The sequence below is a fragment of the Phalacrocorax aristotelis genome, chromosome 8 (assembly GCF_949628215.1).
Source record: "Phalacrocorax aristotelis chromosome 8, bGulAri2.1, whole genome shotgun sequence".
Classification (NCBI taxonomy): domain Eukaryota; kingdom Metazoa; phylum Chordata; class Aves; order Suliformes; family Phalacrocoracidae; genus Phalacrocorax; species Phalacrocorax aristotelis.
Genome location: NC_134283.1, coordinates 42326886 through 42398073, shown reverse-complemented (window position 1 = coordinate 42398073; position 71188 = coordinate 42326886). Strand labels below are relative to the sequence as shown.

General features: G+C 45.7%; 2 protein-coding genes across 10 annotated transcripts in view; both read left to right on the top strand.

Moving 5' to 3' along the window:
* Positions 1-21086: 21086 nt before the first annotated feature.
* SLC25A48 (solute carrier family 25 member 48) lies at positions 21087-36392 on the top strand. Of its 8 annotated transcripts, none has more exons than XM_075102885.1 (8): positions 21094-21454; positions 23484-23527; positions 27030-27101; positions 27670-27922; positions 29307-29318; positions 30567-30700; positions 33750-33879; positions 34449-36392. In XM_075102885.1, exons 1-7 carry the CDS (start codon positions 21409-21411, stop codon positions 33870-33872), a joined length of 684 nt encoding a protein of 227 aa, XP_074958986.1. In that variant the 5' UTR covers positions 21094-21408; the 3' UTR covers positions 33873-33879; positions 34449-36392. The 8 variants fall into 8 exon arrangements, with proteins under 8 accessions (XP_074958987.1, XP_074958982.1, XP_074958983.1 ...); XM_075102880.1 differs by having other exon boundaries at positions 21095-21454; positions 29070-29318; XM_075102881.1 differs by lacking the exons at positions 33750-33879; positions 34449-36392 and adding an exon at positions 31582-31882 and having other exon boundaries at positions 21092-21454; positions 29070-29318.
* A 26204-nt stretch (positions 36393-62596) lies between these two features.
* The window catches only part of LOC142061580 (F-box/LRR-repeat protein 21-like), a 13312-nt gene continuing 4720 nt past the window's right edge, over positions 62597-71188 (top strand). Inside the window, exons 1-4 of one of the 2 annotated variants that reach the window (XM_075102877.1) lie at positions 62597-62721; positions 66316-66411; positions 67844-67984; positions 69944-70393. In XM_075102877.1, the coding sequence (XP_074958978.1) occupies positions 70019-70393 (375 nt within the window). In that variant the 5' untranslated portion in view covers positions 62597-62721; positions 66316-66411; positions 67844-67984; positions 69944-70018. Of the gene's footprint in view, positions 62722-62814; positions 63057-66315; positions 66412-67843; positions 67985-69943; positions 70394-71188 lie in introns of those variants that run through there. The other variant, XM_075102878.1, reaches the window with a different exon arrangement.

Sequence of the window (71188 nt, the reverse complement as noted above, 5' to 3'; positions counted from 1 at the left end):
GAGAACAAAGCAGGGGGTTGTCTTTGTCAGCAAAGGCTGCGTCAACACAGGCGTGAATGAGAAGCTCTTGAAAATTACATGAAAATCTGCATGAATATGGAGTAAAAATACTCCTTCCCTCAAACAAAACAAGTGATAACCCGGACCGTGTAATGACAGCAGAATGCAGCAGAGAGGGGAATGCCTGATTTGGGGGGAATCCACATAAACTTGCTCTAGAAAACAATCCAAAGGGGGAGGGTGAGGAAGAGAACTGTGTTCTTCTGTAGCTAATTCTAAGGGTAGATGCTCACATGAGGGATGTGCAGCTATGGGAAAAAAAGAAAAAAAAAAGACATTATTTAAATCTAAGCTGCTTGGAGGAATTAAGCAGAGACATAATTTCCAGTAGGGATTGGGAAATACATTTCCTCTCCCCTCCACTACAATCCTTCCATTGTATTAATGGCATCTGTTAGACCTGGTCACTGTGCACAACAGTCGTACACAGGAGAAAAAACAGTTTTATTTAAACTCTTTGTCAATAAAATTTTTTAACACATTTCCATTATGTCTGTCTTCATTTCACTTGCACAGTCAGTAATGAAAATACTCCTGATTACTTTAATATGTGCAACTGTGAGCTTCTATAAAACATCAGTTTTGACTCTGGAAAACTGGGCAATATCATCCAGGAACAATTTGGCTTTGGTGAATCTTGACCGATTTACACCAGACGAGGATCCGACCAAAAAGAGGTCAGCTCGGTGTTTTCTTTGCAGTTGTGAAATCTTGCAACGTACTCTCCTCTCTGCCAACTACGTCACTTCTTTGAGACACCACACAAGTTGATGAAACGCGGCTCCTTCCCATTGCCGCTATGTGCATAGACACTTTCTGTTCAAAACAGATGTGTTTACTCCAATCATTTAGTTAATCTTTGAGTGCTTCTCTAATGATTACACACTGGTATCAATAGCCTCCGGTAGCTGTCTTCCGCGAGCAGCCTGCAGCTAAATGTACCGATTGTGTTACCTATTTTCTCTTAGGGATCAAAGAAGCAAAACACATCATATTTATCTATTTCCCATCCCCATAGTTAGACCAATTTTCCCTGGGGGTAAGTGTGACACTGAGGCCAGGAAGGCTACAGCCTTGTAAGGTACATGATGATTTGGATAATAATTTTTGCCCAAGCTGCACTTAAGTGTTTTTGACAGGCAGGGAAGGGTTTTTGGCTGGATGCTGGGACCCAGCAGAGGACAGGAGCTTCGACCCTGGTCTTTCTGCTAGGGACTGCTCAGGACGAGGCGATCGATGTATCACCCCGAAGCAGTAGCTGCCTGCGTCCCACAGCAGACAAGAGCTTGGTGCCGTTTCAGGAAACCTGGGGTGAGCCAAACCGGTGAAAATTCATCCCAATACCCATGCACAGCTGCCCTGGCTGGAAACGGGAACGAGACTGGAGCAGCCGGCGGTATCTTCCCATCCCGTGGGCACCTCAATATCATTCTGCCACCTCCCCGCTGATAAACAAGACAAATCAGACTCTAGATGAACTGAGTCAGGCTGTATGAAATAGCTTCTGATTTTAAGCATGAGAAGGTCTACGTCTTGGGTATGCTGAAAGCAAGCCATGCAAAATATAGCGGGATTATCTGAACTCAAGGGATCAGGCAGAGGAGGGAGGGAATTCTGCCTGAAAATCAGATGTGTTTTGTTCTGAGAATATTACATTCAGCATTTCCATAAATTCAGCATATTAAAATAGTTTAAACTACATAGTATCAAATCCACAAATCTGCCTGACTTCCACTAGATAAAAATTAGCTGCTTTCTATTGGCTGTACTTGATAATTTATGGGAACAACGAACAACAGAAATCAAGGATTTGGGAGATAAGAATATTACAAGCTTTACCTTTATGGATCAGAAAAGCCTAATTTTAATCAAAAGCCGGCAAATATCACATCATATGTTGCCATCTGGAAACTGGAGCTGAACAAAACTCATGATTTTAATATATTTGCCATACAGCCTTGCTCAGAGGTAAAAAGGAAAGGATGGAGGGCAGAGTTGGAAGCTTCTGTGTTTCTCTCGAAGGCTTACGCTGCTTTATTACTTTTCCACAGCTAACATCCTGTACACAGACAGCACATGATTTTTCTCAAACTGCTCTGAGGATCAGATTGCTACCTTAGAGAGGACGTCATGTACCTTTACCCCAAGAAAGGTCCTGGTCAGCTGGAAATAACAAACAGTTCAGTTCAGTCTCGTGTACTGATAATGTATTTCCTTTCATCTCTCTATTTGAAAAATTCATAATTATTGCTCTAAACCCTCAGTACTTCAATACTAGTGGTCCTCTGGAGTTTGAAAAACAATCTGCCATTACTTTGATGCATGCTGTGTAGTCTTCATTGATCCCATTTAAGCTTTTAATCTCATGAATTCGCAAACTTAATTCATAAAACAAATCAAACAAACCACAGCAAAATATGCCCTTTAATAACAAAAGTGGTGATGACCATCACTGTCTCTGGGGATTTTGTATAACGCAGGCTCTTCTTTCTCAAGAGCTGATGTTAGATTTCATTTGGAAAGCAGGGGAAAGGACTTAGTCACAATATTTTTTAATCCGCGTACCCCTAGGGAAAAGCCTACTTCAAAGTCAGTAAAAAAGTTCACACAGACATCGCAGGGCAGGGAATTTGTCTCCGAAATCAGGTATGAGCGGCCTTCTTTAGTAAAGTACTCCAGGCCTTAAGATCTAGACCCAAAACATCCTAAAATCCATACGAAAATTCCCTCAGCCTCAGCCAGGCTGGGCTTGGTCCTCCAGCCTCCCCATCTGGTGCAGAGCAGCAGGCTGAAATGCTCCCTCTCTGTAAACCTGAACTCCACCAACTGCTTAAAACAGCAGAAATTTCTCCCTAATTTTAGGGAGAAAATTAGCTCACCAACATTTAACTGTACCAGTGTGCATCCTTCCCAAAGGACCGCGATTAGCTGAGTTCTCCTTCCTCTCCCAAATCCTGATTACGTCGTCATATATGACTTAATAACTTTACTTTGAACTACATTAGAAACGAAGCTTTTGGCAAGTAGCACTTATCACAGAGGAGCAGAACCCAGCGTTAAACAAAGAAGCTTAAATAGGTCCCTTCCCAACAATGCGATAGGGAGGAACGGAAGCGATTCCTTAATATGAAACAACTTGGCTTCCATTCAGAACCGAATTTATGGTATGTGATTAGAGAATGCCTTGAATATACACCTCCCATGCAAACACCGGCACACACATATCACCGGGTAACCCGCTGACGGGGGAACCGTCCAGCCCTCCTGCTGAGACAGTCTAATCCAGGCTTCTGTGTTTTGCCAATGCAATTTAGGAACCACACCAGGCATCAGGAACCGTGTTTTGCAGAACAGGGAGAGGTTGAAGGTAGTGCCTGAGGACTGCGCCGAATGCTAATCATCAGCAGGGATAAATGCAAACACAAAGGAATGAGGAAGTGAGGGATGCAAGCTCCAGAGATCCACGCGGAAGCTGGTGCATCAGGAGGGGAAGCAGCTGCGCTCCCCATCACACCTGGACCCTTGAACAGCTTTGATTAGCCTACCCTGACACACAGACGTATATCTCTGTCTATCTAGATCTATATCTTCATCCTCTCCAAAATGAAGTGTGTGTAATCCAGGCAAGGTCTCTGCCCAGAGCAACTGTTTCCCAAAATACGAAGAGAAAACCTGGGCTGGGATATAGGCTCAGGCTGGACCTGTCTGTAATCCTTGCTGGGTTAATGATACAGGTGGGAATGGATGACGAAAGAGCAAATAGCCCACTGACCTACACAGTCCCCCATAAATCTATCTGTCCCAACCCAGCGCTACCAGTTCTCATTAACTCCCTCCAGGCTCCCAGGCTGCTGGGGCACTTTCGCCTTTCCCAGGGATGCAAGCTGATGGGATTTGCAGGTGTGGGTAAGGCAGAAACGCTAGCACCTGATCCAAGTTATGTAGTCTTTATTTTGACTTCTGCAGCAATCATTAGGGTCTCACACGTGGAAAAATGCATGTGCTATATATTTTAGTTAGCAGTCTTTTATCAAGGCTGCTGTCCTTGGGCTAGTTTCTGCTACCGGTAAAAATAAATGGAGAAACCAATTCCCCAGGACTGCCTTACAACAGGATCACCTGAGCTGTGGGACTCCTCCAAGGTAATGTTTGAAACATACATTGTGCAGGGAAATGACTGTGTTTCTGCTTTTTTCTGAACACCTACCTCCTGTGCGTGGTGTTCTGGTGCAACAGCTATTGCACGGACCACAGCAACCTGCATGGCGATTGCCTGCAGTGGGGGGAAACTGGGGCACCTTCTCACGTTACTAGCTGAGAAAAAAACAATGCCAAAGACTAGAGGTGGCACAAAACCGCTTCTGTTGCAACTGCACCAAGGAGCAAGCGCGCTCCGTGATGGCTAGTACTGAGCAAAATTATCAAATGCAAGCAGCCAAAATGGAAATTCTTGCTGGAGCAAGATCTGAAGGCAACTGGCAACATATGCAGTGCAAAGGGGGAGTGTGGCAGAGAGCGAGCGGTCAAGCTTGCCTGGCTGAACAGGGGGCTGTGAAAAGAGACACCCACTTGGCTGGGAAGCGAAGATCAGCATGGAGGATGCAATGGCCTCTCTTTCTCATTCAAAAGCTCTGCAATGGCTGAGACATCGAAAACGCCAACACAATATAAACCTGAACAACGGGGTCTGACAGCTGCAGGGTGTTTGAACAATGTGTCAGATGGGAAAGTTTGTGAAACCTTCTATATCCCACCGGAGCATGGGAGTTGCAGCTTTTCCTGGTTTCTCTGACGGTACTTTCCCTAGACAGCAGAGTTACCGTCAGCTTGTGGGGCGAGCACCGGTCCATCTGCAGAGGGGAAAGCAGAGGGAACCACCCCGGCAAGGCAGAGACAGCGGCTGCAGTGCCGCTTGCTTAAACCAGAGGTCGTGCCCCAGGTCGTCCCCAGTCCCACCACATCGTCCTGCAGACCTGACGCACACCCACAGCCACCAAGCTTTGGATTTGCTCCCTCGGCGTGACTTGTCCTGCAGCAGCGTTCTTATTGCTTCCTTCGAAGACCTCATTTTCATACGACATCCTCACGAACGTGTGCGCTAGGTCAAGGTGATGGTGTCTCACTCCAAGCAGCTGCCCTGTTAGCACCTGATGCTGGATAATAATAATGATTAATGAATCTTAATCTTCCTGTCACAATCCCTTTCATTAATATTTATATCTGGCAGATGTACCCCCAAGGGAGAACTTGAATTGCTAAGTATTAGTCAGCTATGTACAGCTGGTATTTTCTGCAGCAACTTTGAGGATGTTCTTCTAAACAGCAGATTATGTGCAATTTTATTTTCAACTTATTCTTAACGCTGTCACGTGTCAGCCTAGAGAAGAATGTTTATTTTAGGCCCCTCATCTGATAAAGTAAAAAAAACCCACCTCTTAAATACCAACATTTTCAGAAAAAAGGATCTGATGTAAAAGAATGATTATGCGCTTAAACAACTGGCATTGTCACAGAGGTCAAGCACAGCTATGGGTACACCACTGAGCCTCCTAATTACAACAGGGTGTAATTTAAGGCATCTTTAGCAGCCAGTGATTTTAAATGTGTGCCATTTTCCAGTTAGATGTATGTGTTCAGCTGCTAAAAAAAGTCTTGTGCAGCACTTTTGGAAGAATAAACATTCAATTAAATGATCTAGTTGAGTCCTTATAATTGGGCTGAAGTCTGTTTATAACTAATTCATAACACAACATCATTAGCCAAATGATTAATTGGTAATTACTCCATGAAAACAAATTAATCACTGTGCTTCCCAAACCGCAATCCTCTCTCTACACACTGTAGCAAACCATTTGGGTCTGGTCAATGACTGTCTTGATCTATTTCTAGTTATCCATCTAAGTCCTGGCTATTAAATTGGGGGAGATCTCATCCCGGTTCTCAGCAATGCACTGTCAGCTGCAGCAACAGGCAGCATGAAAAACATTTTCCTTTTCTTAAAATATTTTATTACCCTCCCCAGACATGCCTGAAAGCTGGATGGATGGACATGGTAGCTTTGATTGTGCTCTCACGTGACAGTAGGAACATGAATCTTGTGATTACGTTCATGTATAATGACTAAGAAAATCAGCAGATGAGGATGTAAAATACGGTCAGCCTTTGCATCTGAAACATTCCTCAGCCTGCAAAGACTTCAACCTTGGAGTCAGACTTTCCAAAATAAGTTGTTAAACCATGTGGGCACAAAGAAAGCACAGGTTGAAAAGGAAAAAAAAAACAAACCTGCATGCATGGTTGTGAGTTTTCTTCAGGATTTGATGGAGATGCCCCACATTCTGAGAAAACATGGCTAACCATGTCCAGCCCAGGGAAACGGTGAGAAAAACACCCAAGTTCACCCATCACCAGGGTCTGCAGCAGTCGGCAACCAGCCTTCTGTGGACAGCAATGGGCAGGGAACGAGCTCCACAGTCAAAACAGCCTAAAAATAGAAGATTGCAAATGGAAAAAAAAAAATCTTTAAATGGCCGTTAAACACCTTTATCTCTGTTTGTTCCCAGAAAAAGGAGGAAAATCAGAAATGCTTTAATAGAAAATGGGCTGGCAGAAAGGGGAGGCGGGCTCTCGGGGAGAGTGCTGGTCATCTGGAGAAGGAAGGAGCCACATGGCATCAGCAGGGAGCACAAAAAAAAATGAAGCCCACCAAAATCGAAGGTTGCTCTGAATTTCCTGAGAAAAGATTGCAAAGGGCATGTTTAAATGATCATGGGAGGCAGACAGGGTGTAAAATCACCCACAGGAGGTGGTTGACTCAGGGGGATCCCAGGACCCCCTGAGATCACCCCATGGTGATCTCCATACCATGTAACAGTACTTAAGGCATAGCTACAAAGACGGAGACTCCCTTTTTACATGGAGTCCCATGGAGAGGACAAGGGGGAACGGACACAAGTTGCTCTTCGGGAGATTCCGATTGGACACGAGAGGGAAATTTTTCACAGTGAGGACAGTCACCACTGGAATAATCTCTCCAGGGAAGGGGTTGGCTCGGCCACATTGGACACCTTCAAGAGTCGCCTGGACAGGGTGCTGGGCCGTCTTGTCTAGGCTGTGCTCTTCCTAGAAAGGTTGGACTAAATGATCCCTGAGGTCCCTTCCCACCTGGGATTCTGGGATTCTGGGATTCTGGGATTCTGTGACCCAAGTCCCACAGAGGTGTATCCCGACGGTCCCACGCTGAGCTTGCGGTCCCTGAAGAGCACTGCGCTGACTTCAGATACATGGCTGAGATTAACCATGGAGTGCAGCTGGGAAATCACCGCTGTCTGATGGGTAATTTGCCAAATAGCCCCCAATTTACCAAAAGGAGATCTACCTGAAGCCCCCTGATGGTGAGTCAGATTTCCAGCATCTCCTTGTTCCATCTTTTGAGAAAACATCAACCAATGCCGACTGCTGTTGCATCCAGAAAGTGGGCGCACAGCCCCTCTCCCTGGGTGGTGATGCTACGATAGCACTGCACCTGGTAATTTTTACTATAAAGGAAGCTGACACTGCTAGGTGACACAGAAGACATTAGCTTCTTCATGCTCTAGCTATGATTCATAGCAGCTTTAGTATTTTAACAGAGTAAGTAGCTTCAGTGATGTGCTAGAAATAAGGGTCGAGTCTGTTTTTCAGCTTGGATACCCCAGGGAGCCTTTGCCGATTGCCAGATTGCTTCCTGGATGAGAGCGTGACTCGGCCATCAAACATTTTTTTACCCTTTGTATTCAGCTTTATGTACCCAAAGCTGCTCCTAATGAGGAGCAGATGTTTCTCAGGCTGAGTTATCACAGAAAATGGACAGGAGAAGGAACTACTGAAAACTCCAGAGGAGCCAAAGGGAAATCACAGCACTCTTGAATCACCAGCAAAGAAATAGTTGGGTAGAAAACCACAAATGGTTTTGGGTTGGTTTTTTTTTAAGTAATCACTGCTGCTGTCTCATGGGGGAATGAAGGGACAGAAACTAGGATGATCACAGAATCATAGAATCCTAGAACGGTTCAGGTTGGGAAGGACCTTTAGAGGCCATCTAGTCCAACCCCCTGCAGTGAGCAGGGACATCTTCAACCAGATCAGCTTGCTCAGAGCCCCGTCCAGCCTGACCTTGAATGTTCCTAGGGATGGGGCACCTCCCACCTCTTGGCAACACGTTCCAGAGTCTCACCACCCTCATTGTAAAAAATTTCTTCTTATCTTCAGTCTAAATCTCCCCTCCTTTAGCTTAAAACCATCACCCCTTGTCTTGTCACAACCGGCCTTGCTGAAGAGGCTGCCCCTATCCTTCCTACAGTCCCCCTTTAAGCACTGAAAGGCCACAATAAGGTCTCCCCGCAGTCTTCTCTTCTCCAGGCTGCACAACCCCAACTCTCAGCCTGTCCTTGCAGCAGAGGGGCTCCAGCCCTCGGAGCATTTTTGTGGCCTCCTCCGGACCCGCTCCAACAGCTCCACGTCCCTCCTGTGCTGAGGACTCCAGATGATGTTTCTTATGGACCATCAAGGAACACTAAAGTTTAATAAAACATAAAAACACATACAAGGAAAAGGAAAGAAGACAACACAGGCAGGGAGCCTGGCTGCAGGTCTGTGCTGGAGTTGAGCTGGCAGGGAGCAGCAGCAGCTGGGGTGGCTCAGTTGTGGCCCCAGTGTGTGTGCGCACACACACTAACAGCACTGATGCTGCTAATTGCGCTAATTGCGTTAACTGTGCTAAAAATGGTCCCAAGTGACTTTGGGGCTCACAGCAAGCAGCCATAGCACTCCCTGCTGCAGCTATTTCCTTCCAGGCTCCCAGGCCCTTCGCTGCCGGAGCAGCTCTGCTGATGGAGCAGGGATACCTGAGGAGTGACGGGGATGAAATCAAAGCACATCCGGACATGGTGGCTGCAGATGCAGCTCTGAAGTTTGGGTCACAGAGGCTAAAACCACCGTGCAGCAGCAAGCAGCTATGGGATAACAGAACAAGCTGAGATTTTCTGTTTGCCTTCATGCACAGCAGTTCTGGACTAGTTTTTTAATATGATTTTTCACTGTTTTTCCACTAAGCAGCAACAGTGGATGGAGTGGGGTGATCTTGGGATAATTTGGGAACTGGTCTTCTGATGCTTCCTATAAGGCCCTCACTGGGAATATTTTTCTCCTCCTTGTCTTTCTTCTCTGCCTTTTTACAATGAAAACACCTGTGGTTTCAGAGGCAGGGCTGACCAGCCTGGGTACCGGGTACGTCCCCTATCTGAGGGGTGCTGAGGCTGGAAATGGGAGCTTTCTGCCTCCTCCTCACACAGCCCCAGCCTGCCCTTGGGAGGATCCTCATTCTCCAGCATCTATTCCTCCTCCCATCCTCACACGGCCGCAGTAACAAAAATTCAGTCAGCTTTGAACTGCCTCCTCTGACAGTACTCTTCCTGATAGGGATAGGCAGAAAGACAGAAAAATGATGCTGAAACTATTATTTAAAAAAAAAACAACCAACCCAAAACACCCACCCAAAACAAAACCAAAGTAAAACAGAAAGCCCGAGAACATAAACATATTCCATATGTAAAAATGTCACAGTCCCAACGCGAAAGGGCACTCACCACCCTTGGCCCGTTCAGACCAGTCTGTCGGCTGCATCTGCTAGCTGGCACCTGCGTGTACTCACTGACTGGAAAATAATTGCATAGGTGGCGAGCCAAATGCTGAAAATCGCAGTCCTCAAGGTGGTCTGCATCAGAGTGGAGGCATGAGAGCACCGCAGCCGCCTTCGCTAGAGCAGCAGGATTAGAGAAAACCCAAGAGCAACCAGGAACAAAGCTATGGAAGGATTTTTAAGGGAAAAAACCCAGCTTTTAAAACCATTGCATAGTTGATGATGAGCAAGGCATGTGCATTTAATGCTGAAATGAAATGGATTTAAAAGCCATCATGAAAAAATGATCTCAGCCACTGAGTCCCATGAAAGCTCCTCCAGGATGTCGAGCAGCTGGAGAGGGCTCATAGCCCCCGCAATCATCTGCCACCCACACCCCTGTCCCCATCCCTGCCCTGTCCCGGTGCCAACCCTGCAAGCACCACAGTGAAACCTCCAGCATGCTCTTGGCGCAGCGGTGGTCTCCTCCAAATTAGGGAAAATCAAAGGAAAGGGCAGAGGCAGAGTTTGGTAGTGGGAGCACAGCCTGGTTTTATCATTACTTAGGGCAAGAAGACGCCTTTGAAAACAGAAAGTGAAGGTTTGAATCATACCAAAGGAGTGAAATAATTTTTACTGCATCCTGAGACATGATGCTGTAGGGAAGCTCCCGTTCTCAGTCCCAAGGACAGGACTGACACAGCCCAGCTCTGCCCAGCCTATTCGCTGTGAACAACTGGGGTGTTCTCAGACTGGTAAAATAAATAACTACTGTGTTGTCATTGGTAATGAAATTCAAATGTTGGGAAGGAACAAGGATCCTTAGGATGGCAATAAAGGACTATTTTTATACTTAAGCAGTGCACCGAAGCCAAGCCATGGTTTCTTTATCATCAGATTAAAAAGAAATATGAATATACATCCTCACCCACCAGCAAAGAAAATACAACCTGTGCGAAACTCATTGATCCACCCGAGAGTACTGAGGGAGCTGATGGAGGAGTTGGTTGAGCCACTCTCCACCATTTGTCAGCAGTCCTGGTTAACAGGGGAGGTCCCAGATGACTGGAGGCTTGCCAGTGTGACACCCATCTACAAGAAGGGCCCAAAGGAGAATCCAGGGAACTACAGACCAGTCAGCCTGATCTCGGTGCCAGGGAGGGTTATGGAGCCGTTCATCTTCAATGCGCTCACCAGGCAAGTGCAGGACGACCAGGGGATCGGGCCCAGCCAGCACAGCTTCATGAAAGGCAGGTCGTGCCTGACCAACCTGACCTCCATCTGTGACCAGGGACCTGCCCAGTGGGTGAGGGAAAGGCTGTGGATGTTGTCTACCTGGGCTTCATCAAAGCCTTTGACGCTGTCTGCCACAGCATCCTCCTAGAGAAAGTGGCTGCTCATGGCTTGGGTGGGTGTGCTCTTCGCTGGGTAAAAACCTGCCTGGATGGCCGAGCCCAGAGATTTTGGGTGAACAGAGTTAAATCCAGCTGGCAGCCGGTCACGAGCGGGTTCCCCAGGGCTCAGTGTTGGGGTCGGTCTTGTTTAATATCTTCATCAATGATCTGGACGAGGGGATCGAGTGCCCCCTCAGTAAGTTTGCAGATGACACCAAGTTGGGCAGGAGTGTTGGTCTGCTGGAGGGCAGGAAGGCTCTGCAGAGGGACCTGGACAGGCTGGATCGATGGGCCAAGGCCAGCTGTGTGAGGTTTAACAAGGCCCAGTGCCGGGTCCTGCCCCTGGGTCACACCAACCCCAGGCAACGCCCCAGGCCTGGGGCAGAGGGGCTGGGAAGTGCCCGGCGGAGAAGGCCCCGGGGGTGCTGGCTGACAGCGGCTGGGCATGAGCCAGCAGTGCCCGGGTGGCCAAGGAGGCCACCAGCCCCCGGGCTTGTGTCAGCCCTGGTGTGGCCAGCAGGAGCCGGGCAGGGATGGGGCCCCTGTGCTCGGCCCTGGGGAGGCCCCACCTCGAATGCTGGGCTCAGGTTTGGGCCCCTCGGGACAAGAAGGCCCTGGAGGGGCTGGAGCGTGTCCAGAGAAGGGCAGCGGGGCTGGGGCAGGGTCTGGAGCCCAAGCGTGCTGGGGGGCGGCTGAGGGAGCTGGGGGGGTTTAGCCTGGAGAAGAGGGGGCTGAGGGGAGCCCTTCTCGCTCTCTGCAGCTGCCTGAGAGGGGCTGGAGTGAGGGGGGGGCTGGTCTCTGCTCCCAAGTCACCAGTGACAGACCGAGAGGAAATAGCCCCAGGCTGCATCAGGGGAGGTTTAGGTTGGATATTAGGAAAAAATTCCTTACTGACAGAGTGGTCAGGCACTGGCAGAGGCTGCCCAGAGAGATGGGGGGTCACTGTCCCCAGAGGTGTTCAAAAAACATGCAGACGTGGCACTTCAGGGCACAGTTTAGGAGGCCTGGGGGTGTTGGGCTGATGGTTGGACTTGATGATCTTAGAGGTCTTTTCCAACCTGAATGACTCTATGATTCTATGATTCTATGATCCTTTCTGCTCCGCTCCAAGCAGTTAGCCTTGTCTCACCGGACCCACTGGCTTTGTCCCCCTCAAACACTGGTCTGGGGACACCCAGGGTGAGCTGAGACCCAGCAGGGAGCTGCAGGATCCTGCTACACCTAACATCAAATCAGAAGACAATGTTTTTTGCAAGATACAAACTCAAGGCAGCTGGATGGGATGTGCCAACAGGACCTAGCCTTTGTCGTATTCAGTTAAAATCTTCAGGTGGGGTTGTAGCAGACAGGTCTGTGCGGCACCTGAATTGACATCCTAACAGTGAAATTCTTTAATATCCCCCCTGAATGCACATGCTGCCTGAGCAGCCCACCGGGTCTGTCCTGCTCCGTGGAGTCCCTGTTTCGGTGCTGGTGTATGCAGCTTAACAGCACCCTCTGCAGCCACCCTGGCAGCGAAATCCAGAGAACCCAGCCTCAGAGAAGCGTTTTAATCCAAATTCCCGTATAAATGGAGACCGTTATTTTGGCTTCTCATTAATTTAGGAGAAACTTGCAGTTGTGATATGAGCTTGATGTAAAGCACATCAGATGTGAAGTCTCTTGTCCCTGTCCAGCAGATCCAGGCGCCAGCTGGGTCTCACCTGCGATGAGACCGCGATGCTTCAGTGGCTGTGGTCAGAGTCAGGCTATGGATCGGGACCTGGCTCAGCCTCTGAGCTGCATCCCAGAGCAAAGTCAGCTACAGCAGTGGGTACTTTAATGATCCAGGCAAACTCTAATATATTTAATTTCTTGTTGGTAGTGCCTGCTTTGAAACAAAATGAGTTAATCACAAGCAAATAGAGTGTTGTTTTACAGGATATAGGGGAATATGTTATCTAAAAACTCTCAAAGAATAAGATTTCTCCATGTGTTGAAATCTAGTATTCAGGCAATTTTATAAGATTGTGCTGTATAGGGCTGGAAAAGTCTTTAGCTGCTAAGCTAAAAAGAAACTCTCCCTTCGCTGAACAACTAAATCATTAATTTCTCAACCCCGATGCCTTAGGAGGGCTGCATGTGTTTCTGATAGAGACAGATGCATCGAAGCATGGCCTGAGAAGCTGATGGGGGTACAAAGCAGAGGTCTGTGGAGGGAGGGTAGTCATGGCAACTGCTTGATAAGTACCCGCAAAAGGCATTTTTAGGCTGGGTAGTTTATCACGTTTCCTTTTGGTGGCACTGTCTGCCCAAATATTATCAAATCACCGGCTGCTGTTTCAGGTGGAAATCCCTCCTTGGGGGTCTGGCTTCCTCCAGGTACCAGAATGCGGCTCTTGCTGCTGGGGGAAATATATTGCAGCAGATTGTTTCTGTTGCTTCCACAGGTTTTGGAGGAAAGGTGTTGATCCACACAATTAGGTAATTAGTCAGCATTGCAACAGCGATAAATACCCCCATGGCAAAGGCTGGTCCAGTCTGGACATGAAGTTTTTGTGCATAACTTCCTTTTGGTAGTGGTCACACCAATGGGGACTCTGGAATGACAGCAAGGATGCACAGTAATGAGCCCTGTGCAAAATTAATACATTTTGAAGAATAAGCATTTCCTTGAGCTTTGGATAGATGCTGCAAAAGCACCACTTGGACTACATCTGGGCTCTGAACTACGTACTTCTAGAGGGAAAAGCATCCACACAAAGATCCAGACCCTGCCGTAAGGCCCATGAGCCTCACATATGTGGAGCCCAGTATGGGGAGAAGAGTGCTGAGGCAGCCCCGTGTCCCAAGGCAGCATCAAAACCCACCATGAGATGCAGTCACAAAGAGAGGTGACTGTTTATAGTACCCAGGCTGCTGAGACCCAACTGTCTGGATGCAAATGTGACCCTGTGTGATGAGCAATTGGATTTGCCAGCATTACCTTGCCTTTGTTTTTTTTTCTTTGAAATATTTGTTACAGCTTCACTCTGTTAAAGCTCAGCAGAAGGTTTGGCTCTTACTCCAGCATATTTGCTTTCCCTGTTTATCCAGGCAGACAGAGACGGGCAGCTCTTACTCAATCACGCAGCCTCTCACTGAGCAGCAGGGCAGGTCCCACACGTGTCTGAGGGAAAGAGGTCACATGCAGGTGTTAGTGTTTGAGGCATTTCCCATCTTTAATGGCATGTGGGGCCAAAATGCACAAGGACACATCCAGCCCCACCTAAAGGTGCAGCATTCTTCCCTGCCATACCGGCCTTTGAGGAGCCTCCAGAGGGACCTTCTAGGAGTCCTGCTTTATAAGATCAGAGAATTGCCATGAAGAGATTAGCAAAGGGCGAACCCCTGGCTCAGGCACAACCACCAGCATTTCTTCAGCAGACCCAAGGCTCCACACCCCCTTTTCCAGTTTTCACTCTGCTGATTTTTCATATCCGAGCCCTTCTTAGCTGCTGTCTTGTTTTTCCTTTCACTAGCAGTGATGCTGTGAGTCCTTCCAGCAAGAACGAACATTAATTCTTCCTATAGGCTCCACAGTGAATTAGTGGAGCTTAAATAGGACATTGTGAGCAGGGAATCGGGTGGGACTGAACACGAACAAAGGATGCTGCTCCATTAACACAAATGAGAAACTGTCCTTGTTTAATCAAATTGTTGCCCACAAAGAAGTGGTGTTTGCTTCTCTCATGTAAGTTCTCCTGCAGCTTTCAAGCACTCTGATTAGTATTCGCAGCTTTGGAGATCTCAGTTTAACTGTCTTGTTTGCCATTCTTCTTCCTGACGTTATCAATTGCAGAGATGTTCCCAGGCAAATGGGAGTGTTCACCTTGTAAAATGAGACAGCTCCTCTCTCCCCAGTGAGGAGCTTCTACCCCAGCCCAGCGGGGCTTGGCAACCTAAAAAAAGTCCCCTTCCTATAACAAAAAAAAGGGTGGAAGGATGTTTGTAGGGGTAAACACGGAGGAAACTATTTAGCTGAACACCATCATACATGCACATGCAAAAACCCATTTAAACTGAATTTTAGGACTAAATAATTACTCACAAGTACTGAGATTTTCAAGGCAATTTACAAAAGGCAAGCTCCAAGTTGCCATTTATTATTCTAGAGAGTTAGATAACCAGCTTCCACAAGCTGAAAAGAATGGTTTATTCTAATTTTCAAGTGCCAGTGGGGTTTGTGTGAGGACCTGTGCATTCACGTGCTGCTATTACAGGCGTGCTATTTAGCATATGCACACAAGCAGGTGGGGTTTGATCACACGAAACTGGAGCTCAAACGGAGCTCACCTCACCTGGTGAGTCTCTGTCTGGAGTCTGACTTGACACAAGACCTGAAAGCCAAGAGTGGGAATTATTTTACCTAAATGTGGATTTCTGTAGTGGAAATGTGTACATGTGAGCTTAGGTTCCCATTGGATCACAAGCCGCAGCTCATCTTAGATGCCTGAGGCTGCTGAGATGACCTGCTCAGGCAGACAACTGCAGAAGGGCAACATAAAGTTCAAAGAGACAAAACCTGTCCCAGATGTTGAGAAGATTCCTCTTCACCACCATCCCTTTCTCCAGGACCTTCTCATGTCTCAGCCCTGCAGACCTGTGCCTGCCTCCTGCCTCCACCTCCTCTTCTGCTCCTGCCCACCTGCACAGGCCCTGCTTTGGCTCCAGTCCTCTCAGCTCCCCTCCACCGTCAGAAAGGGCAGGGCAACCATCACAGCTGACAAACACCTCTTAGGGCTAGACACTTCTTTCAAATCTTTTCCCGTGTTGTTTTCCAATAAAAACTGGCTGAGGCTCAGATTTTCACATTCACGTGTTTGAGCAAAATTAACCATTGTCCAAGAAATGAAAACACAGAGAGCCTGGTGAACTTCCAAGGGCATTTTACAAGGACTTTTGTCCATCAGGAGGTCACTGTCAGGGGGGTAACATGCGATGGCCGTATTTGAAGTATTCTGGGATTTAGAAAGAGAGTTTGGTCAGCTTGGGGAGGGCTTTGCCTCTCAATCACAGGTAGGCTGGAGGGCAACAAATGCACAGTCTCTCCTGCAGCTGTTTGCAGTGTGAGTACTTTGGGGTGGCTGTTGCAGATGCTTGGCTAACGGAGCGTGAAGCTCCCTGAGCTTGCAACTTGCTTGCAGCCTCCAGAGACATTCCTGTCTCTAACCTTGGAGAAAACCTCTTCCCTGCTCTACCACTCTTTCTACATGCTCTAATTCCCTCTGTGAGCGTGTGGAGGGTCTGACGTGTAGGAGAGCTGGTCACGGGAGTCAACATTTCCTAGAGAGATCTGGGAAAGTATTTTTCCCATGACCGTCACATTGCTATTGCATGCAGCACAGCCTGCGCTGTTGAATTCTGCTCTGGTTGAACATCAACCCGTCCCTTGATCTCCTCTTTGGCAGCTCTCTCTCTTCTCTGCCTATAATAAAACTAATATAATGGTGCTGGTGAAAGTGTCCCTTTGACCATGAAGTGTGGTGGGGCTGAGCTGAGCACCGCGAGCAGGCGGCTGTTAATGATACTGTCAAAACTTCGAAACTTGTTCATGCCTTTGAGCGAAGTGCTCCACTTAGGCTCATCAGCAGCATAGCCACATGTTGCCTGCCCAGCCGCTTCTTCCAAGGAAACTTCCTGCTCTTTCAAGGTCTTCTCAATAGCTGCTGTGTCGAAAATGAATCCAGGGGGTGGGAGCAGGGAGCACGAGTCACAGCTGGCTATCTCCTCCAGACAGGATGGTAAAAAATGCCTTTTCTTCCATACTGTAGCTGCCTGTTGCAGCATTGCTCTGCTCTCAGCTTCAAGCATGTCCCTACCGAGCTGGCACATCTCAGCCCAAACCTCCTCGGCTTGCGGGAGGGTCAGCCTTGCCTGGGCAGGAGTGTGGCTGCAGCTCACCAGGCTCCAGAAATTGTGGCAGAGAAAGATCTTGGCACACTGGAGAGGGCTGTTCACAGCCCTCAAGTGAAGCTGTTGGACGGTGCTTGTGGGACACTTGCCCTGACTGCTGGCTGGTGCTCAGGCTATGATCTGGGGGGATATGTTGGATGTAACTGGGAAATCTCCTGGTCTCTCGAGGCTGAGGGCAGCCTGCCCAGGAGGTCTGCTCCAGTATTTTGCAATTGCATCAGCTGAGTCTTGCCTGTAGGTCTGGAGACATACATGGACATCAGCTACTTCAGGCATTTCTCAGAGGGCTCCCCTATATAAAAGAATAAGTAAATGGGTGATGAAAAGACCAGAGGATTCTCCTCACTGCCTAATTCTTCCTGGTACACTATTTCTCCAATAAAACCTACCCAGGTCCTGGGCAAGGAAAGGCAGAGAAGAGCTTTGCAGCCATTGATAGCAGGGCCCTCCATGCCTGTTTCTGGTGTCTTCATAGCCCCTAATCCATCTTCCATGCACATTCCTGCAGAGAAAGTGTTCATGTCTCCCTGCCCACAGGAACAAGCTCGTTCGGTAGCTCCTGGAGGGGATAACTATTTCTGCTATGTGGCCCCTGACATATCTTGCTGCTGCCCGGATCTGCCTGGTTGCTGTAGCCCATGAATTTATCCTCTTATCACTGCTTGCACATTGCTTCAGGGTGTTTGTGTACATTGCTTTTTAATTTACTGGCCTCTGCTCATAGGACTCAGCCCCTCAAAGGGACACCAAGCATTAGACCCTGGTGACCAGTGACTCTGGCCACAGCAGCAAGGTTTAATGTTGTTTTCCTTGTATCTTGCCCAGCAGCTTAAGTCATTATGTGTTATTAATGTGTTAATATTTAAAGGGGATTTATCCCTGGATCAGCTGTATTTCCAGTGAAATGCATCTCCTAGCCCAGAAATCTTTTACAACTGGACAAGAAATGTATAATCCCTTTTCAGCTCTAACATATTCAGTCCCTGGAGAGTTGTTTTTTTAATTCCCAGAGTGGTTAAGTGTGAATCTACCATGAGTTACTGAGTCTGCCCCAGTCCCTGCACTGCAGTGCTAGCCCAAAGAAAATATACAGCTCCTGGTAAGATGGTGGGAAAATTCTGTCCTTTTATCAGTAGCTTTATAAACCTGTTGTGGAAAGAATGTAAGGTGGTCAAAACAGCGTGGTGTGGTGAAAAACAGCAGGTTTGTGGTTGAGGAGGAGGCAGAATCAGCAGAGTTCAGGATGACACAATCCCCCTGTTGCCCTTCTTGGCAGGAGGAAGAGGATTCCTCATCCATAATCAAAACCACAGTCATCTCCCTCTGACCAGTACTTCTTGTGAGTGGCTACGAGCCCCCACTGGGACTCAGAGCAGCAGAAAGGATGGATCCCTTCCCAGTTCTCCATATGGCACTGCTGCCTGTTACCAGTAAAAGGAGATCCTCTGTCAGCTGGGAGAAGGAGGTGTATCACAGAATCACACAGAATCCCAGGATGGTGGGGGTGGAAGAAACCTCTGGAGATCACCTCGTCCAACCCCCCTGCCCCCAGAGCAGAGGGCACAGGACCGCGTCCAGGTGGGTTCTGAATATAGCTGCGTTCCCTAGCTGGCGATACAAACATGCCAGGCTTCTCAACAACCAGCAATGTATCTGACACAGGTGGCTGAAGATAAGGGCCATGAGCTTCTCAGCCCATGGACAGGACCTGGCAGCACGCTGGGAAGTACTTCTGAGCGCAGAGGTACCCCTGCTAGAGCCACCGCCAAAAGCAGAGGAGTTCTGCTTTGCTTTAATGGGTCCCAGTTCACTCCAGTATTACAACAGTTTGGGAAAATGCCTGTAGATGAGGGGGCAAACGAATATTAACCACTCTGAGCTTGTGCACAGGTCTCTGCCCACCCTGGGGCTCATTTGTAGGTTTGCCAACAGCAGCGGATGCAAGAGTTGTAAGTGTCCTGCGCCCCTGCACGCTGCTGGGGCGAGTGTGTCCACAGGTACGACTGCAAGGGCATCTCGGCTCACCTTCTGCGCCCACCCTGGCTTCTCTGCCTTCCCCTTCTAGGCTGGGAGTTGTTTATAGTAAGGTCTCCGTAATATTTGTTTTCAACCCTTGGTTCAGCAAGGACCATTTCCAGTATTCCCCCTGAGTTAGCAGATGTTTGGAATTTGGCGTAGAAATGTGTTACTCACAGTTAAAGAGAATTCATATGACTAATGACTAACGACTAACATTGCTATCTGAATAATTACGCCATTCAGCCAGTTTTTCTTCTCACTTTGCAAGAAAATATGGATGAAAAAGGAGAACAATATCCTCTTTCTGTATTACTGTATATATGGAATCACATTTCTTCTAAAAAGAAGAAAAGAAATTCAAGAAAACAAATAATTGATAAGTTTCCATAGTGCTTGTGCACCATGTTGTATCCAACATTTAGCCGGGACCACAAGCCCCTGAAACCCCCGCTGCACCATTAAAGACCTGGCGCTTGAGGAAAACCCTCCTCATGAAGTACGTGCATTGTGACATATGCTGAAAAATCTGAAGTTTCAGGTGTAGATTATCTGAGCTGATAACGATGCACCTAATATCAAATGTCTATAAGTAATTTCAAGACAAAAGCTCCCTTCAGCCAACTCGGTGATAAGGTTTCTTGTCTATATGTGCATACACACAAGGGGACATTGTTTTAAGGTCAGCTTGAATAATTATGTCTCTCTTTGTGGAAAATATTAATTTATCAATAGAAATGAAAATACTACACAAAAAAAATTTAAATATTTATATTTTCAGTCAGTATTTTGGTGTTTGGGATTTCTTGTTTATGAACTATCAACATTTTCTGCAGTTACAGGAATATGTGGACAAAATACATTTCAGCAAAACCCAATCTGGCATTCCAGACAGACAATGTAGCAAACTTGATGTCAATCTTTTTAGAAAGCCTCCAAAACTGATCCGAGGAACTGCTATCTGCAGAAATCTGACCTCTACAGAACAAAATTCGCTTTGGGCTGTAGTAAATCACAGCCAGATGACACAGATATATACGTACGGTGCTGAAGGGCCAACGCATCTTTTGCAGAGCAAAGTCATGCCCCTAAAGTCCAAGAGGAGTTTTCTGATGGAGTTGGTGAGCACAAGGATGTCAGTGATCTGGTTACGGGCCAGAAGGACGTCCTGCTATTGAGTGGCTGGCTGCTATTTGGGTGTAAGACACCAGATTTGCTAACTGAAAGTGTCACACAGGAGGCACAACAGCCAGGCTGGGCTCAAAATCAGGCATTTACCATTTAGAAAAGAGAGCCCAATCCTCAGAGTAAATCAGAAAGGCATGTTAGGAATTGCCAGAAAAGGGTTTGAGATCAAAACAGAAAATATCTTTCCGCTGCTGAGTGCCTGGTTTGTTCCTATCACTTGTGGTTCTTGCTGCCCAGTTCAAAGACTTGAAAAAAGAATGACTGAAGAGGGTGAAAAGGAGCATCTTGCATGGAAGGGGCTGAACAGAGCTGGGTTCCTGACCTGGGAAAGATGGGACTGAGGGAGAAGCAGGTAACAGAGGTATAAGGAAATTTGAATGCTGTGGAGACGGAAGGGGTTAGGTAGCAATTGTCCATTGCTTGCCAAAATACAGAAATTGGGGGTATCTCCTGAAAAGGTAATAAGAAAACTGGGGATATCTCCTGAAAAGATGAGGCAGTTTGATTTCAACGAAGCAAATGGAGATGTGTTTCAGCTGAGTAAGGCTGTGTGAGTTAGACTCTTTGTCTCTGGACTTACATCTTTAATTTAAGAGTACATATCATGCTTCCCCCCAGATCCCTGTTTTTTCCCCTTCACGGGAAGCCCCTGCTGCCCGGCCGAAGGGGTGACGCTGCTTTCCCCGCTCCTTGGTGCGACCAGCCCCAGCACAAAGAGGAGCCCGGTCTGACCCGGGTTACCTGACAGCCGGCAGCATCAGTCCCACGCGAGCCGCCCCCGCCCGGCCGGGACCCCCCCGCCGCAGCCCGGTGTCTCCCCGCCGCCGGCCCCTGTGCGGCGCCTTTAAGCCCCGGTGCGTGATGTCACTGTGGCTGGGAGACACGGGGCGGCGGGCGGCGGGGCTGCGGCGGGGAGCGCGGCCCGGGGGGGACCCCTGCGCGGCGGGGACCCCCGCCCGGTGAGACCCCGTGGGCACCCCCGCCCGTGGGACCCCTTGCCTGGTGGGGACCCGCGCCCGTGGTATCCCCCGCCCGTAGGATTCTCTGACCCGTGGGGACCCCCGCCCGGTGAGACACCCCCCCCTCCCAGACCCGTGGGGACCCCCAGACCCGTGGGGACCCCCTGCTCCGCCGGCGGGACGGGCTCGGCGGCGCAGCATGGGCAGCCTCCAGCTGCAGGACTTCGTGGCAGGCTGGGTGGGCGGTAAGTGGTGCCGTGGGCTCGGGGTGGGGTGCGGTGGGGGGGAAGGCAGCCGTGGGGGCGGACAGGAGCGTGCGTGGGAATAAAATCCTCCGTGTCACCTACGGTCTGTGCCTCCGACCGGCGTGCTCACACCAGGGGATGCGCGATTTGCTTTGCTTTGCCTCAGAAGTGCAGTTTAATTCAATTTCTACGGGCGGGACACTTAAAAAATGTCAGTGTCAGTACGTGCGAGGCTGCTGTGCGCCCACGGAGGTGGTGGTGGTGGGGCTCCAGAGGCACCCCTCACCCCACCGGCCCCCCCCCACCCCCACCCCGGCTCTCCGTTCCTTGCTCGGTTCCCGGCTGGAAGCAGCGCCGGGCTCGGAGGGGAGCAGCCGGGGCTCGCAGCAGCCAACCCGGGGTGCCCCAGCCGCACACACCCCCGGGAGAGGCACCGCCTGGCTCTGACCCCGCGACCCGACAGGGCAAACAGGCCCACGGCCAGGGCGGCGATGCTGGCAGGGAGGGATATCGATCCTGTCCGCTGAGAACGCTGATTGCAAACACCGGGAGAAGAGATACAAGAACAAAAAGTTAATGCAAAGTCCTGTAGAGGCACTAGTAATGTAGTATGTCATACAGAACTGAGAGTTCCCACTGGGTTTAAGAGCTGATAAGATGCACGGCTAAACTGCCCGCTCCCGGGATGGGCTGCAGGAGCGGCCGGGCAGAGGGGCAATCGTGGCACTGGCCATCGGGCAGAGGGGCAATCGTGGCACCAGCCACCGGGCAGACCTGAGCTCTGCCTGGGCTACTGCTCACGCCAGGCTCAGGAAGGGTATGTGAGACGGCTCACAGAACCTGACCAGCCAGATGAGGTTAATAGGTTAGCCAACTCTAAAAAAACCAGAACCTCTGCCAAAAGGCTGCACGAGCAGCTGGTTTTTGGATCTCTGCAGCCTGCGGAGGCCGCGCAGCATGCAGTCGTTCCCTCTGCCCCACTGCCCCTGTGCTCTCGCCGCACACCCCCAGAGCGGGACAGGACGTCTGGGGCGTGAACAGCCACCAGCGCTCCGTGTCAGCGGCAGCGGCTGGTTTTCATGCACAGCACAGGACCACAGGTGGTCTCAGGTTAAGCTCCAGGAAGACGGGGTACATTTTATAACACATTTTTCAGTGAAGCCATAATATGTTGATCAAGAACATGGTGCTTTTTTCAGTCCTAATCAGCGAGAGGTGAGAAATTTCATGTAGTCTGTAAAGCGCCTGGGGACACTGGTTTGCACGGAGACTTGCAGATGGGGAAGCAGCACAAATTACCCACCACCTCCACAAACACCCTAAAATCTGCCCGTGGTCTCTGCAACAAGCACACAAAACCATATCTTGGCCATGGCTCATGGGTTGCTCTGTCCTCCTGAGAAGGGGGAAACCAAGCCGTGCTCTGCCCTGCCATGGGGACTCCTGGTGTGGGAAGGTGGGTGGCATGGCAAGGGGGAACGGGCCAGTATCTGCTAGGGAGCCATGGGAAATGAGGCTGGATGGGACTGTAGAGATCGATACAGAGCAGGATCCTCTTTATCTGAATCATCCCTGATGGGTATCTCTAAAACAGCAAAGGCTGGGGGTTCACAGTCTCCATCATCAGTCAGCTCTAGTGCATCTCTACCTGAGCCAGGAGAAAGCATTTCCTTGTGTCTAGCCTGAATCTCACCATTTTGAGGCTAAAAGTTTGCATGAGCTTGCAAGAGTGCAAGGAGGGTTTGTCATGGACAGGTCATACAAATACAACACTGCCTCCTTGCACTTGGATGCCTTTGAGATGTGAAGTTGATGGAGTCCAGGAGGGTATTCGGGGGAAGATGCACAAGTGTTTCTGCCCAGCTTTTGCCTGTTGTCAGAGCAGGGCACTGCGCTGGGCATTGCTCTGGCTTGGCCCAGTACGGCTGTTCCGATGGAAATCCCTCCTCCTCCCCTACAAACCCACCGTGGCCTGTCCCATCAAAAAGCTTCTTCAACATTTTGCGTAATGCTTTGCTTTCATCCCCAGGAGCCGCCAGCGTGGTTGTGGGCCACCCTCTGGACACGATCAAGGTAAAACACTTTGAACCATGCTCTCACGCCACCACCCAAAACCCCACCGACGGGGAAGTGGCCTCTCTCTAGATGACTCTTCAAAAGACCTTCACTTTCCCCATCTCCCCAGGAGGAAGTTAGCCTGGGTAGAAATCTTTCCAGAGACTTCAGCCTTTCTTCCTCTCCAGTGCTCATTTCGAATGAGTAACTAAAAGAACTGGCTGACATGCACAAGAGGATTAATGCTGAGAATTAAAGCTGGCCTCACCTAATGTGTGGTTTACCAAACAGTTCTGCCAATGTTGTATTGAACTTTGCCACAGATGAGTATTCAAAGGGCAACGAGGGAACGATATTTGTTTTGCTGCTGGTGCATTTTTATGTGTTTTCCTAGTGTTGGCAATGCTGGAAGGACAGAGTGCTGGAATTATTATCTCAGGGCTATGAGATGCAATATTTACTGTTCCTGCAAGATAATTTTTCCTCAGAGGGAAGGATTTAGAGTTGTAAGAAGATATTTGCCAGTATGATGCAGACAAGCATGACCCAACCAAGCTGACCACCCTTACTGATGCAGAGATATAGAGGAAGATCCTGTTTCTTTCTCATTTTGCACAGTGTGATGGGCATCTCTAGCCAGCTTTCACTGCTTCAGCTGTTCTGCCCATGTGCTCTGATCTGGTTCAAGCCTCACTGCTGGCCCCAGGAGGGCTGTCAGATGTGGCAGACCCAAGAGCCAGTGGTCCTGTTTGCACCTTAGAGACCCTTGGGGGGAGATGGGGAGAAGGCAGGCTCCAGCACTGCCCACGCCACATCCTTTCCCCAGTCATCACAGCCATCCCCTGGCACACAGCTGGCTCTCCTAGGGCTGGGAGATGGCCTGCCAGCCCCATTCTTTCTGAGCTGCTAAGGCAATATGAGCCCTGGGAGCATCGCCGTGCGAGGATGGGTGCAGACCCCATGCAGGAGGAGCCGCAAGGCTGCCGGCACCATCCCAGCCATGGGCAGCGCCTGGGCACGGGCAGCGCAGGCAGGCTCTGCCCAGGGTTGCCAAGGCAATCCCCATCTCAGGCCGGCCATCAGGCATCATTGCCAGGTTTGGGGGAGTTTGGCAACAACTGAGAGAGGATTCTGCTGGGAAGCAACAAGTTTCTGGATGCCAAGAAAGAGCGAGCCCATCCTTCAGTGCTTATAAAGGCAACTGTCAGGCTGACCCCTCTGTTGCCCTTGGCTTTGGACATGGCCTGGGAATACCAAGTAGGCAGACTTGTTACCTTTCCAAATTTAGGGGAAGGCAAGTGGAAAGGAGAGTTTTTACACAGCACCAAGCCAGCAAAGGGGCAGCTCAGCGGCACTGGCAGCCTCCAGGGGATGGGGGGTCCTTCCCCACCTAGAAGACAGGACAAGACTGAATGAAAGGTTGGATGGGCTATGTGGTATCTGCACCATGGTTCCCATCAAGCAGACCTCCTCCTTCAGCTGGCCCCTCCCCAGCATCGCAGCTTCCATCAAACCCAAGCAGCTGTTTTTCCACGGCCTTGCAAAACTATAAATAATTTTACATTTATTTGTTTTTCATCCTCCACATTGCTTTCATTTCCCCAGAACCTTCTTCAGTTTCTGGGTGTTACCCAAAGACCCCGTCCATTTAAAACGTAACTGAAAGGAGAAGTTTCCTGAGGAATATCCATACTGGTATCAGCTGACTTTGCTAGCGATGCCAGCAGTGATTTCAGTGCTGGGTGTTAACAGCTTAGCTAAGAGGCATATGTGCGAGGAGCAGCCTGTGAGGACACTCAGTTGCCCTCAGTTACTCAAAATATGTATTAACTTGAACCTCTAAATACCTGGTCACTGTGTAAAAGAAAAAAAAACAAGCCCATGGAGGCAAAATGGAAATGTCTGGGCTAAGTGTGGAGATGAAGCCAGGACGGACCGCAGGGCTGTGCACCGCGGTCGCCCTGTCCCGGGCTGCTTGGGGCACAGCCAGCCTCCCCAGCCCCGTTACCCCCAGCATGAGTCACGGTGTGCACGGGTCTGCACCCTCAGCCCGGGCCTGCCTGCGTTGCACAACGTGTGCTGCATGAGCCATAGCTGGCATCTTCACGTACCAGCTTGTTTATAAGGGCTCGGTAAATATTCTGCTTTCGCTGACGCCTTCTCTGTGGCCTCCGGCCAGGCGCAGAGCGGCGCTCGGTGCTCGGTATGGGCAGACGGCTGCACAGAGCAGCCCTGGGGCGAGGGGTGAGCCTGGGCTTCAGTCCTTCTTGCTCCCCAGATGGGTCCCACAGCAGCACTCCACCAGGCAGCCTCTTGCAGGGCCCTGGGCAGGGCTCTGGGCCAAATCATTTTGTCATTCAACCTGCTGTTTGCTATCCAAAAGCTCTCCCCAGGTGTGAACTCCAGAGGACACTTACTCCTTTGGGCTTTAAATTCCCAAATAAAGCTCCTGCTTCACCCTGGTGTAAGTCAGGACCGAGCCACTGGAAGGGACTGGACACTTGCCCTCAGCACAGGTTGGCACTGTCCCTCCAGGCTTCATTTCCCCATTTCAGCTAGCAGCAGTGCTGATGGATATGATTAGAAATGCTGTCCCCATTCCCTAAAAACATCCCCAGTAGAGCATGGGTGAGTGTCTTGCTATGAAAAATGAGCTCTGGCCTCAGTCAAGATTAATTGCTGAAGCTCCAGCTCCTGTGAACCAAACAGGTTTTCCATTTCCTCATACACCCCAAAAAATGCATCGCTTGTTAGGATTTTTTTATTGCAAACTTCCGAGCTGCTTGAATGAAAGATGATCTAAATATGTGTGTGCATGTGAGTATATATATGTACACACACGAGAAGGGAAAAGCGTGTTGAGGCATATGAGGTTTGTCATGACTTACACACCATTTCTTACAGCTGTTGTAGGCATCTTTTGGAACGGGTATAACCACTGATTTCCAGAAACAAAATATCTTTGTTGGAAATGATGTAAAAATGTGTTTTTCAGTGAAGCATGGAGAATTTCTGCGATGGACCTGAATTATTTTGGCTCCATTTAGTATTTCTATGTCTTAAAATCCACGTTGGATTGGAAGGGCCCTGGAAGCCTCCCATGGGAGCTCCCCTCTCCATCCTTCAGCAACCTGCACTGAGAGTCCCAAAATGGAGGAGATCACATCACTCTGCAATTTCCCCATAAATCAGGACCTCGCCAATGACAGCACTGCACACCAGCAGTCTGCTGCGAGCGCTGAGCCGGGCCAGGAGAGCTGGTCTGGACTCAAGAGCATTTTGACAGTCATTGATTCCAGATGTTGCAGAAAGCTTCAGACCTCTGAGGTCCTGCTTAGCCCTGCTTCTGGCAAGGTTCAAGGGGGATGGATGCATATATATTTTATTTTCTTGCACTGTTTTCTTTACCTGTAAGGAAGGATTCACTCCCAAAGCAAAGTACACGTTGTTTACGTAGCATGAGCTTTCAGTGGGCTGGAAGCATGCGACTTTAATCGCTTTTCATGAATGTCTTTTGCAGACTCGTTTGCAAGCTGGTCAAGGATATGGAAATACTCTCAACTGTGTTCTCACTGTGTACAGAAATGAGTCTGTAAGTACTTTATCTTACTTAAAAATGTGCTGGTAGAAAATGCAAATAGATAAATACATAAAGCAATTATACAAAATCACTGTTGTCACCAGCAGTTATATGAAGACCAACAAAGTTGGTCAACTGTGACTGCAGATTCCTACAGCCTTCTCTGCTAACTCTGAGGTAACTCTTGGTTAATCCTATAGGGAAAGGAGAGATCCTTGGCAGGGAGTGATAAATTACATTGCCCATGTCTCTGCATGGGTCCACAGTGGCTCTTTTGCTTGTACCTGCTGGCAAAGCTCTATCACAAGTACTTTGCTGACTTTGGTGATGCCAGGACAGAGGCTGGCCATAAGAGGGACTTTTACATGGGTTCCTGTGCTTTCAGCATATCCTGTATTCTGCACAATCTTCACAAGTCTTTGGCAGTATGAATTAATTCTCATTTGCTCAGCATGTGTGAACAGTTGGTTCCAGGAGACATCTGGTACTTGGATTTGCATTTCTGGCCTGATAGACAAGTTGGGGTTTACTCTGCTCAGTCCCGTTCGCTCCCTTAACTCCTGCTCCCTTCCCCGGGTAGGTGGCTGGCTTCTTCAAAGGCATGTCCTTCCCGCTGGCCAGCATTTCCGTCTACAGCTCCGTGGTGTTTGGCGCCTTCAGCAACACGCAACGGCTCCTCAGCCAGCTCCGCCACGGAGACCCTTCTCGCACGCCGGCGCTCGCCGACGTGGCTCTGGCCAGCATGGTGGCTGGGTTCATCTCCGTGGGCATCGGCACCCCTGTGGACCTGGTAAAGATAAGGCTACAGATGCAAACGCAGCCGTACATCAAAGGTAGGAAGCGCTTCTCTTTTTCCTTTCTCTGCCAGTTCTGAGAGCTTTAGGACAACTTTGCTTCAAGGCCTGGCTCTCTGCTGCCTTGTGCTGCTGCAATTCAGCTAAAAATGCTTCCTTCTGCCTCAGGATGGACCCTATCCTGCTCAGCTCAAGGGGAGGGCTGTTATCAATGACATTGATCAGATCTCTCCTGGCATTTCCAGCTGATTGGGATCTGTAACAAACACAGGGGCAGATCTGCTCAGGACCAGGAGCCGTGGGAGCCACCTTCCCCACGCGGCTGTAATTCCAGCCCCCACCTCCAGCTGAACACTCTCTGTCCCACATATATTTGCCCACAAACCCCTCTCTGTTACTCCACCCTCCTCCGTTCGAAAGCAAAAATTTCACGTGTATATTTCAAAACTGCTGGCTTCTTTGGGGCAGGGTTACAGGTAATCCAGGCGCAGGCAAGATGGGTCACGAGGGGACAGCGGCAGGATGGCAGCAGGCAGCTGTAACCTCTCCAGAAGCTGCAGGCAGAAGGAGCTGCTTCTGCTTGAGGCGGTGGCTGAATTTCATTGCAGGCTGCCAGCGTGGAGCAAACCCCACCAGAGCACACGCAGAGCCGAAGGGAGGTGCAGCTTCAGAGCTGAACAGCTTGGATTTCAGCAGTTTCACAAACACCTCTCTCATGATTACAGTTGTGGTGCCTAACTGTGAAATATTGACATTTTTGTATTGGCTTGATAAAGTAATATTATGTCCATTTTTAAAAGCCTCTGTGCAGCTTAGCAATCTAATGCCCTTTCCAAAAGCAGCCCTGTCCTCTACACCAGAAGGGACACTCTGAAGATTCCAAGGCTTTCAAAGATGCAGCTTGGCATCCATGAAATTGGGCACACAGCCTTAAACTAATTTGGAAGTCTCACTGGGCACATACCTACTGGGAGGCATGCAATGCATCTAAGAAAAAAATCTGTCCTGAAGAGGCTAAGCGTCTTTTAAAAATGGACCTAAGTCCCCTTTCTTAAAACTTCTTTTTCCCCACACTACATACTGATCCTAGCAAAATAAAATGGATAGTAATGACTTCTGTCTGTTAGGTGGCAGTAGGCGTTCTGTAGCTATACAGCTATTATAACAGTTGTACCTTTTTTTGCAGCAAACATTAAACTAAAGCCCACAGTTCCTGGATTTCCTGTGTACCAAGGCCCAATTCACTGCTTTAGGACAGTCCTACAGAAAGAGGGGATAGCAGGAATATACCGAGGCATGGGAGCAATGCTTCTGCGAGATGTTCCTGGGTACTGCCTCTATTTCATCCCTTACACAATTTTCTGTGGATGGATTACCCCTGACGGATGTATTTCCCCTAATCCCTTCTCCATCTGTCTTGCAGGGGGTGTAGCAGGTAAGCACCTTTTTTTCCCACAGCACTGGCAAAACAAGGACGGGAAGGTTCCCAGGGGTGGCTCAGGGGCCACCACATCCTCCTGGTCACCAGGAGAGGACACGGGGCTGAACGACTTTCCTCCCCCAGGGCCAGGTGCCCTGGCACCATGGCTGCGCTTTACAACTTGGCAAACTCTATGGAAGTCATGATATCAGATCTTCATCAGGCTCAATGTCAGTGAGAAGGAAAAGAGCCAGCACCTTCATCTCCCTGGATGTCTCACAACAGCCTGCATATCACATTGCCAGAGACACAAGGCAGCCAAGATGCCTCCAGAAGAGGACTTCAACCTGTTGGCTGCCCTCCAGGAGGGTGTGCACCCTACCTGCACGCATCTGAAGCAGAGCTGACTGTTATTGATCTTCTTCTTTCTTTCCTGTGTACACCTGCCAGTAAGGCTGGCATGTGTGTCCCCCTCCATGCTTCCACGCGTAAGGTCATCCCTACACCCACTCCCCATTTCTTGGCCATTTCTAGATTGCAGACCCCTAAATGCAAGTCAATCCTTAGCTCAGGTAATGATTATAAATTGCCCTCTCCGTTTCTCCTGCAAATAAACAGAGCCCTGGCCCATCTGGGCAGCTTGTCTAACATGCCCCAACACTCACATAGGTCCAAACAAACTCTTGTCTGTCCAACTGGGCCAGGTATTGCGGTCACATGCTGACCTTTTCAGAGAAGCAAAAATCCCCCTCAGCTGCAGGCTAATCAATGTGAACAGACGCTTTCTTTATAGGAATGACGATTTATCTTGGCTGCGCGGAGCCTAATCCCAGTTGCACGAGATGGACCAGCCTCTTATTTGCATTCTCAGCTCAAACTTTGCTTTTCAGCAGTATTATCTGAGGACTCCAGTTTTTCTGAAGTTGCCCCAGGCGGCAGCTCCCTGCAGCAGGGGCTCTTCCCATGGCACGTCCACGCTCCACCTGAAGCACGGCAGAAGATATATTTGCACCCTGGGGGGAGCACCTCCTGGGCTGCCTGCGTTTGATTACCAGCGTAACCCCCAAAATCTCAATGCTTCTTCCAGAAACAGGGAACTTTGCTGCCAGAAATACCTTTCCTGTTCCTGAGCAGGGTGAAAGCCCTGACACGAAAACCCCATTAATATGACATGGTAGATAAGAGGTGGATTTCTGAGTTCACTGACCTGCGCCCATGGAATTATAGAGAAGATATTGTTCAAATACTTCTGCATTTTTCTAGGAGCCGTTTCCTGGGGGACTGCTACTCCAATGGATGTTGTGAAAAGTCGACTTCAGGCAGATGGAGTTTATTTAAACAAGTACAAAGGGACCCTTGACTGTATCTTGCAGAGCTACCAGAACGAGGGCTTAAAAGTAAGTGGTATTTGCAGTAAAATCTGGGTACTAGGCATTAAATTTTCAACTGGGAAATGCAATGTCTGTTACAAACATATCTGCAGGGTTGAGAGCGCTAAAGCCAGTTACTGCTAGATTATAATAATGACAGTAGGTAACTATAGTGCGGACTCATTCAAATCATAATGGTGAAAGTGATAAAGCACCTTACAGATATGAAAAAATGAGTGACTGGGGGTCACAGTCTGCTGGAGTTAATTAACTCGAAATAACACTTCACACCAGTGCATTTAATTGTGAATGCGATTTGACTTATCAAAAATCAGAGGTGGCAAATGTTGCCCCTGTGATTGCTTCTACAAAAGGCAGGGGTCAAATGTTTTGATTCCCGTGGGACCGTGCTGGCACCCTGGGTGTGTCTGGTTGCCTTGGGCAATGCTTTGGCAGAACTGATACTGAGGTTTGCACCGACCACCCTTATTTTGCACCAAGACTGAGCAGATAGAAAATGCTTTTAAACCAGAATTGCTTCGGCTTCAAATGTGAAGAAGAGCTGTGTGCCAAAAAAACCCTCTCCTTTTTCTGGCTTTGTCTATTAGTGTAATAAAAGTTGTTTGTTCTACCCGCAAACTTTGCCTCAGTTAAATGCGAATGGCAGAGAACCAGGGCTCGCAGCTTTATTGTGCTGCCAATGCACAGTCACAAGAAAAGACATCTTCTGATATTGAAATAAATCTGTATTTAAGTTGTCATCAAAACATCATGTGGGCTTTTAGCTCCAAAGTGTTAATTTTCACATTCTGAGGGAAAAGTAACAAGTTACAAAAAGAAAAATAACCTGCAAAATCACAAGTCAGTGTGACTTAAATATTTGCCAACATGCCATTATGTTATGCCAGCCGTCACAGCAGCCTGCGGTCTGGTTCGTCTTTTCCCGGCAAGTGAGGAAAGCCACGGTCATATGAAGCAGAGGCACTTGGAGAGATGCTAAAGACCACGCTCGGATAGTCAGAGGAGGGTCAGGGTGCCCCGGGCTCTGCGCAGACCACCCGCCCTGCACGTGCAGTTTGCCATGCAGTTTCACAGTAAAACACAGGGGGGCTGAAAGGGGAATTTCCATGCGTTTTCCCTTCTGTCTCCATCCTCATCCTCACCCCCTGCCTTCCTTGTCCTGCCTGAATATTAACAACTAATTCAGGCACTTTTTTATTGTCGTTGAGGTCTGAGCTTCTTGCCGTTTTTCTGCTATCGTACCTGGCACCCGGATCAAAGCCTGCAATAGGATTAAGTAACAGTTGATCATAAGACTAGATCTTTCTTTCATAAAGAAAATCTTTTTATATGTTGGGGGACACAGAACTAATAAATGGCAAACCCAGCTCTGGACGCTTTTGTTCTGGGACAAAGACACAGCATTCGCAGTACTAAAAATAATTGCCTGGTGAGCACAAGAAAAGGTAAATATAGCCCTCTTCTTTTTCCACAGTCAGGTGTGTTAGTTCTGATGAGAAAAATTTATGCCTCTGGGCTTTTCTTCATAAATCTTCATTATTATTTAACGTGGTTCTCTTGTGTTACTTTATGGATACTGCAAAAAATTGAATTTCCTCCTAGAAAATTCTATGTTTCCTAGCAAAATAAAACACCCCAATAAATCAAGTGATATCCTAAATATCCCAATATTGCAGTTTCACATTGCAAACTTTATCCTAAACAATGTGAAGATGTTTTGATTCTGTCTTGTCACCACCACCAGTCACCACCACGCACTGGATGTATTGGATACAAGATATAGTCATGTTTGGCAGAGTTCAGTATTTCAGGGAAAATACTGGTTGGACACTTAAATCTATGGGCTTCTGCTCCTGTGGTCAAGATCTTCCCTGCTTTCTTGCAGTAGCTGTGGGAGCTTTGCCTCTGTAAAGCCTGGAAGGGGGCTTGCTTTGCTGATGTTACTTTTGCTGTCTATTCTGAACCTCTGCTGTTTAGATTAGTGACAACGAGTGATTAGCCTGGGTGGTTAATGAAGCGATTTTGTGAGGAACAGGCCAGCAGAGATACTCCTTGCAATCATAATTCTGTAACTAGGCTCACCCCAGAGAGAGCAGTTTGTGCACACCCTTGCACGTACCGGGCAGTAGTGTTTGTAGCGAAGGGGTGTTTCGAAGGGAGACAAGCCAATGCCAGGTGCGACAAGGGCCCCTTCTCCACTTTCCAAAAAGCACTTTACTGTTCAAGCACTTAAAAGCTGCAGGGTCTTTCACTCTTGTATGTGCCAGCATCTTTTCAATATATACTATTGAGCAGAATGGGGAAGTCTGGCTGTATAAATTCATATTATCGTAACGAAAGAAAACTCTGGGATATGTATGAGCACCAAAGCTCGACCTTAGGAGCCCACGTGTGAAAATATCGGCTTCTATGGAACATTTTTCCAAAGCCGGTGGTGAAAGCTAGTTCGCAGCAAGGTACAGAGTAAGTCTAGTTTTCTCCTGATTGAGAAATTGTTTCTATGCTCAAAGGTGAAACCTGCAAAATAGTCCACGTGGCGCAGCGCCCGTGTTGGCTCACGGCCACAGCGCTCCCTCTCCGCTTCCCAAACATCTTCTGTGCCCATAGACCCAGCCTCGGGTGTCAGAGCGTTTGCTGCATGAAAGCAACAGCCTTCTTGCACCTTGGCATTTGCATAATCCCCGCACTCTTATGTAGGCAAAGGGAAGGAAGGACTGTAGCTAGGTAGGACAATACTGGAAGATGCTTTAGGTTTCTTGCTTTCGGCTCTACACCAGTGGCATGAGGCCATTTTTTAACTCTTTACCTCCTGTAGCTCTTGCTGGGAGATACTGATGGGGGTCCACAGGCAGCATGGAGCACGATGACACCAACCCAGTGACTTCTGCCGTTGTGTTTCCATTCTCCAGCGCAGACTTCAGCAAAGACGGGCAGCGAGAGCGTATCTTCTGAGCAAACCAAAATTTGGTTCTTCAGAGTCCCACCATGGACTCATTCAATGTTTTCTTCTTGTTAAGTATACTCCTATGCTCTAACCTTTCTCCGTCCCCAACAGGTCTTTTTTAGGGGCATCACGGTCAATGCAGTGCGAGGATTCCCAATGAGTTCAGTCATGTTTCTTGGCTATGAACTTTCCCTCAAAGCAATGAAAAGAGACCAAACTGAGACCAATCCTTAACTTCCAGGTCAGCGCATGAAGACCCTCTAGCTTTATTAAAATTAGAGCATTAATCTTTGAATCAAATGGATTTGCAATTGTATAGATCCTCTGAAAGTCAGATAATTTACATGGGTACTTAGCTCTGAATAGTCAAACACTTTTCAAATTTGGGTCTGTGAGATTTGGAGCAGACGATAGATGTGCCAATGGATTTAGGTTTTATTCCAGATCCACTGCAATCTGTTCTGATTGTTCTGATTGTTTTGATTAGTATGAATCAGAAGAGAAAATCTGAAAGGAGAATATTCTCTAACATTTTATAAGTTTTGAAATATCGTTCTCACTAGAGTCCCTGCACAGTATCCTCTCCTCCCTTGATCCATCCACTAAGACCTGAAATTAAGCCGTTTCAAAGTGTCTTGACTATCAGCTCACAGTTTTACTCTTTCCCTCATAAAACTAGGCTTGAATAAAGGATTAAACTTATGTGATTAAAGAAACTTTTTTTAGCAGTTAAATACTCAAGATTATTCTTGTCAGTCTTTGCTGTTTTCTGCAGTACTTCATAAACCTCCTTCTTTCTCATTTCAAAAGTGTTGCCAAGAAGACCTGAAAGTCTCCTAATTTCCTGAGCCAAATCAGCAGTGTGGTGTTAGTGAGGGCTTAGCTGCTCTGATCGAAGACTCCCATCCTGCACCTACAGCATCTGCTTTCTGTACTGCCATGGAGGAGTCCTTGGAGGACTCCGAAAACCACACCAGCTCAATAACATCCAAAGACCATTTTCTTATGAAATCTTTCACTCTGTTGTCTAAGAGCATCTTAATAATTCCCATGGTGGTGTTGGGCTTTTTCACCGATGACCTTTTTCCCATGGAGCCGAGAGACAACTTGAGACAACTCCCCTACCCGCATGAGCGAGATACACCCAAACCCAGCCCACCCGACATCAGCCGAGGCAGCGTCTTTTGTACAACACTGCGTATAATGCTCGTCATTTTTGTGAATGAGGAAAGGAGGAGGTGTGGCAGGTGCACAAGTGCTTTTCGTGTAGGAAGGTCTGGATTCCCACCAAATCCTAGCTGGCTTTCGGGATCAAAGAAATGGATGACTCCATCCATACGAACAGATACTCGTGTTTTACATCACAGAACTATCCAGTTTGCCATAATTTAACACATTATCATGAAAAATGCGAAGGGCTTCAACAACTTCAGTTTGTTATCTGAGGTAAAAATTAAGCTGGGAAACAGGAGGATGTTAAATTCAGAGACTAAGCTGCTCTTTTTTCTTCAGAAAACAATAAAACAAGTCTGCATTTCATAGAGATGGCCACTTATTAATTTATTGAACCCGCCTTATGTGGCCCTCCAGGGACCTGCTAGAGGAATCTCGTTAGCCCTTCTGATCTCCCTGACGTGACAGACCAGCTTGCCAACTGCCAAGTCCTGCAGACATCACTTTGCAATCTTGAGAGACCATCACCGAAAGAAGTCTCTTTAAGGGATGCAGAGTTTATCCCAAATTATTCTCTAAAATACACAGGTCACCTTCAGACCTCCAGCTCTTTGCTGCAATCCCACTGAGACAACTGGGGCGGACCCAGGTCTCTCTCTGGTCTACCTCAGCCTTTCAACTATTCATCATGGTTATGTCTGTTACATCATTTCTGCTCATGCTGTTAAATATCTCCATGCTTTATTTTCTAAGCATGGAGTTTCTGATGCCAAAAAACAAGAAGGCCCAGCTCTGCTGGGACAAGAGGACTGGTGGCACGGGCAGGAGGGGCTGAGGGGTAACAGTCTCGCATGCGGAGGGACATGTGGCATGGGGGAACAGTCTGGGACACTTCTGTCCTCTGGGAAAGGTATGGTTCCCCCCCATCTTCCTCTGGAGAAGAAGAGCTCTGGGGAAAATGCCCAGCAATGGCAGTTTTAGCAGATGCCCTCAATAAAGGTTTCTGAAGACAACCTGGAGCAGCTGCCAAGCTTTCCTCCATAAAAGAAGGAGAAGAGGAAATCCTACATCCTGGATGAATGGAGGAATTGACGACCAGACTTGAAGACCTCATCAGGATATGCCTAAAAATTCAGGTCTGGAGCAGTGCTCAGAGATGTGGTCCCCAACCTTGGGCTCCCCTTCACTGGGGCCCAAATATAAAACAGAAGTGTGGCTTCCCCCAAAACTGGCCATAAGAAGTGGGAGAAACAGCTGGTGTTGCTTCATCTCAGGACTTGCAGGCAAGGAGGCTCACTGTGCCTTTGAGCTTGGCAAGAACACAGGGAACTGTTTTTGATAAACAATATGGATAAAATTGATGAGCCTTCACACAAGTATTTGTTGCTGGCTGCATTTAAGGATTCATCTTTTCCATGTTACCTATTTTAATGCATATACATACAACATGTTCTTTAGATGCATAATATTATATGTCTCCAGGGATAATACTCGGGGTGACTGGTTTTTCGGTGCAAATAAACAGTGTTGTATTATGTAGAATGGACCACGAATTAATTAAACTGATGAGATTTGGAACAAGCTGTGTATCTGAATGATCCTGCTCTCACGGTGCACAGGTTTGGTATGTTCAGTGCCCCCTTGGATGTAAAGCCCTGAGACCCACGTCGGAGCAGCATGCTGACTTTTCCTGCTATTCTTCATAAAATTAAACCAGTTTTGAGGTGGATGCCTAGGATTTACTCAGATAAAACTCTTGTGTTACACACACCTGCCAGAAGGAGCTGTCAGGGAGAGCTGTAGACTACCTGGTGTAGAAAGGGAGCAGAAGGCAGAAAGCTTTTAATATAAAAACATGAAAAGCAAGCGGGAAGTGAATAAAAAGCTTTGGCCACATGATGGCATCCTCGTCCGTGGCAGGGCACAGCCATGTGCTGCTCGCTGGAGCTGCCAGGCAATCATCTTCTGTCTTGCTCCATTCAACCCCAAGTCCAGGTCTGCTGCCAGACCAGCACATGCTCCCATCCCAACAGGGCAGCGTGCAGGTGATTTTTGGGGTGACCCTGCCCTGCCAACGGCTCCCCCAGCATCTTGGGAGGCAAGCCCTGGATGCACCGGTTAATCAGTGTATCACCCTGCTAGCATTCATAGACAAACCACAAGTGAGGAAAAGCAACGCCGAGCTGGAGCACGAGGGCTTCGCGGGTGACGGCAGCCGTGGCTGCTGTGCAGGAGTTCGGGCTGACGCTGGGTCAGGCACAGCAGGGGTGGGACAAGCAGCTTCTGAGGCACAGCTCTTCGTGGTACAGCTGTACCTGTTGTTGTGATTGATCACGGCAGATCCCCGCACATGGAGCCGGATAAATAATTTAGTCTTGCTTTTGAAGTAGTGAGTGCGTGGCTGTGTCACCGAGGAAAGCGGACCAGTGGTGGGGTTGGGTGCTGCTGCCAGGGGTCAGCCCCGTGTCTCGAAGACAAGGGATGTCAATTACCATTTATGCACACAAAGAATTGACAGGTCTGTGTCTTGTGAATGATTTTCTTTATGATATATCAAATGCATCAATTTTTAGAGACAATATTATTATCCACTGATTGACAGAAATAAGGATCTCTAAGGAATCCTTCCGAGGGACCTGATAATGGGAGTTTAAAACAGTGCCTTGCCCAGCAGGCAAAAAGCTGTACATACAGCTGATTCAAATCCCTTGAAAGGGGCACTGATTGCATATGTTGGTGGTTTTGTCCCTGAATTACACAAAAGAAAAACCCCCCGTGTCAGCGTAATTCAGGATACGGACCTGCTCCTCTGTCAGTGCTGTGGCTGTAGTGACCTGCCGTCGGTGGCACGTTCCCCAGCACCACGCACGCTGGAGTGGGGGAAGCAGCTGCTTGATAGCTTGTTCACAGATGCTCACAGAGCCCCACGTTTCTAAGATAAATGCAGTAAATCCTGAAATCAGTATAAAATGAGAATGGAGACTAGAAGGACCAGGGATACCTACTTCTATGCTTTTCTTGCCTGGGATATGCAAGCGTACTCAGACCTGTTATGCCTCAAGTGAGCCTGTAATTGCCCGACTTTCATGTCACTGGTAGTGTTCCAGCTCTTACAACGCCCCATATTACTTAATGAGATGCTGGCTGTGTAGCTGTTTTTCCCAGTTTATATGCTACATAGTGCTATGGAAGGAAAGAAGGTAACAGCAGGTTATTTCCCCATTAAAAAAAACCAAAACAACCCAAACCCAAACCCATACAGGAACCAATTTCCCAGTGAAAAGGTATTTTTCTGGACAACAACGCTGACCTGGAGGAAGGTCTTTGGTGCTGGGAGAAGCCTCGTGGTGCCCACAGGGTGCGAGGTGGGAGCAGGCTGGGGTTGCCCTCTGGCCAGGGGGCAAGCAGGGGGCCACCTCACCCCCTGGTTTCTGCATCCCTGCTGCTGCTGGGCACCTGTAATGTCCTTGGGTCCTTCTCCCAGGCAGGGTGCAGCTGGCATTCCATGCAGGAGCTCACCCCCAGCAGTTTTAGTGCCTGCTGAAGCCCAGCCTGTGATGGCTCTGTGCCAAGCTGAGATCTTCTCATGCCTCGGGAGTCCCTGCCTGGCACATCCACACCTCAGGGGAAGGTGAGATGGGGGTCCCCATTTCAGTTTCTCTTTTGCTGTTGTATTCTGAGGCAGAGGAGTAGGTGATGCCTTTGCAGGCATTTAGATATAATGTATCTCCTTGGTTTATCTGAAGTTCCTTGTTTTGTCGCAGAGATTGTTATAGTGGAGATTTCTCTCCTAGACATTGAATTTATGTAAGCAAGAAGGCCAATGTCTGTCTTGTACCCATGAAGAAAAAGGCAAAGTGTAGTGTCAGAAAAATGGTGAGATCCAAGAAGTGAGAAGTTCAAGTTGCTAAATTGAATTTAAACTGCAGAACAGCTTCCTTTCTCTAAAGCCATCTTCTGCCTACATATGCTCCTATAGACTGATCATTGTCAACTTAGATAAGTAGTATGTAAAGTGTCCTTCCAGAGACAGGCTCCAGAGGGAATTAAGCCATGCAGTGAGGGGAAATTTAAGTAGTTAACACCGATTTTCAAAGCAGTTTTCCTAAAATGTAGATCCTGCGACATCTCCGGGATCAGACACTAGTGGAACAACCAATCTCTGAAGAGCCATACATGCGGCAGCAGGAAAGTATCTTTTTAAGGGGTCTCAGAGGTTCTATATGAGGTTTCACTGTGAGATGAAAAATTCTGGCTACATCAAGAAATCCTTTCTTAGTATAGGTGAAATACGAAGGCTACTGGACTATAGAACACCAAATCTCTGAAAGGAATACAAAGGTCCTCTTGAATGATGGGGAAAGCAATGGGTAACGGTGGGTCACGAGGAGAAACATTTGGAGAAACAAGAACCTTGCCACTGGGGAAGCGCAGGCTGAGACTGCCCTGCTGCCAACATCCAGTGCTTCAAGACGGGCACCTACACGACCTCGCCTGCTGTAAAAAACCAGGACTTACGTAGCTCATCTTCCTGGGTTGCACTGGCTCATGATCAATTCCCCCATGTTTCAAAACATTTTAGCACTAAAGTAGCCTACTTTGCTCATAGGATAGAAAATCCTGCCAACTCTTACAGAACAGGGCCAGCCTATTCTTACTCATGCAACCAGGTGTGAACCAATATCCGTGCCTATTTCGTTATTAAGTTGTGAATGCCGTGTTTCAGTCAAGCAGTCTGCAGGTGTTTTTTCAATGCTTCCAGCATGAAAAGCAAGCTGCAATGTGGGTCTGGCTGGTGGGGGCTCTAACGCAGCCACGGAGCGAATACCTTGCGCTGTCTCTGCCCTGCAAGTTCAACCTTCCTCTGCATGCTGCGCTGAGCTGGAAATCCAGCACCCAGGGTCATCTCCCAGTCGGACAAGCAAGGAAGGGTGAGTGGACTTATGATCTGAGAGCTCTGCAATGTTTCTCTTCCCTGGTGTGAAAGCGGTCAGGCTCACAGAAGGGGATACTGAAGTGAGACCACTGGCATCAAGAAAACCTTAATATACCAGAGAACTGATGTCCTTTGTTGGCAATTCCTGTTTTCCTCTGCTTATTTCTGGAAGCTGTTGGTTGTGAGGTGTACTTGCAATATGTGCAACACCCAGCATGGCTGGCATGTCGCTGTCAGGGCTTTTTGCTTTTAGATGCCTCAGCTCTTGTTAAATATTGTTGCAGCATGGAAAGCTTGTCTTCCCTGCTAGAAAACCCAGGAAAGCTCTGGTGACTGTACTGTTTCATGAAACAAGGACGGCTCGCAGCTCTGAAAGTCCCTTTCAGGTGTGCTCCCCCATCTCACAGCTCCTGAGCACCACTAGTTTTGATTAGTTAGTTGAAATGGTTTCAAATTAATTGAAACTCTTCTGAATGTAATGGGGGCTCCATTACCTACAGAAGCTAAGGTGCATCCTGGGGACGTCCCCTGGTCCATCTGCTAGCACAGAGCAGAGCGTGCGGCTATCAGGCGCCACCGCCCTCTTCAAGCTGGCACATGAAATGTTCCCCGAGTTCATCTGGATTTTACACCTTTCTATCATAAGCAACCTTCCTATTACTATGCTATGGTTTACCCTTTCACGGAGGAATTAGATTGACCCTGTTTTCCTTCATTTCTACACTAGTATATGTCATCTTTATCTAAAAGAAAGGGAAAAAAATACTCCAAGCCACCTTATCTCTGGAAAATGAGATTATCAATAGCATCATTTCATTTGTGGCCTTTGCAAGCTCTTCCATCTTCATCAGTGTACACAGCAAATGTAAAACAGGCTGGTATGTTATCTTGGTACTTTTCTCTACAGGGAACCTTTTTTCTACATTTAAAAAACCCAAACTGTACAGAGTTTCTTGGAAACACTACAGTGGGATGCAAATTCTCTCATGAGAACTCAGAAGATCTGGGGGTTCGTGCTGACCAGGCTAAAACAGTTCTTTGGAAATTGGACATTTGTGTGACATTTTCAGTTAATCAACCTCTCATCAAAATAGGTGCATTAAAAGAGAATATCTCCCAAAGTATTTACACATAAATCAAAAATGTACAGGATATTAGACGAGGATTTCCAAAAGAGCCGGAGGGAACTGCCTGTAGGAGACCACAGCAATGTACTGGGAGAGTTTTGCATTTTCATCTTTTCCAAATACCTGTTCTGGGCTGAAATCTTAAAACCCTTTTACTCGGAAGTTGTGATCTTCAGCCAGGCACACCCAGCCGACGTGCTGCCTTGGTGTTGGCAGTACCCTTGGCTGAAGGAGCTCTCTGCCTCCTTCCTTCCTCTGCTTGTCCATTGCATCCTTTAGTTTGTAGGGAAGTGATACGAAGCACGGCGATACACGATCTGTTAACGCACGATCCTGCCCCAGGCTGACCTCAGCAAGTTTCCCTGCTCAGGTTTCCCAAGGGCAATGTAGGGGATGTTCCTATGGGCTAATGCGCCCACCACCTTTGAGCTTGGCGACCTTTATTAAAAATCCTGGGTTGCGGTTCTTCGTTTTGTTCCTGATTTTTCCAGCCAGAGAGCTTAAAAAGGGGAAGAAAAAGCTTCAGAAAGACCAGACTTAGCATTGGTGGCTCCCTGCTTTGACAACAGGCCTTTTGAGGCTTGTGGGAAGTGGACTTACACAGCCACCTTCCTACCTACTGCAGTCTGGCTACTGAATTTATTATTCATTTGTTTCAGGTTTTTTTTGAGCAAGGTTTTTAGAAAGACCTCTATTTCCGCTCCACATTTTGGCCTGTGTTGCTGAAAGAGAGATTAAGGGAGGGGAACAGAGGGAGCTCAGTTACCTAGACATGAGGACAGAAAATAAACTGATGGTTGTATTTAAGACACAAATGACAATATATTGGTGAAAAAAATGTTGCTGCAGCTGGTCATTAAAATGGAGACTTCTAAAATGTCAAAACTAAGTGTTTAAATATTACATTAAAAAGCTGGTCTTTTTGCTGGAATGGCAGCAAAGATTAATTTCCGCAGTCTTTGGATCAGCCTCTAAATGCCAGAATAGAGCCTAAACTCTCCAAAGAGAAGCCATAATCGGTGCCACCTGCTTCTGTGCCCAATCCACTGCTGCTCTGACCACTACCAGGTTCTTTCTCTCCCAGTTTGACTTCTGGTGATTTCTAGTCCCTGCAAACTGAACGCAGCTTCTCTGGTGACCTATCTGCCCTGGAGCAACAACAGCATGAGACGGATCTCATTAAGCAATCAAACAAAAATGAAAAGATGCAGAGATAATGCTGGCACGGCTGGCAGAGGGAGACCGCGAGGAGGAACTGCAGGCTCGGGGAGCAGCTCGGGAGCAGCTCGGGAAGCTCTGCCACTCTGATTTTCAACTAGTAAAAAAAAATACAGATCTTGTCCTTTTGGGCTATAGCCTGGGAAGAAGTTATGTGATCTGCTCACTGTCCAGTGAACATAATTACATGTCATGTGTGGAAAGGTCCTAATTATGTATCCTGCATATCATTTATGCCACCAATCGCTTACAGATCACGGCAGCTGCGCTGGGACATCATTCTTTAGGTGAAGAGGACCTAGAGAGCCTGCTAAGTATATCAGATTTTGTAAAATCCTTGCAAAGAAAGAGCGTAGCAGCTACTGGGCAAAATGGAATTTCTAATGAATGTATTTTTCTTAAAAACAAGAAGCAGTAGAAAATCCTGGCTGTCGTGAAGAATCCCTCTCTCCTGTGGCTTTTTACCACGTTCCTTGCACAACCTTGGCTCAAAGAATCAAAGATGCTTGTGAATTCTTTCCTCTGAAACCATGTAAAGTCATTCTTTCAGTCATCTGAGAAACCCAGTGTCCCACAAATGTTACACAGCTTTTATTTCCTTCAGGGATTTATGTTTTGAAATAATTGTTTTAGCTCTTGCCAATGGGGCTTTCCTGGCTGAAGGAACAGAGAGCAGCACACCCATTGCTTTGCTTGAGCAGAAAGCTGTTTCCTGAAGGGAGACCTACCCGCAACAGAAGTCTCTTTACTGCTTTTCAGGGAATCACAGGCTCTTGATCACAGATCAATGACTTTAGCCCTTCTCTAACAGCCCAGTGCCTTGAAAGATGTCACTGCCTGGTGCATCAACGCCATCCCTCATGGCAATATACTTTTGTGCGCCTGTTGATCATAACATAGCCTGCTGCCAGCTTTAACTGGGGGTTAGCCTGGTCTCTGGCTTTTTCCAGGAATTCCCTGGGGCCTGTGTGACACGGCAGTGCTCGGGAGGGGGCAGGCAGTGAGGCAGGAGCAGCAGGCAGATCCTTCCTCCGCTCCCCTCGACGTGCGGGCAGGCAGCAGAGCTGCGCTTGGCCAGATGAATTCCTTGCCAGTAGACAAATGCCAGAGAAAAAAGAGCAAATTGAAACCCGATATTTTCTCTTTCCAGGGCAGTTTCCAAGGAGATTGTACTCATCCTTCAGCCAGACCGACCAGCGGAAGGTTCGAGCTATTGGAGAAGGTCTTTGAGGCATAACAGGATTTAAGGCGTAACAGGAGGGAAGCTTAAAAGTCAACACTGGGGATCTAAAAGAAATCTGGAGGACTACTGCTTGCTCTGCTGAAAAAAAAAAACCTCTGTGGCCACAGAAAGCTGTAGCAGACATTCAACCTGATTTGGAGACTCCATCTGAGAGAGTTTCCAAGTTAATACCATTTTGGTCACCCAGGAGTATTTTTGCATCCGGTCCTTTCTGTTTAAAAAGGAACGGGTGAGATGAGACACTGCAGTCAGTGTTTGCACGCCGAGGGCCCGATCCTTATTTGCACACCAGTGCATTTGTACTTGGCAAAGGTGGGATCTCAGTCGAGGGCTATGAGATCGCTCTCTGGACGCGGCAGCTGTAACTGAGCGTGACAGCTTCTCCAGGCACCGCGCCATAACTCTGTCTGTTTGTCTGCTCAACAGATCCCTGCAGCATTACCAGCATTGAGAAAGGTCCTGCTCTGAATCCAGAGGGAAGCCGGCTTGCAGCCTGTCAGTTTGTTTTCTCAGGAACTTCGGCAATGCTGAACATTATTGTCTCTTTACTTTCATGGAACCATAATTTACATAAGCACAGGAGACGAAAACCACATCTGAAAAAAAAAAATGCTTTCGTAGATTTTTAACCATTGTTTCCTGTTGGGGTATCATATCATAATGTTCAACTTAATCGCTTCAGAGGAGCATTTGTGAATTTCCACAGTACTAAAGCACCAGTAGGTGACTAATTCCACATTTGATTTTTCTAAAATGCTGTCCAAGCTAGTGGGAAAAAATAGTGGGCACCTGGTATCAGTTTTATAATTGGGTTTTTCCATATTAGAATGGGAATTTTGTGAAGACTCAATTAAAAGGAGTGTCCTCCTATTCTTCTGTCAGCCATCAGACCGAGTTGCGCATGAATGCCAGCATGCTGTCATACATAATTCTCTCTGGTTTGCTGCTCTCTGTGCAAGCACAGTGTTGCTGTTTCAGTGAAATTATCCGGTTTACAAATCATCTACTTGTAAGTGGCTCTTTAGCACCTTAATTCTGTAAAAATGCATGCTTGTAAGGTAGATGACACTAAATACAGATTTCTCACTTGTTATTCTTTCAGGGAAAAAGTTCTGTAAGTTGCCCATGCAGGGAGACACCTGTCAGTGTGAGTACCTCGCTTTTGAGAATACCATGAAACTAAACAAAAATGTACTTGTGTGTTGAGTGCTAGCGCTGCTGGATTTTAATGCTCACTCTTTTCATTTTCAGTCATGTTCCTGTCTTCCCATTGCTGAGGTAAGCCTATGTTTTTTTAAGCTACTGTAGTTGTTAAAGAACTTAATTATTAACTGATCTTAACATAACTTTTGCTTTCTTACATAACTTTTGCTTTCGGTTATAAGGAAGATTTTAATATACTAGTAGCAGCAAATGAGCAAATGAGCTTGATGAAATTGGGGGGGTGGGGGGGGTGGGCAGAACTCCTTCCATTATCAGTGCAGAGTCAGGCAAAAGCCCTCTTTGGACTTGACTTACAAATCAAGAGATACAGGTTCTTGCTTTGAAAAGCTCTGCAAGACCTTGTTTTATGGTTAGGTGCCTAAATACCAAGCAAACCTTGGCTAGAGATGTCAGGCCTCAGATGCTCAGGTCTAGGTTTATCCAAAAGCCATTTCCTTTTTGCAAGCCTCCTCAGATACGGAGAAACCCAGCATTAGCTGAAACTGTACGTCAAAGAGGTTACTTTTACAGCTTGAGGTCTTCTGAGAGATGTGATGTGATGATTCGGTGTTTTAGAATCCCCCAAAGTTCTTGTATCAGTTTTCAGTACAATGCAAAATATGTTTAACTGTGAGACGCTGCCATGTTTAGGACTATATATTTCTTCTTTCTGTAGCTAAACACAAAACGCATTCTAGGTTTTTCTAACGCTTTCTTTCTTTAACAGCCTGGCTACGAACTGGCATGCTTTGTGGAAGGAACCAAGCACATGATGCAAAACAACGTAACTTCAAATGAATTGCAAGTAATTACATTGCTTAACAGGAGCTTTCAGACTCAACTGGAAAGAAAAATGTGTAAAGTAAGGCTTTTCTTCCTTTTCTATAGATCTTTGTCTACCTTTTACAAAAGAAAGGATTTTTTTAATAATTTAAACACCTAAGTGATTCATTTCAAATGTGTTTTAAATACACATTTTATGCAGGAGCCAGATATGAAAACCGCAACATGTGAGGCAATGGAAAGCTATTAAAATTGGCAGAGGAAGCAGGGAGATGGGTTCTGCCCACTGTGGCCTTTCCTTTCTCCAAACCCCTTTAGCATGAGGACCTTTCAACACAGATCTCTAGGAAAGGAACTTTATTTAAATTGCTCTTCTATTTCCCTTTCTCAAATATGTTTCTACTCTAAACAGTTATGATATAAAAACAGACAGTAGATGTGCAGAAGCAGCATGGCTGAGGACAAGCAGGCAGAGACATCCTTCTCCTCTGCAGCGTTACTTCTACCTAAGCTGCAGTTTCTTCAAGGATGCTTGGGCATGAAATACTGCTGTGACCTGCAGCATCTTCAAACTTGTGATGATGCTCAGGAGGACTCTTTCTGGGGCAGTGAAACGTCCTTTATTTACATACTGAGCAAAACTGTTGTGAAATGCAGTAAGACACGGAAGAGGCTGATGCTGCAGCATCTCGAGCTCCTTTAAGCTAGTGTCGACCTTGTAGGGGGGAATATTGTTCGAATGGCACTGCACCACCAAGCAGACCCACTGCCCTAGTCTTACCCAGTTTCTCATACTCCTCTCTCTGTCCTGTCTTCTGGGTTGAAACAGCCTAGTTTAAGTTACTTCAGCTACAACTATATGACAGTCCAGCTGTCCACCTTCTTAGTCACCATGAAAAGCCATTTTTAAACTCACTGCTCAAGGAACAGTTCTTCAGGAGTTGTTTTTGAAATCCTTGCTTAGCTCCAAAGCATGTATGTTTTGACCGTTTCATCTAAATCCTTTACTTTTTTATAAAGTGTTTTGTAACCCAGTCTTTGCTCTTTCTTCCATCACAGAGCCTGGCACGCGGGGATCAATGCCAGTACAAGACCAAGGGAAATGTGAAGGAATTTTTGAATGAAATCCTGAGAACATATCAAGCAATCAATAAATCCAACGTTAAAAAAAAATGAAAAGCTTTAAAAAAATCAAAACTCTTCAATAAGAAGAGGGAACAGAAAAGTTATTTATTGTATTTATTGTCTGCCTGCAACGTAAAAGGTAGAAATAACAATTGCTAAACCAATAAAACTGTAATTTACTTCAGCACCCAAAGTATTCAAGAGTCTTCATTTTATATGTTTTGTACTTGGTGAAAGATTTAAACATCCTGTTTTCGTACCAGTGGATGTCGAAACGCTTCTGCAAAGCTCCGGTCCAACAATTTCACTCACGTGAGATGCTGCAGCAAAATGCACACTCTGGCCACTGCTTAGCAGCAGAAATGCTTGTGGGCTTGCGATTCAAACAGAAATTCCGTGTTTTCTTTCTGCATCACTTCTATTTTTTGATAATAGCTACACCCCATGAATAAGTCACTTAGCTTCTTTCTTGCAAGGTTGCAGATTTTCCTGCCCATAGCCACTTCTTTTTCCCCTTCTGAATATTCAGTAGTAGAGAACTCTTGAACATCTTAACATGCAAAAGCAAGACCATACCCAGGGTTAATGACAAGTTCTTGGTGGGCTTGTGTATTTGGAACATGTTGTGAACAACTGTTTCTTTCCCAGGACGTATTTAACCTTGGCTTTGAAGAAGATCCTTCTATAGTGCTACGAGCTCAGATATGTTTCTCTATCACTTCTTGACTCAGCTCAATAGAAACGAAAGAGGCAAAAAGGGAGCTTTGCTGGAAAAAAAAATCATATAAGGGGAGACGCTTATCTCAGGCACCTATTCCAGCCCTCCTAGTAGTTTCTTAGGTCTCTTCACACAAGGGAAAATCCAAAACATGTTAGAGAAGGTCAGATTTTATCTCCCTTGTGCCTCAGAGAGGAAAAGAGATGAGGCATTGTAACAGGGCTGGCCTTTGAGATGGAGGATCTTAAAAGACCTCCAATGACTTCATTTCCTCACCACCTCCACTGGAGCATGGTGGATTTTTTGAACTTCAAGGAACAGGCACAGGCATACAATTCCCTTCCTTTTTTCAGCATTAAGTGTGATACTGATGGGATGAATATGTTTCTAGGATCAAAAGCATGATGGGAACACTCATCAATTACATTATTATTCTTAAGGTTTCTATTAATATGGTCTTGGGAGAAAAGAGAGAACTAGATTATAGAAAATGCATCTGATACAACTATATAAAAGGTGTTAAATTTATCTAACATATACCAGATCAAATGCATTTCTTGATGTGTTTCTGCCACCTGCTTCAAATAAGATAAGAAGATAATAAATATAAAAATACAAAAGACTCTTTCTGTTGTAATGCCTATGCAGATGAAACCAAGAAGAAACGACTGTTTAATCTTTCTCACATTCTCATATCTTCCTACATTTTCTACTCCAAATTGAGCGCAGAGAGCTTTCTCCTAAATAACCATTTTTTTGGATTCTAGTGCAAAGAGAAATCATCCATATTTCTGACAAATCAGCAGAATGCTTACACATGCTCCTGGCCTTGAAGAGAAGGAAAAGGCTCATTAAAATCCACAGATCTGCTCATTAAAATCCACAGATCTTAGTACACCTAGTGCTTAGTCAGATGTCAGATTGGAGATGTCAGATCTCAAATTTCCAAATATTGCCTCAGCAAATAGTGATATTCAGTCTTGTTAATATTTTCCAAGTGCAAGTCCAAGCCATTTCAGTGTTTCCATGATGCTTTGATTTTCATATCTTTGTTCACCTGCATTGTGTCTCATCATAATCTGCAGCAAGTGTAAAATCCGAAAAATGCTGATTAATTTTTATAGATGAGCAAAAGACTTCCCAGGTCCTAGGACTGCAGACAGATGCTCTAAACTGTGTGTTTTCAGCAACTGCAAGGAAAAGAAAATTCTTTGCCTAATACTTTTACTCCCAAAACCACTTCATTAGATTTATGAAATAGATACAGATGAAATAGTCAAATCACTTCTCCAAGACAGTAATAGGAAACCCTTGCACAGAATGTGAAAAACCAACCAAACTTGCTAAACTGCAGAAGATACATCTGCAAAATATCTACTCATCTGGTGCCTTGGTTTGCAATCTGCCTGAGATAAATGATCGTTGTGTGCTTAAAGCATTCAGCGCAGAATTGTGCAACCTGAAATGACTGCCTCCGCTGCCACCTGTCATTGCACACAAACCCCTGGCACTTGTGAGCTGATGCAAAGTGTTTTCTTGCACTGCTGACCTCCCCGAAACCCCTGTGATCTAGAGTCCAGGAAACGTGGTAGTCCTCCATCCTCGAGTAGTTTAGCCCTCTGCCTCCCCCCCTACATGTTCGTATCTTCTCCATGGGACTCTAATGCCGTGCGAGGCTTTGCAAGCCCCAGGGCAGCCCTGTGGGAAGGGCTGATGTCTCTCAGCAGGACCAAACAACTCTTCAGCCAGCCCTGAGCCAGCCCCTGAGCAAACGTGGGACCCTGCGGATGCCTGTGGGCCTCTCTGCTGTCTCTCAAGTTTGGTTCACAATAGGACTGTGAAACTGCCAGATGAAAACAAAAGGAAACTAATCCATTGAGTTACTTAATTACTGTACCGAGTACCTTCTTCTTTTATCTCCATTATCTTTCTCTAGCAGCTCTCTAGCAGGACGTGTCATACTGTGCTCTGATGGAGAGGATGTGGCATAAGGCAGGGGGGACAGAGGAGGTGACATCTGGTATACAAGATGACTTGTCTGCACGAGTAGATTATATTGTGGAATGGATTTACAATGGGAAATTGATAATCAACCAGGATTTTAGGAAAGAACCCTTCTTCCAACCATTCAAACCTGTCCAGGTGTCCATAGCAAGGTGTGTGCTTGTCTTTGAGTATGTACAGTTCCACACCTGCCTTGCTTCTACGACTCACGTCAGGAAAAGGAGGCTCTGAACACGTTTGCTTTATGACTTCTGAGACAGAAACCCTCAATATCTGAGGATGCAGGGCAGTGGGTGCTGCTTTCTGCAAAGTCGAAAGAAAGACCATTATCTCTGTACGTAGCACCTCTTGCTTCAGGAACGTCTGTCTCATGAGGGTTAACTGTTGGGAATGTTCAGACCAATTCCATACCACATATCACCACAACTACATGATTTTTTCCCCCATCAGCATGAAATAATGATAAACTGTATGCTAGGAGTTACCCAGAGGCACTTGAGAAGCTACTTTATTCTCCAGCAAGGAAGAACTCTCTCAACCCTGCTGCACCAGCCAGCACACAACCCTTTCTTTGAAAGGTGTTTGCTGACAGTAGTCAGCCAGAAACCCATTCACAAGGTCTGCAGTTCCACGGCAGTATTTTCTGTCTTAGTTCAGGTGTCCACTTAGTAGCATGGCTATTACAAAACTTAGTCTTGCCTGCAGAAACCTGACTAGGACAGCTTTATATGCTTGAGTCTCTGCTATGATTCTTATCAAGGCAGAAGTACAGCAGCAGAGCCAAAGCTCTTGTGCTCCAGCCCGCGATCCCTGATTCTACATAACTCCATGATCTGCTGCAGGCCAAGCCCAAGCCCTAAGCAGTGCCAAAGATATAATAAGAAGCTGTCTCCAATGACAGATAGGAGATCACTGGTTTAGACGATATTTCTGGAGGGACTAGAACTGCCCCAGTGTATCTGGTATGTTCTTGGGTTTTTCTGAGTGTCTTGCACTCCTTTAAGAAGTCTGGTATATGTCATGCTATGGGAAGAGAGGCCCTGGGTTGCTATTCAAATGCTTCCCAGACATAAATCACACACATTATTTAAAAGTGCTTTTACATATTTGTATAAGAAAGCTGATCTTATCTGGCTAATCCTCACAACACCCTCCTGAGGCATGTGGACAAGCCTCACTCTTCTAGTTTTACACAGAAGTAAGGAAACAAGAGTTTGGTGAGACGGAGAACTCATTTCTCCCCAGCACTCTGCATTTTGCAATTGTCCAAAGACTGATAGCATTCCCTTGCAGGGCTCAACACACACCAGGGTTTAACATCATCAAGACACAAATGGCAGCACACATAATATCGGGTGGTGCTATGGGGAAGACTAAGGCCAAAGTAACTACCATTTCCAGTCTGTTTTCCCCCCAGATAAGCCTATACCTGCCCACAGCTGGTTACAGCTCCCTTCCCATCTTCTCTGTTGGTCTCCCACTTCTGATTCAATCAACTAAAAAATCTCCAAAATTTAAAACTAAAAATTTCCAGGACTTTTATGTGCATCCCTCATGGAAGCAACCACGGTGATAAATTACAGCATCTTCACGGACACACAGTCTGTAGTCTAAGTTGCACATCAAGCACCAGCTCAAACAGTAATCTTTTGTCATCTTATATGAACTTCTGTAAATAATCCTGAATGTTCATACTACTGTTATAAGATACAAGATAAAAGCTGTCTTCTTCCTGTTGAGAGACAGAAAGGATTACAGCTCATCAGCAGCATGGCTCAGGCAACCAAAGGAGTGAAAGGGTTGGAAAGAGAAGGCAAAATGTTTCACTAACACAACACCTAGATTGCCAAAATGGCCTTTTTTCCTGATTCACACACGGGCTTTAAAAATCAAAGATGCTTACAAATGAGCAACGTGTCTGAATTGTTTCTGCTATCTTAAATCTGGTAGTCTAGTAATACATGAAACAATCCTAAGCTTATGTCAAGTTATAATCTAGAAAAAGTGACAGTAGGTAAGAAACTACCTTAAAGATAGTTTTCCATGTAAAATATCAGTGAGGTTTCTTTTTACCCATGTCAGAAATAGCATCATCAAGAGGCTTCATGAGGAAACAGATGCTCTTGATTTGTTTATTGTGTTCATACTGTTAGTTTTTAATTTGATAACTTTCAGGCTAAATAAATATTTTCCAGGGGTAATAGGTCAACAAAAACCCAGGAGTGAGGGGAGTTTCCCCTGACCCCACAAAACTGGAATTGTAAAAGAGCAAAATAAGAGGGAAATCATGACTTAAGAGATGCAGATAATGATCAGTGTACGTCTGACTTTGCAAGCAACCTGTGGGAAAGGAGAGATATTCTGTCTGATGCCGACTTCAGGCAGGATATAAATCAGCCATTGAGATATAAGATTGTTCCACGGTGGCAGAAAAAGTTTCTCACTCTCATTTTTCTATGCTCCCATATACCTGACATCATATTATTAAGTCAAATGCAATAGAAAGGAAAGCATGAAACTTAAAGATCTCCATTGACCACAAGGTCTTTTCAGCAACATAGTGGAATAAGAAATAAAGGCTATGGTGTTTGCAAGGAAGGAAAAGTGCAAAAATGCATTTAATCGTTATCACCTGTTTAGAGGCAAGTACCCCTAAGGACTAGTTGATTTAGCACATCTCACAATAATTTAAGAAAACAGGCATTTAGGAAGCTATGATCCCCTTCACTGGTGGCTGACTGAGGCATCAAAAGTTGTGGAATAGTTTTGGGGAACAGGGAAGGAAAATTGAGGTGTTTTAAAGTATGGTCTCCCTGCTTCTTGCAGACTCTGTGATATTGATGGGCCACAGAGGACAAGATGGGCAGGATAATTTAATGCAGCTTTCACCATTGCAGTAATCCTCTCACTGATTTACGTGCAATTAAGAAAAGCTATGTGTATATAGCACATATTCTACATATTTCACTATAGTGCCCCCATTTACACAGGGCACAAAGATGTGAAAATAAAAAGAAGTGGCAAGAACGTAGCAGACTTCTTGAGTTAGGTGGGAGCTGCTGCTCAGCGTTGCTGTTGGAGCTGTTCTTGCCATCCTGCACCGGCTTAGCTTTGCATCAGACCTTGGGACAGACTAGAAGACCAGAAGATCCCGATGACTGCGGGAAGTTTTGTTCACTGCTAATTGCCTCCTGGAGGGGTCCAGCAGGTAGGAAATGCTTGGGCACTGGAACAACCTGGTTATGGGGAACCAGAGTTTCCCAGGCAGTAAACTGAGAAATCCCCTTGCACGAGAGGAAACCACCAGAGAAGAGAAGCAGTGTGGGTGAAGAAGGGCCTATTGCAGGAATGCTCTGCTGCCAGCCCCAAGACTGCAGAGAGCAAGGCAGTGCCAGCTACAGACATGAACAGAAAAATTTATCTTACTTTATATTTGTTTGATATAAGGAACTAAGAACAAATGAATGAGTAAAACCTGTCTGAATGTATACATGGGAGATGCATCAGGAAGTAGTCGGCAGAGGCATCCGGAAGCCTAGTCTGATACTTGTTTGATACTAGAGAGATTTTATGAAAATGACATCTCCCAGCAGACAGGTCTTGAACATAAATACATTGAATATAAATACATTCCCTTGAATATAAATACATTATGAAGACATTTAAAATGTACTGAGTCAAAATACAAACAGAATTCTTGCCATAAACAAAGTAACTGAACTTACTGGCAAGCAGACTGACTATAATATCAACAGAATATCCAAAAATTCTCCAAATGCTTTGGAACAACCTGGCTGTGCTAAACAGTTTCCAGCGCAGGAATCACAGGGCTGTGCAGGACGGAAAACCTAAAAATAATCCTTCATTTTTCATCTGACTCTTCATCCAGCTGGGAGAGGGTAAAGAACGGGACTGCACCCGCTCTGGGTGCCCTCAGTTAAGTAGGTTTAGGCATATCACGAAATTGTCCTTGGACAAGTTGCCAGTTTTTCTGTTCAAAAAGGTCAATTTTAAGTGCACTCATTAAAGGTATCTTTTCAATCAACACCCAGGGAAGCACTTGTGGCAACATCCTTCATCCCCTTCAGATTTATCAATAATGAAAGAAAATCTGGCATTAACTATGACTCCTCACAAGTCTTGCCTGACATGAAAAATGAAGTGGATGGATCTATAATTAATTCTTACAAGATCTAACGGAATCCTTTTCATACTACATGTACAATCTAAATGGCCGTGTCCTCAAAACAGAAATACCTTCAAGCAATATCTATCTATTCATATTTCCACTGTAAAACTTGTGCAATTTGTTTTTTCATTTTCAGCAACTGAAAACTATGGAAAAGCTGTTTTCGCATGAGGTGTTCTCAGAGAACCTTAGGAGAATTAATAACAAAGACTAAATGCTTTTTGCTCCCATTCAGTTTTTCCTCAACATTTCTTGGAAACAACCAAACACTCCCACATGGTTCTACAGGTGGCACTCTTCTGGCTCCATTATGAAATGACATTCACTTATCGCCATGCTTTGGTTTTACTTCACACCTTGGTAACTATATATTTGCAGTCACCCCTACCAAAATTCCTGATGAAACTGGGATACCAGCTATTGCAGATTAATCTACAAAGATGAGAGTGGCTAGAGCCCGGACTCGCAGAATAACAACAGTATCCTACCACATACTCTTTCCCAAGAAGGAGCAACCAGTCCCGTCATTTGGCTACATTTATTACAGGAAGACACATACACACTAGTAAAGGGCATCTAAAAGTACACAGAGACACAAACCAAATCCAGATCCAGCAACAGCACACAAAAATATGACAGCAGTGAGAAGATAGAGCCTTGAGAGGGTCCTCTCCTTTCTGACAGTGTGTTTATGCTTACATCCAGGTTGCGGTACCACGTGGTAAGTTCTAACAGCATGAGACATGTTCATGACTGTACAGCTGGCTTGAGGTCTAACTGTATCATTTGTAATTTTCTTGGACTAATCCCAGGCTTTTAAGATCTTCAAAATTAGATTGTGCAAACTTTCTTATCCCACCAGATTAAACAAACAGAACAATGGCATGCAGGTGTGGCGCAATTAAATTAATAATCAGATTGTCTAATAAATCAGATGTGCAGGTTAGAGGTAATGATTAATTACATGTAACCTTCTCTTAGAACTTTCAAGACCAGCTGCCCTACCATCTATCAAAACTGACAGACATCCACGTGATCCGTGGTTCAGTAAGGAAGCTCAGGTTAGGAAAGCTGCCTTCTCCTGCCTACAGTGTCTTTCACTGCATAAAAAAGAATCAGCTTAACAGAATCCACTTGTGCTCCTTGAAATTTGCACACCTCTCCAAACATCTGTTCCCAGATCCCAAACAAAATATGCAACAGCTCTTCTAGGAATCAGCCCCGTGGCACAGGACACCTTCTCTTTTCTCAAGGGCCCCAAATTCATTGCAACACATCACCAATGGATGGCCCGACAGCCACTGCATCCGTGGCAGTGCCACCAGCCACGGTGGGGATGTTCTTCATGATGCTGTATTTGAAGGGTAATAGGCGTAGAGAAAGAAAACGTGAAGGGAACTAAGGAACATACAAGGTCAGAGGAAAAAACGGAAACTGTGCAAAATGGACATGATACATCTGAAAGACAAACCAACCAGGACTGCAGGCTGCAATGTTTACCCTATTACGTAGCTCATGCTGGCACATGCGCTGGGTTTGCGCTGCTTCACAGCCACGGGATAAGCTGAAGGGCCGCTGCAATTTGTGCTCAAGACAGCCGTGCTTAATGAATCTGTGCGAGGGTCCCTACACATCCCACGTGTGAGACAAGGTAGTTCACTTTCACACGGGAAGGTTGCCGCCGATTCTCAGGAAGCTAACCACCCTGAGCACCTACAGCTCAAGTATCAGCAAATCCAGATCCAAACCCAGCTACGGAGGTGTCAGGGGTTATCTTGTAAGCTGTGCACGGGCTATCTTCTCCAGCAGTTGGACAGAAACAGCAGCAAGGTTTCCAAGAAAAGTTCCCATACTGTGCTCAGTTTATTAGGGGCGTTTATTATGTGTTTTCTTGAAGGAATGCGCAAATAAATTAGCAGGGTTGCTGGCCAATTGCTTGCCCAGTAGGAATATCAGTGTAGGAAGACGTGTGACACCAACTTCTGAGGACAATGTTAATTCTCAGGTTAGAAAGCTCTGGTTTATGTATTTAAGAAAAATCAGCCTTGAGCAGATTGGATACAATCCATACTGCTGCCACTGGCAGCTAGCAGATATTGAAAATTAATTAGTACTTAAGTCTTCTCCTTTAATGAGTACAGTTAACAATCAGACAATGTGCATGTACATTCAATACTATGAATTCTGGGACAGATGCCAAGCACAGTCAAGTTTTGGCTGGCAAAGGACTCTCTGCAAAGGTGGAAGGTGATCCTGTGCTCAAAACAGAAAGTTAAAACTAAGGGCTGCTCAAAACTATTGGTGAGAGTAATCCCTGCTGGTCAGGCTCTGCCGGGGGGAGCCTGTTCTGCTCCGTCTGTGCCCTGATACCCTAAGTTAGTACGAGTTTGAGATTTACAGAACTGCAGTGTGGGAACAGGGACAAGCCACAACCCATGGGCATATCTCCATGAGTGTAAGATACGTAATTTCTGGGCCATTCTAAGGATCTTTCCTGCTGCCTTGCCTGCTAGGGTTATTGTCCCTTATTTCTAAGAACGGTCTCCCTTCTTTGGCAACTAAAAGGTGTGGGTATATATATAGGTTTATATATGCACACTTACACGTCTCACACACAGGCGTATCCTAACATAGTCATTAGTCTGCAAAGTCCTCAGAGTTTTCATATAAAAAATAAATCAGAGACTGATATGCGAGTTCCCTCTTGTGACCAAGTGATGCTATAGCAACACCTGAAAGTAAATATAATACATGTTTGAAAACCCAGACCTTTAGAGAGCAAAGGAACAATTCAAACTGTAGAGGACATGTCAGTTCTGCATTTTTTTGCTCTCTGGCCATTGATCTAACACTTTTTAAAAATGTTTATACCATCTGTGCGTAGCATAGAAAAAGAATTAACTGAAATGTGTGTCTGGAAAAGTGTCACAAATTTTAAAAAGTAAGATACGGTTGCTAAAGCTAAAAGATTATTTTATACATGCGTGAATGCTAGGTCCCACAGACAAAATCCAAAGAGGGTGGGGGAACTGGTCAAACCCCCCTTTATAATGTTTATTGTTGTTATAGTTTTCCTTCCTGGCAGAGGAACTGCAACAAACCCACTTCCTCCTCCTGCCAACTGGGTGAGCAGATTTTCTCAAATCTGTAAAAAAAATGGGCCTTTGCCAGTAGCAGAAAAAGGAGAGATGGACATAAAGAGAGCATGAGTGATCGAAACATAGGATTGAAGGGGCATACAAGTGGTCACTGAATCCCTCTCTCTGCTCTAGAGTTTTGTATATCTACACAGCCCTCACTCAAAATTTTGCTTGCCTGCTCTGAAATCTTCTGAAGAGGATTCTGCAGCCTCTGGGCAGCCTGTCTGAGCATTTACTAGCTACAAAACTACAAACCTTTGCTTAGTACTAAAAGTCAAAATGTTTTCTGCTATTTCAGCAGCTAACTTATTATCAGTTATTTCTATTATCAGCTGTTTTTCTGGTCAAATCTTCAGCTGTCTACTTTGGACAGCCTTATTTCTCTAAGGTTGGTGGTTTCTTCAGTCTGGAGGTCATGTTTTTATTGAAGCGGCTAATCAGAACCACAGTTATTACAGACAACATCTTAAAGGCAAGGTATTGTGTGCTCAATTCAAAGCCATTTATCAGAATGCAAGCAGATACAGCCCTATATGAGGATTTCATTACTCAAGTCAGCCACACTGTGGTATTTACCAAGTAGCTAATGACATAAAAATCTGACTCAGAGAATCTTTTCCCAAAAATGACAATCTATGTATCAACACCAGTAAAGAGAAGTGAATTAACTGCCAATTTATTTTTAATGCTGCTCAGATAATACTCCAACAGAGGCTCAAATAACCTGTGTTTCATGGATTAGTGGGCAGAGTTACCTATCAGAAGTGTCAGAGCCCTAATACTTTAATACCCTAATGGGTATTAATGGCCCTGAGCAGCCTCACCTGGGGCATCACCCACTCCCATGTCCCAGGGCCACAGGCACCCATTTAAGCTCAGCCCTGGCCCTTCAAGCCCTCCCTGAGCAATGCTGGAGGAGTGCTTGTCTGCAGCCACCGCTGCCCCTGAGCCTGGCCGGGGACCCTGGCTTGACCTTGGACCTACCCCATCACTGGGGACTTGTCCGATGATGTGGGCTCTTGGTTGAAGCTGGCTGCTGTCTCCAAATCTGCCTTGCTGAGCTGGTTGGTGGGGCCACTGCCCAGCTGGCTGTGGTAGCCCCCGGCTCCCAGCCAGCCCTCGTGGTGCCCTGGCTGAAAACTTACTCAGAAAGTTAATGGTAGAAAATCTGGTCTCTGCTAGTCAGAGATGACACAATATTTTTTTTGTTGTTTGAGATTAACACACATTGGTCTAATGGTATTTTAGTAACATGCTGACAGTATGCCAAAGGAATAGAGCATCTCTGCTCTACGTAATTTATTTTCAGACAAGTTAAAAACTGTTAACGTGCCTTTGTGGTGGCTCTTTCCACAGCAAGTACAAACAACACCTGTATCAACAGTTTTCTTGTTTTGCAGTTTAATGGACACTGTTAACTGTGCCTATTATCAATTTTGTCTGAAAGATATATGCCTAACATAGGTCTAAAAAAATTGTAATATACCAAGTATATACTGGCACCATCAAACAAAAGGGTAGGATTATTCCAAGTAACTACTTGGGAGTTACTCCCTTTAGTGATTCATGCTTATTTCTGGAGAGATAATGTTAGACTGTTACTGCATTTCTAAAAATCTTAATATTGTCTCATAAGGCTCTGTTCATGTAAACCCATGCTTTAACCCTTTCTTATAAAGGAAGGCGTTTGTAAACAGGCATGTAAATAAGCTATTATTTTCACTAATTTTATTTCAGATTCAGCGTGGATTACAGAAACTTTTACAAAAGAGCTTGGGCGATTTCTGTTCCTAAGACAGGTTCTTTCTTGTCTGCCTGTGCAGCAGCTGGTGTCTAGCAGAGCAGCTTACAAGCCTCCAGCAAACATGACATACTAACCTATCTTCCGAGCATGACTGTCATTTGCTACTCTAGTCTGCTCAGTTAAGTTTGAAATTGTTAGAGCTGCAATGTTTGAACACGGAGTTTGGGTATCTGGGTTTTAAATTAAGAATGACAGTATGCCATTGTGGTTTTAATCCTGTTTGTGAGACACGTAGTTCTTTCTAAAATTATGCTTTTAAAAGCAGGAGATACAATGTGGTACTTATTTGGCTTAACACACTGATACAAATCCAACTGCTTTCAGAGAAAAGAGAGGCTGACTCCGAGTATTGTTCAGCATGGCAATGATGGTGCCTGTGCAGAACTTTGGCCAAAGCCCCGCACCCCATTATCTTCCAAGAGTTCAAGATAGCAAGTACAGAACCATGAGTATCCTTTGGTTACGTGCCTTTGGCAGGATCATGGACATGATGAAAACGAAGCAGGGCTTCCATTAAAATGCAAAAGTCCTGCTATGAAATTCAGTTGTGCTGAAGTTATATCAAAAAAGCTGGTAGCGGTTTCTTTTTCTGGGAACTATCTGTACAAACTATTGTTGTGTACACTATATACTGCATTGTTTCCTACCTGGTCTGACAATAAACATCCTTGACTTTATTTTCTGAATTTTTTTCCCCCCAAGTCTCTCCTCTCCTGGAGCCCGTCTGTTAAAAACTAGTTAAGAAATGGCCATAATCTCAAGAGACACTTGTCTTTAACTTTTCCCACAGTTCTTGTAAACCTTTCAAGTGCATGGTGTACTGATTCTGAGTTGATATGTTCGTTCTTTGGTGTCAGGAAACTGAGAAAACCTGAAGAAAACCTGAATGCTTTCTTATACTAATTGACTCATGGGTTTACTCAAATACTTTTTCTTGGTTACTACTTCAAAGCCCAATGATAAAAAAAAGTGAACATCACTGTTGTCCAAAGTGCACAGAAAGAGCATGTTATGAAATATATTGTATGTGTGAAATATTATGCAAAATATTCCTGTAACCATCATAAACATGAGATGTGATTAGACTGCCTTGTTCTGTAAATCTCTCTCCAGGAGAGGTAACCGCAGGAGGAAGGCTAAGCTTGACTTCGACTGGCTGGGTGATGAGGGCAGCCCATAGCCATGGGTTAGATAAGGAGGGCGGTGCAGTTTGCCTTCAGCTCTTTCCATCTTGTGTATGAGATGAAGGATCTGGAGACACAAGCAGCAGCTCTGCCAGGCGCCTATTTGATACCTGGAAGATGAGTAGAAGACAGTAGCTCTTGGTGTGTGCCCATGTTTGTGCTTATTTCCTTCCAGTACTGACAAATCCACAGCTGATTTTTTTTTTTGTTGTTGTTTTTCATATGTACCTGCAAGCATTTTAGGGCAATAATGAGTATAGCTATAAAATGCATAGAATTCTTCTATGCTATTCTATATTTCTTCCTTTTAAGTTAGGTATACAGTCTTTGCTACACTAGATCAAAAGAAGAAACTCTTCTATACAGAAAGCCTCAGATATTGTCTATATGAATCTTTCTAAAGTACATTTGAACCTGTTCCTGTATGGCAGCCCAAAGGTTATTGGCAGTGCACCAAAGAAGCCCGTGACTGGTGGATTTGGACGCTAGCTGCATTAATCCATTAAACTCTGTTTACAATCTATCCTCTATTACCGTCTAGAGAGAGTTACTTCTAAGTTAAAGGTGCTTTTTGTAGCAGTATTTACTGAAAAATCCATTTAAAAACATATACCAGGAAAAAAAGACTTGAAAAATTACCTGGAACTTAATCTCCTACTTCCTTTAGGGTCTGAATAAAACAGCTGAGAACCATATAGGTAAGTGTGGTTTTGGTAAATTTATTGAACTGATTTTTAAATGTTCAGCGTGCTTTCTCATTCTGTTTGACGAAACGGTGTACTTTGAAGACGTCACTGTATGATAAATATTCCTTTCAGTTTGTTTCATTAGCCCTTTAGCCTGCTCATTTTCTAGTTTTTCAGATCTGCGTGAAAAAACCATATTTCAATGTCATCGCATAAATACTAAGTTGCATTTTGCCAGCTTTGCTTTTATATAGGGCAGATATAATCTATCACTGAAATGCTTCATATGTTTAGTATTATCTCTTCATAAAAAGATGTTATAAAGGCTTGTTATTGGTTAATTATTGCTATCAGCCAGCGTCAGGAAATCCGTGGTTACAAGTGTTTTGTAGGAGTTGGTAATAAAAACTGAATTGTTCAGATATAACTACAATCATAAGGAAACACTGACTAGTGATGATCTGTTGTGCAGTATGTCTGCAGAGATAAAATCTGCATTTTAAAATTATTCTTTAGTAAATTAGAGGTGTACTTTTGGCGTCTCTGGTTTAGACATAGGACCCAGCAATCAGCTCTCTGTCCCTTGCAGGGTGATGTGTGAAGAGGCAGGCAGTGAGGATGCGCACAGCATGCGAGAAAGCCTTGCTGTTCAGAATGGGGCCCTTTTTGGCCAACAGGTAGCTAAAAATCAGTACAAGCTTTTGAAGTTTAAGCATACAGCTGGGGCCTGACCACCCTAGGCTGGCTGAGGCTTCCCTTGAGAGGGGTAGAAATGCAAGGCTGCAGGGAGGGTGTCATTCCAGCATCTGTTCTGAGCCTCCAAGCCAAAATTGTTGTACGGGGCCTCAGGCAAGAATGCACTCAGGGATATAATCTTTGCAAGTGTGATCGGGGACATCCTGGATGGATGCAAACAGCCTAGCAGCAGGCGCCAGCTGAAACCAAGAAAAAAGGAACTAAGGATATCTCCCTCTAGATAACAGTCAGAACACCAGCTGAAACCAACACACCTTGCAATACACTGTGACAGGATTATGTGATGGGCCAGTTCACACTGTATGTGGAAGAAGGCCTCCGAGTCCATGGAAAGGACGCAAAAGTCACCCCTTCATCAAACCATTAGGGACCACTGGAGACCACCTGATGCTGCCTCTTCGGGGGCTCCTAAGGAACTTAAAACACATGGGTAACAAAGAGGCAAGTGTTATAATTAGTTCCAAGCAATAGAATGAGTATGTATAACTATTCTGGGAAATCTAATGCACAAAGAATCCCAGACTGGTGGGGGTTGGAAGGGCCCTCTGGAGCTCATCCCGTCCCACCCCCTGCTTGAGCAGGCACCCCCAGAGCAGGGGCACAGGGCCGCGTCCAGGCGGGGGGTGAATGTCTCCAGGGAAGGGACCCCACAGCCTCTCTGGGCAGCCTGTGCCCCTGCTCTGGCACCTGCGCAGGGAAGGGGTTTGTCCTCGTGTTCAGGGGGAACTTCCCGTGTTCCAGCTTGTGCCCATTGTCCCTTGGCCTGTCGTTGGGCACCACTGGAAAGAGCCCAGCCCCATCCTCCTGACACCCACCCTTTAGATATTTATAGGTATCGGTGAAATCCCCCCCCAGTCTTCTCTTCTCCAGGCTGAACAAGCCCAGGTCTCTCAGCCTTTCCTCACAAGGGAGATGCTCCAGCCCCTCATCACCTTGGCAGCTCTGCACTGGCCTTGCTCCAGCAGTTCCCTGTCCTTCTTAAACTGTGGGGCCCAGAACTGGCCGCAGCACCCCAGATGTGGCCTCACTAGGGCAGAGCAGAGGGGCAGGATAACCCCCCTCGCCCTCCTGGCCTCACTCCTTTCCATGCACCCCAGGGCACCGCTGGCCCCCTTGGCCCCAGGGGCCCGGTGCTGGCTCAGGGTCACCTCGCTGCCCCCCAGCACCCCCAGGGCCTCTCAGCAGAGCCACTTTCCTGTAGTTCAGCCCCCAACCTGTACTGGTGCGAGGGGTTGTTCCTCCCCAGGTGCAGGACCTTATATACATATATACATTATATATATATACAGTTATATACCTATACAACCGAGCAATGCAAGCTCTGTTGCGACTTGTGGTATGCACACAAGGAGGAATTATCCCCCGTGCATCCGGCACCGTAAAAACATCTCTTTCTTAATATTCTATTAGTGTTAAGGAGTTTTATTCCCGATTTCGGTGACAATGGGGCCGTTTCCAAAGCCCAGGACTGCCGCAGTGCAAGGATGACACGGGGTTACAGCTCCTTCACGTCAGGAAATGATGCAAAATAGGGCAGAAAATGACTGAGAGACGCGACTTTCAGCCGCCGGGCGAGGCCCGCCCGGGCACGAAATGGCGCCCGCCGTCATGTGCCGCCGCCGCGTCCCGCGGGGCCGGGCCCTCGCACTGCGCCTGCGCGCTGGGCGGCGGGGCGGTGGCCGGCTCCGCCCCGCGGCGGGCCGGGAGGGTGCGCGGCTCTCGGCGGTGCCTCCTCCCGCTGCTCTGCGGCTGGCCTCGGCCCTGCCACTGCCAGGGAGCCGCGCCGGGGCGGCGGTGAGCGGCGGCGCGGCCGGGCGGGGAGAGGCCGCGGGGTGCCCGGTGGCGGGACGGGACGGGACGGGATGGGATGGGATGGGATGGGAGGGCGGTGCGGGACCGGGCGGGCAGACGCAGAGCGCGCCTGGGAGACCTTAATTCTCCCTGAGCCGTGAGGAGGCCTGAGCTCAGCAGGGCTCCCGCGTCCCCCTGGCGTCCGGAAACCCGCGGCGGGGGTCAGGGCCCCGGCCGCGCTTCCTCCCCTCAAGGAGAGCGCGGGGGACCCCTCCGGGGGAGGGGCTGCCCTGCCGCGGGCCGCGCTCGCTCGGAGCCGCCTGGGGCTGAGGGTTCAGGTGAAGCAAACACCAAACCTCCGTGCGCAGGAAGGGCTCGATGTGCTCAGCCGTGGGGTTTGAGCCCTCCCGCCAGGCGCCCGCCTGTCTGCGGGGTAACTGGAGAGGGGCCTGGCGGGGTGGGCGTCCCACCGGGCTGGAGGGCCGCCTTGGGAGCCCGCCGTCGGGAGAGAAGGGGGATTTTCCCGAAGTAAAGAGCGTAAATGGCTATTTAAAGTCGCGTGAAACGCTTCTAGAAAACCTGGAGAAAGAATGTTTTGTTTTCTGCCGTGTAATGTTTGGGTAGGCCCTCAAGAGAGCTCTTGAGGAGCTGTGCAGCTTCAGATGTGTCATTTGGTAAAACAAGGGTGTTGTTCATGGTCCAAAAGCTGTTCAAGTGGGGGTGGCTTTCTTCTAAAAATAGTGCATCAGTAGAACAGGAATAGCTGAATTTTGTCACCAAAATAGCACTGAAAGCAGAAAGGCGTTTGTTTTTCTTCAGTTGAAACTAATGCAAGCTTTATGATGTTAAGCTGAATGCTGTTACTTTTAGGTATCTGAGATTTTGTCATAAACTTATTAGAAATGTGATAAGCCCCTTGAGAGAAAGGCTCAGAGGCTCAGTTTTGAGTAAAAAATCCTGTTCAGAAGCAAAAATGCCACTCATTAAAGATTGCTGTGCCCTAAATGAAGAAAAAGCTTAATCTTGGAGCTTCTTACACTGAAGGGATAGATCTTTTGAGACTTAGGCTTAAAATACATTTTTGATCTATGTTTTGAAACATACTCAGCAATTGAATTTAAGGCTGCATTAGCAGCTGCAACAGCTTTCCAATGCTGCCTTTCCTGTGTACATATTTACTGCTGTCATTCCCAAGACGGACTCTAGACTCCTCAATGTTGTGAGTGGGTGACCTTGATACTATCACTGAACTGTAATTTCTTAAAGACAGTATGATTAATGTGACAAGTATTGTCAGCTGTTAAAGACAGATCTATAAACATTAATTTTCAAGTTTTAGAAAGTTACAACTTAATTATCATGATGCCTGCTTTATCCCAGTGAATTTCCAAGCTTAATTATTTAAAAAGTTATTTTTATTTCTCAGGAACTTAATTTCTGCTGGTTTTGTTTTGATGGTTTTCTTTTTTTTTTTTTTTACTGTCTCTATTACAAACCTGATTTGTATGGTGTTTTGTTTTATTAATTCCTGCTGAGTCCTGGTGTTGAGACCTGAAAGGGGAATCTACACATAGGGGGAAGCAGTTATTTCTTTGTGGTGTAAATCTGTGATATGTGGGGTTATAGTAATAAAACCTCTTTTTTTTGTTGGTTTTTTTTTTAACTGATATTGTAGCATGGGAAGTAGCGAACAGCTGCTAGCATAACCGAGCTGCTGCTGGCTGCTTCTCAGAATCCCCTGCCGAGACCCCAGGTCATGGGAGAGATTTTAGTGTCTTAATTTTAGCAGAAGTTTACAGTTCTGTTAGCTGGATATGCTGCAGAAACAGTTATTTAACTTGAATTTTTCTGGATCCCTGTTGGTTTTTATGGATTTGAGTTTGTTTGAGTAGGATAACATGCAGCTGTGCAAAATACAGGACATTGAGGTTAAAGAGTTTATGGAGGAAAACAGCTGTAAAGGCTTGTGCACCAATATTTGATACTTTGCTCTACACAAATGAGGATATGAATAGGTTTGATAAACCTCATCAAAGTGTTTCATTTCAACAACTGTGTTGCTGCTGTTTATCTTTGATAATAATTTGGGTAACTACCTTAGACTAACAATTCACTGTTGTTTACATAATAAAGCTTGTGTTTTATTGCATCTCCATAACCAATTATTTTGTATTATAAATATTTCTGCTTAGGTGAGCTGACATGGTTTAAGCTGCTTTGGATGTTTCTTGTGGCCTCGGACACTTACAGGAAGCATCGTTAGACTGTACACCTAATTTTTTGTTAACAAGAACTTTCAGTCACTTTTTCTTCTACTATAGCATCTAAACTTTGCAACATAAAAGTATAAACTTCTTTCTGAACTGAGGGATTCTAGGACAGGTCTGTGACAGAGAAGCTCTTCTCACCAGGAAGGTAGTCAGTGCTTAAGAGGAGGTATTTGGCTCTTATAGGTAACCAGTTCAAATATTTGTGAAATTCAGGAGCCTGCTGAACGTTGTAACTAGTGTTTATTGACTACATTAGTAGAAATATATTTGACAAATTTCTTACTATAAAAGGATATTACTATCCTTTTCTTAATTTTAAGATGTCATTTTACTATTACTTTGCTTGCAGCCGCACTGGGAAGTGTTGGGCAGAATGCTGAAATCCTGAGTTTAGAAGAGGTGGAAGGGTAGACCTCCCCCACACCGATAAGGATATAAAGTTTATCTTGAGGAAGATTTCAGTTATTTGCTATGCTTTTATAAAAGCAAACTTAGTGGTATTCACGGGGGTAAAGAATAATCATGCAAAGCATGATTATTTGTGAAGGAAAGCGCTGAAACACACACCTATCTGTAATGTAATATTACAAGAAAATAAGGGAGATAGAGCAGATAAGGGACTTTTAATCTGAGGCCCCTTGATGTGGTAGTTTGTGGTACCCCTGCCGTGTTGTGCAGGCTGCCATCTGCTCTCTGGGAGCTCGCAGGGAGGAGGCTGCAGCTGGGTGGTTTGTTGTTGTTGGAGCGCGGCTCCTGTCTTGCTCCTTGCCATGTGACTGTGTATCCAGGGCTGTACCGGGTTGGTGACTGCAGGCTGCTGCACGTTTGGTGGTAGGAGGCTGTGCCATGTGGTGTCTGTTTTGATCCTCTGTTAAGTAGCTCCCTGGGCCAATAGCCAGTCTTGCCAAAGAAGGGAAAAAGGCAGGAAAGAAACATCTTGGGTTTTTTTTGTTTTCCGTGACTCTCCGATTACATCAGTAGTTATAGACCGTGTTGTTTACTAAACTTCACTACTAATGGTAATAATGCAAACATTGAATTACTTACTGTTTACATTGTACTGTTTGCCAGTGCAATGTAAATGCAGTTGCAACATTTGTTTCCCATCAGTTTTATACTTAATCTGACCTCATGTTTCTATCAATGACACAGTATTTGCAATGTGGGATAAGCTACCTTGTGTTAAGATGATGCCCTTGAGCTCATTCGATAGAGCAAGAAAATGTCTAAATTGGTGTCGATGTATTTTCCTATAATTTTTGCATGGGATGTAATACAAGGAATTTTTTTTAACTAATCAAGGTTTTTGTGGCTTTTATCTGGACAGGAGGGGAAAGCAGACAGATGCTTGTGAGTGCCCCATGGCTGCAGCTGCCTCAGTTCATTCATTTATTGCCTGTTGTAACTTGGAAGCATTCTTCAGGTAAGAAAGCCACTTCAAAATATGTGTGGTTTATGAACTTAATAGACTTCTGTGTTGAATCTTTAAATTGTTTCGTGCTCTCAGTCATAACATTATTTCTGTGTTCTGTTTACATGTGTCATTATAAACCTATCTTTTATGGGTTATAATCTGACAGCACTTCTGGAGGTGGATTTTATGTGCCATGCACAGGTAGCCAAGGGACAGTCTGCTCACTTGACAGAGGAACATGTAATACTTGTAGATGGTGTGCAGTACAAGGCCACCATGAATTACAAACCTTTTCAGAGGCCACCTAAGAATAGAGTTACTAATTTGTATCAACTTTCTAATTTATAGACAAACGTAACTCTGCAGCTCTTAAATTTTCTGATGTGTGAGCTGAGCAGCGGCATTACTCGCACAGATTTCAGTACTTGAGTTTGATTTTGCTTAGGACACAGGGGCAGCTTCTTGTGTGGTATCCATAATTAACACCTGTACTACATCTGTGTTATCAGCTATATAGTTATAAAGTTTATTAACCGGGTAGTTTTTTAAAAGGTGATGACAGGACCTGGGAGAATGTAAAACCTCATGTCTCCCATCTTTTAAAGAAAAATAAAAAGGTTCAGTGTTAGGTTTCTAAAGATGTTACTACTGGCCGAACGCAGGACTTTGTGAACATGTTCAGTTTTTAAATCTACTTTTTCATTTCAAACCTGTCATGATTTAGATGTGTGTTGCTGTTCCTATAGCATTCCATTAAACCATCTTGAAGTAACGTAAAATGATTAACTGAATCTGGAGGGTTTGGGTATACTTGCTTAAGAGCAGACCAAGAGAGTCCTTCACACTAAGACAAAGGGTAGATGTATTTGTATTCGTACATGGGACATATTCATACATAATCTTTTTTTCCAGATAGAGTTTAATTAGCCAAAATAGTGTGATTACTGTTCAGGTTATCATAAGGCAGTAAGCATCTTTTGGAGTAAAAGTGAGTAACATTTAAAACCAAGAGTTGTTAAATTTTAAAATATTAGAAGTCATATCTTTAAGTATAATTATTTGGTTTCATGTGTTTTTGGTATACAGTAAGGTGAAAAAATTTAATGTTTCTTATCCAGGTTTGTAATTTCTTTAAGTAATATTCAAGAATCCAGGGGTGTATCTGTGTTGCGTAAGAGTACTGATGTGACTAAAATCATAGAAAATGCAAAAACTAGATTTCTGCCTACAATTACACCTTCCCATTAGTTAAATGATAGTTTTCAGGTAACATTTGGTAAAACTAATTTACTTGAAGCGTTCGGTTGTTCTACTTCCATGTCTGCCCCTCTGTGCAGAGCATGCTGTTCATCTCAGTTGTTGTTCCAAAACTGAGTTTAGGCCCTCCAGTGGGTCTCCCAGACGCTGCAGAACAGTTTTTCTTTGGTCGGTGGCTTCACAGGTCAGTTCATCTTCTGGGACCGGTCCCTGCCTTCTGGTTAAGGAATCCATGTGCGCGTACAGGATGACTCAGCAGTGGGATGGATGTTCAGATACCAGAAAGGTGCTGGTAACTTGACAGGAACTTCCACATTCTTTGGAGGTATGTGCACATGTAAGCCTCTCAGTGAATACTACCTGGATTATATCACATGGAACTATAATTTAGTTAAGTTGTGGTTTAAAATATATGCTCTTCATAGGTTAAGTATTCAGAACAAAATAAGCATTTCTCATTTTCACAGTAAATATTAGGGCTTCATATTTGGTAAAAACTTTGTGATATATACCCAATGGAACCTTTTCCTGGCTTTGCGTTCCAGTATAGTGAGTACTATAATGTAATTTTGCTAGATTCAAAGTGCTAAATACTAAAAATAGAAATTCTAGAGTTATGAGTTTTAAAGGGACGTAGCAGCAAGAACAAGTTAGCCACGTTCCATCAGCAGGAGCACAGATGCTAGGTATGCCGTGGGGACCTGGTCACACCTCTTCATGCATCTGGCCTGGATGTGCTGCATCTGGTCTGTAGCCTGGCCTGTGGTTTAGGGGAATGGTGGCCTTGCTGGTAGTTCTTAGGTGCCAAAATGTAAACTACTTTGACAGCCAAAGCAGCACCCATGAAGCTCAAATAAGTTTCAAATAAGAAAGTTAAAATTTCCATTTTATTTTATTTTTTTTTAAGAAATTTGAATTTTACCGAGATGATGCAGATTTGCATGGGAAGAGTAAAAGCACAGAGAAGCTGCTTAGACAACAGCATTTGTTTAACTCCGTTTTTTGTTCTGGACTTCAGTTTTAGGAAACAGCTAAATTTGTTTCCCACAGATTTGTTTCCCACAAAAGCTAAATTTGCTTCCTCCCAAGGAGAGAGGAAGGAAAAAAAGCATGTATTTGACTCAAGCTAAATTTAGCAAGGGTATGAGCAACTGGGAGAGTGAGTTATGTAATGGTTAATTACTACATCCACACATAATGCTTTGGGATGCCCATTCACTGTGTCACTTAAAGTGCTCAAAAGCCATAAAACATGATTGTGTAGATGACGATTTGATAAAATCCTCTAGCAGCAAAAATGTTTACTCACGTTGAGCTTGCGTCTTCACTACATTAGTAACACTAGGGTATTGTTTAGAAATACTGCTGGGTTTTGGAGCATATCGTTCTTCATTCCCTTTCACTTGCGGCCTTTGCTTGTTTATGCAGGGCTTGTGTCTACTCAAGGAAGAAAAACTTTGCTTATTAAATATGATTTGAAGAGTGTTACTAGCTTATCCTTCTGCACGTAACACCTACCACTATCATAAATGGGACTTCAAAGAGACTGAGTGAAGGTTTCTGAAGACTGCTAGAATAAACTGCATGGTGGTTGAGCCAGTCTGTCAGGAGGACAAACAGTAGTGAAGCAGGTCATACGAACAGCTCTTGATTAATTGGCTAGGCTGTTCTTTCCCGCTTGTCAAAGAATGCACATGCTTTTTTTTTTTTCCTCATAAAAGTGGAGGTACACTTGCATGTCAGACACCTCATCAAGCCATAGACATCAGGTTTTATAAGTTGTAAAATACCAAATAGTTGTTTGAGTTGGAGAGGTGGGTAAAACTTTTGAGTGTGATTCTTCTGAATGCATCTGTTCCAGGTTCATCAGGATTTAAACAAAGAGTTTATGAATTGGGTTCTGTAGTTGATAAAATTCTTCTAGAAATTGTGAGGAGATTCTGTAGTTTCTGAGTTTAAACTTAAACATACACAATTTGCTAAACTAAATTGCTGTTAAATATTTCTTTTTCCTACAGAGTGCTTTATATACTATGAAGTACTAGCACATGAAACTGCCCGTGGTAAATTAACAAACCTAAGTTCTCTAGATTCAAATCAAGTTGTACAAAATAAAGGGAGTTGAAAGAAGGTCCTTGCTAATGTCTCTGCACTGGATAGTTACTTATGGACATACCTTTTTTCACAGTAACAAACTATATTTAAACTTTACTAACTTGTTATCTCTTACTGTGTGTTCACTGCCTTCTCTCCCTTCCTCCCCTAATCTTCTGTATTTTTCTAGAAACCTATTGTACGTGAGACCTTTCAGGAATCTGCAGTTTGAATACATTGGATCGTGCCAGTACCCAAAACTTTCATGATGAAGAGAACTAGGCAGAAAGTTGTGGTTGATGATGAAGCCCCTCAAACATCACAGAAAAGCAAAAAACAGAAAACTTGTTCATATGGCTCAGTGTTTGGTGAATCTGACTTGCACGCCTCAGTGGACTGGGGAAACCTTCCGCACCACGTTATTCTGCGTATTTTTCAGTTTCTACCTTTAGTAGATCGAGCCAGGGCATCTTCTGTTTGTCGAAGATGGAATGAAATTTTTCACATCCCAGATCTCTGGAGGAGATTTGAATTTGAACTTAGCCAGCCAGCTACTTCTTACTTAAAGTCTACACATCCTGATCTTATTCAGCAGATTATCAAGAGACATGCTGATCATCTGCAGTACGTCAGCTTCAAGGTAAGTCTTGGATGAATGGAGGCTTGTTTTGTCACGTTACAGTGCATAATGTATGCAGCTTCTCTGTGTCGGTTGGCTCAAGTGTTGTACCTGGGATGTCTTTTTGCTTAAATATGCAACTCCTGCAAGAATTTATTTCCGTGCGTGCACGCTATCTCCTTCCAATTTCTATGCTCTACAAAGTAATGAAAGAGCAAACATTACATCACACAGTGCTGAAGATTGAATGATAAGTTTTCAGAATATGCAGAATATGTCATTTCTGTGAATCAGTGTTAGTGATGATCTGAGTACTCGGCAGATTGTTGTGTGTTAACTCGGTTTAAATGAGGGCTATGCTTGTAGTCTCAGGATTGCGTAAATGCGAGCTTCTTTCATTTGAATGCTCGATGCAGCTTATTCTGTTTATCTGAGAAGATCATAGTTGGAATTACAGGTGCTTTGTTCCATTTTGGCAGATGCTTCTCCTTAGAGCATGTCATAGTTCTAAGCTGTGAAGGAAAAGCAGAAGAAAGTCTTGATATTAAAGCTAGGATGAAAATCAGAAGCTTCTCGGCACTGGTAGCAGGTCTGCATGTGGGGATATTGTGATTTGCCTGCACAGCAGTTCATGGAAAGTCAATTATTAAATATCTAACTTATGTACTTCATATAACTGATTATACTGAGTTGGCATTATAATGTCTTCATGCAACTTTTGTGCTTTTTCAGCTGTTCTTTTATCATCTTGGGTGAGGTGAAATGGTGATTTGTCCAAAGTTAGTCATCAGGCTTAGAGATGAGTTGACCATCAGT

Bases quoted from the DNA above. Each gene is read 5' to 3' on its own strand.
- SLC25A48 (XM_075102880.1), top strand. From the start codon at position 21,409: ATGGGCAGCCTCCAGCTGCAGGACTTCGTGGCAGGCTGGGTGGGCG. The intron at 27,102-27,669 runs GTAAGTACTTTA...TTCCCCGGGTAG, and splicing joins CTGTGTACAGAAATGAGTCT to GTGGCTGGCTTCTTCAAAGG. The intron at 30,701-33,749 runs GTAAGTGGTATT...CGTCCCCAACAG, and splicing joins ACCAGAACGAGGGCTTAAAA to GTCTTTTTTAGGGGCATCAC.